This window comes from Helianthus annuus, chromosome 3 (assembly GCF_002127325.2).
Source record: "Helianthus annuus cultivar XRQ/B chromosome 3, HanXRQr2.0-SUNRISE, whole genome shotgun sequence".
In the NCBI taxonomy this organism is placed as follows: domain Eukaryota; kingdom Viridiplantae; phylum Streptophyta; class Magnoliopsida; order Asterales; family Asteraceae; genus Helianthus; species Helianthus annuus.
The window spans coordinates 95539738-95611826 of record NC_035435.2 but is presented as its reverse complement, the minus strand read 5'-3'; the positions used below and the strand labels follow the sequence as shown (position 1 = coordinate 95611826).

Here is a 72089-nt window from a genome sequence, read left to right as displayed (position 1 = left end):
TTGTTAAAAAAATAGTTTGTATAATTTAATTCGTTAGGACCTAAGGGCCTTTTTTCCGGCTCGTCTTGGGCACTTGAATCTTTAGGACCGGCAATGATTTTCCTTGTTATAGTATTTTAAACCTATTTTGTTTTTTTTTTAACGACCAACGAATGCTATACAAGTACGACCACCCGTGCAAACCCATTGACGAGTGGCCACGTACGCAGACAACGACTAGGCCCGCCCATCATTCCAGGGGAAACCACCGCCTAAAGGTCTAATGTGGTAAAACCTCTGGCCCACCTAAAACAAATTGCAAGCAAAATTGCACCATGTGAGACTCTAACCCATGATCTCCATATTAAAAAGTCATGATATTACCTCCTCCCAAACCAATTGATCTAGTACTCATTAGTCTGTTTTCTTTGCTCTTTGCTGTTTTCTTTAACTTACTGTGCTTTTTTAATGCCTAAAAAAACTTCTGTAGCTTAGAAACCCTTGAAAGGTGAATCTTTCTTTTTCAAATTTTCAATATATAAAGACAATAAATTTAAAAATTCCATGATACTCGAATTGGACATCTGGAAGTGATCATTACTTATTTAAGCGTCAAAAGCAGCAGGAGGCTGCACCTTTTGTTAAACCATTTATGCACCTAAGGGGGGTCTGGAAGACGCGATTGCAGATACGATCGGACTTCTAACAACATGACTTCCATTTACCTCGAACCAGCTTAGGTATCCACAGTTACCAAAATACCCATAATAGGTCGGAGGAGCATCAGTTATGTCAACATCAACAGTCACCTCAAACTTAGCTGTACTGTATTTCCCTTCAAAAGAGATCACTGAAGGCTGGACAACAACGTTCATACCTGTGGGAGGAGTATCCACCACTGCTCGATATGAAGAACTTGACGTCCCGACATTTGTTAAAACTCTTTGAAAGGTGGAACGCGTGGTGTTAGTGTTGTTTAAGACCAGCATAAACGAAGGGTAGTTAAGATCAAGAGTAGCATTTGAACAATAAATCTCAGATTTTTTTGAAAAAATTTGGATTTGGTGTCTTGTGTAGTTCATTGCACAGAGATAGTTGATGTAGTCTTGTGGTTTGATGTCATAAATCAGCCCAGGGTCCATGGCATTGTTTGGGTTAACATGGCCAGCACCGTATTCCAGAGGGGTACCTTGTATTATTAGAGAGAATATATTGTTAGGGTTTATTGTAATTATTTGTACTTTAATAACTTATCAATAGTACACAATAATTTATAGCTTATGGGCTATGTAGCACGGGGACTCCATTTATGTAGCCGTACCCGTCTCAGGTACTTGTCGGAGACGGAAACGCCATGGGTACTCGTTGGGGACGTTTCCTAAACGTTTCCAATGTCGGGGACGTATCTGATAGAAGTATCCAGCACGTTACCATTTATTTTTAGGGTTTTAACCCTTTCAAATTCCACAACCGGCCATTAAATAAATATACCTATCATATTCGGCTTCTCTAATCTCTAAACTCTCAAGTCTCATCATCTCTAATTCTCTATCGATTGCCGATCTCTCACTAGATGAACCGGAATTTGAAAATGATTTGATTATTGATAATTAATTGCCTTTGGAAGATGTAGTATTTTTTGAATTTGTTTAATATATTTTTATTTTTTATATTTTTTATTGCCGTACCCGTATCTTGGAATTTTGAGTTTTGCCGTTCCTCGTTCCCGTATCGTCCCCGTACCGTGATCCCGTACCCGTTCCAGTGCTACTTAGCTTATGGGGTTTTTATTATTCAATACCTGGTTCGCCGAAGTTCATGTCTAGGATTATGCTTCCATTATTGTCAAGAATATCAGTTGTTGTCATCATCGCAGATCGAATTGCAGCCGGGCTCCAATCATGATGGGTTGATTTCAGTAAAGAAGCGATGCCAACGACATGTGGCGAAGCCATGGATGTGCCGGATACGAGTTTGTAATCACTGAGCAAATAATCATCTCCGATTGGTGCACTTGCTCTATTCGGCGCCCATGCGGCGAGGATATTGACTCCCGGAGCCAAGAGATCTGGTTTTAAGATCCATGGAGATCGCCTGTTGGGTCCTCTTGAGGAGAAGTCTGCTACTTGTGGAGCTGGCTTAACACCTAATAAGGTTTCACCATACTTGACGCTAATACTTGCGTTTTTTGTGTTGATTATGTAATTTTTTAACCGATGACCGACCTTCGGTTCGAGCACAACATACGGCAGATTGAAGTCTTTCGGCCGGAGAAATTTACTGTCGTCATACTCTGAAATGAAGATAGCTCCAGCAGCTCCACTAGTTTCCAATTCAGTTTGTGACATTCCATCACAGAAAATGTACTTGCCTTGAACATCTTTGGGATCAAGAGAACCATCATCACAAGCTTCTTTGCTTTTGTTTCCATATCCATAGTAGATAGGAACCCCCTCTACCAATAGATTTTGGGGGAAAACAGATTTCCCAATTAGGATTCCATAATTCTGATCACCTGGCATAACATAAGTAACAAAATCTCAAGTTTTTGATTAAATTAACTAAAATTGAAAATAAAAAAAAAATTAACAAAGTAGCGTATTCAAATTTTATTTTAAAGTTACTGGAAAAGAAAAAAAATTATGATGTTGAGTCCAATCCCTCTAAAAGCATAAAAACAAAACATGCTTCAAAAGCATCCTAAAAACGCTTATAAGTTTCCTAAACCGCCTAAAATAAATAAAAATAATCTCACCTGGCGTAACATAAGCCACAAAATCTCGGTCTATTGTTCCTGCACCAACAGTGGTGATCCATGGAGCTCCATTTAGCATAGTGTACCGATGAGGGCCAGCATTACCAGCTGAACAAGATACAAAAATCCCTTTTTCCATAGCTGCAAACGCTCCAATCGCGATAGGGTTTTGGTAAAACGGTGTCTCGTCGAACCCTAACGACAATGACATTAGATCTACACCATCTTCTATTGCTTGATCCATTCCAGCTAGTGTGTCACTTGCTGCTGCATCATATGAGCTGTCCAAGAACAACACTTTGTACATGGCTAACCGCGCTTTTGGTGCTATTCCGGTAGCTGTTCCCTTGGCGTAACCGAAATAATCAGCAGATTGTACTCGATTACCAGCCGCTGTCGAAGATGTATGTGTTCCATGTCCTTCGAAATCTCTAGGCGAATCGTAGTCATCTGTTGTTGAAATGTTTTCCTTTAAATGCTTCATCCCCTGGCTAAACGAACGCGCACCTATAAGCTTTTTATTACAGAAATTTTCGGCTTCACAAGCTCCACGCCAACGAGAAGGTATTTCCGACATTCCTTTGTCATGGAAACTCTCACTTTCTGGCCAAATTCCAGTGTCTATTATGCCAATAATCATATCTTCACCGAAACCTGAAATTGGCCACAACCCAGCATGTTTCTTTAGTCCCAAAAACTTAGGCGTATGCGTCGTGTGAAGTTGTCCAAGTTGATCCTCAAATGTTGCAAGATGGCCTGACATCTTTTCAAGCCGCTTGAGTTGCGATTTTGTGAGCACGGCACTGAAACCGTCCATCACATGGTTATATGTGTAGAGATGCTTTGCAGGTTCTTCATCTGATAATGATGAAAGTAAAGACGTGTACCAATTGTGGTGATTAGAGAAGGGTGATGGCATCATTGATTTGTCCATAAGAACAATGTAAGGTTGATAGTCATCTGATGAAGATGATCTTGTAAATGGTATGACAGTCAGAGTTAAAATAAAAAAGAAGAAACGAAGATTCATAGATTGTGTCATTTGGATCGAATATGTTGTGAAGTTACAACAAAGATATGTAACATATATAGTCCAGGTTGCCGAACGGTTGATGCCATTTCAGGAAATGTTGTGTTTTAACGTTATATTCGGCATGCGGCATTGTTACTTAGAACATATCAATAACAAAGCTTCAAGTCTGGACTTATGTGTATGGACAGTTCGATGAGTTGTATTCTGGAGATGCAAACCATGATATTAAGAAAACACTGGAAAAACTTATATGTACAGAATTATATATCAAGACAAAAAAAAAGATCTCAACTGAAAGAAAAGAATATATAAGTAGATGATAAAAAGATCTCAACTGAAAGAAAAGAATATATAAGTAGATGATACTTACGTCAAACAACAAAATAAAATATACATATTTACACGATTATAATCTCATTACTATACTGTAGATGAGTAAAAATGTATAAATTATCACACTTATAGGCCGATCTTTTTTTTTTCAATATGATGTTTTATAGTACTTTTACAAATGGTGTTAAAAATTTTTGGGTTTCACATTTGGTATTCGTTGTTCCTAACTCTGCAGTGATGAAAATTGATCCGGATTTAGCAACCCCAAGATTTTTATTTTTATTTTTGTCAAACAAATGTAAGCATTGTTGTGGGTGTCAAGTTTGTTGGTATCATCGTCATCAGAAACCCAGGACCATTCGGAACGGACGGTGTTGTGACCGCACACACAATCATTTTCATACAACCCACAATAATCACAGTGCATCATCATGAATCGAACAAAACTAACTTGTGAATGATAATGAAACTAACCGAAAATAACTTGTAACGAACTTGAACTTTGAATAACAATCACTTGTAATTACACGAACTTGAATAACTAACCGAACCGAAGAACAATGGGGATTTGCAGCCGTATATATTGAAACGAAGGGGTACGTCTTCAACAGTCACGTCGTTTCAACGAAGGGATATGTCGTTCCCTTGATAACCGCTCCTGCGGTTACTCACGTGGACATACCGGTTCGTTGATATCGGCCCAAACCCGCATGTTCTCAACATAACACAACCTAACTGGACTTAATGTCTTGTTCGACCCATTACATATGGCCTACGGCCCAAAACACATAAAACATAAATACTAACTGTTTGACCCATAATAAACTAAAACAAATAAATAAACGATACCGGCCCGAAAGCCGTTTCTTGTACTCGGATGGACTTGATTAACATCGTTCTTCATTCACCGCCCTAAGCAAGAACATCCGAGTCTCCGGCCGCGATCACTCCTTGCGATTGTTGGTGACCTCGATCTTGACCACCAGGTCGTCGTCGCTTGATTTGTCGAGCCAACCGCAATTGTTACTTGAATTTCCAGCCATTCCATCTTCCTTTCTTTCACGCTCTTTCTTCATGTAGTCGAAGTACCACTCGACTAATTCCAAATAATAGATGTAGGCGACTTTCATCTCGTAAGCATCATCCGGTTCGTAACCGTACTTGGCCGCAATTACATCCCACATATTTTTCTCCATCACTTCTTTGAACCCACCGTTGTGCTTCACTATGCGGGGTAACAATATGAGACTAAGGTCTCGGCCATCGATTAATTCTGGCGGCATTGCTTTCTCACATACAACCCCGAGAAAATCCGTAATGAACCAAACCAAGACTTCTTCGAACGGTGCATCGAAGAATTTTTGGTGTTTCTTTATTTCCTCGTGCAATGTAATAAGATCTCCCGGTTCCACGCAACTTTCCATAATCATGTTTCTTTCAATGACGTCCTCCTCGAGTTGCGAGAGGAGTAGCGCTCGTTCCCGAAGCGTTTCTCTTGATTGACGCGGGTTATCTTTCTCGCCTTCAATGTAGATCAACAGTGCCTTTTTCGCTTTCTTGGAATACACCACTTCTTTCTTTCTAGCCTTTGAATGTTCACCGTACACTTTCTTCTTGTTTCTTGCTTTCTCGAATTCCCTTTCATAATAATCACCCAAACACTCTTGGAATTCTTTCTTTTCCTTCTTGTAGCCGTTGTCAACCCCAAGATTATCGTAGAACGCATTGAGATAATCTTGTTCCAAGTCGACTTCCGACTTGTCTTCATAAATGTCGAACCCTTTCGACCGACAACCAAACATTTTCTTTAACACACACGTATCTCCCATGGTGACCGTTTCTATCCCTTGAAATAAGAGTTGTTCTAGACTTAGAACATTCTTGTCTAGACTTGGTGCATAACTTACACACGGGATCGTCTTGTCTTTGCCGTCCACCGGCACTCTCACTTCTCCTATTCCATGCACAAACGAAAAATCTTTCCTACTTTCGTTTGTCACAACCCCGAAGTGTCTCTTGAAACACTTAAACATATTCCGGTTTCCTGTCATATGTGTTTTGAACGTGGGATCAACGACCCATATTGAATCCCATTTGCCACCACAAGTATCTTTCACAACATAATCACTTTCAATTGGTAACGGTGATAACTTGATATACTTACTTGGGCAAATCGATGCGATGTGACCGAATTCTTTGCATTTGAAACACCGGATCCCCGGTTTCCTCGGCCTACCCACTGGTGCATTTGATTTCTTGCCGGACTTCTTCACGAAACCCTTTTGAAACACTTTCTTTGGAAACTTCTTCGTTGGTGATTTCCCGGTTCGCATGGTTGGCTTCCCCTGCGCGTACTCATCCTCTTCCGCCGCCTTGCCGCACTTTCCACTACGAACAATAACATCCTCACCATAATCGGTTTCCACCGATTTTCCTTTGTTTCCACAAACCCTTTGGCTCTGATACCAATGTTGGTATCATCGTCATCGGAAACCCAGGACCATTCGGAACGGACGGCGTTGTGACCACACACACAATCGTTTTCATACAACCCACAATAATCACAGTGCATCATCATGAATCGAACAAAACTAACTTGTGAATGATAATGAAACTAACCGAAAATAACTTGTAACGAACTTGAACTTTGAATAACAATCACTTGTAATTACACGAACTTGAATAACTAACCGAACCGAAGAACAATGGGGATTTGCAGCCGTATATATTGAAACGAAGGGGTGCGTCTTCAACAGTCACGTCGTTTCAACGAAGGGATATGTCGTTCCCTTGATAACCGCTCCTGCGGTTACTAACGTGGACATACCGGTTCGTTGATATCGGCCCAAACCCGCATGTTCTCAACATAACACAACCTAACTGGACTTAATGTCTTGTTCGACCCATTACATATGGCCTACGGCCCAAAACACATAAAACATAAATACTAACTGTTTGACCCATAATAAACTAAAACAAATAAATAAACGATACCGGCCCGAAAGCCGTTTCTTGTACTCGGATGGACTTGATTAACATCGTTCTTCAAAGTTATAGAAGCAATATATATATATATATATGAATGCTCTCAAATGGGATAAATGAGGTCGATCTCCATCAGTTAGTTCTGTTGTTGCTGTTGGAAGAATTCAAAGCACATGATTAATTGTCAAGTGGTAATCATCAATCATGGCTCATGAAGCTAAGTAGTGGAAGTATGTTTGAGTCAGTCTTTTATTTTATGTTTGTTTGCTTGGGGATATGTTTGTTTTATTAAAATGTTTTCAATATCTTTTCATGTTTGTTTGCTTGGGGATATGCTTTTACGAAGTTTGCAAATACAATGAAAACTTGCTATTTGCCTAACAAACTCCAAACATCTGTTATTAGCCTAAAAAACTCCCAACATTTGCTATTAGCCTAAACACTGTTAGTATGAAAACCTCTATTGAGCAGCATATGTTGAATATCATATGTTGTTCTTTAACATCTTTTGACCCATAGCAGACCTTTGCTTCTTCAAACTTTCTTCATCAGCAGACGATCACATCAAGCAGATGTTCTCTTTTGGCAGACTTTAGCTTTGACAGACCTTTACAGTAGCAGATATTGATTCTTTGTAATTTGGAGGAGCAAATTTCTTCAAAAAACTGTTATTCATGACCTGATATTCTAGAATATTTTGGCTTTACAATCATCAGTCAGCCTTAAACCAACCTAAGAGATTTAAACCTCTGTTAACTTACCAAACATCTGTTCATGCACAATTCAACATCAACATAATCTAAATCAAACTCAGAGATAATTTCTCATCTACATCAATATCGATCTGCAATTCTCAGATGATATTAAAAACTATATAATAACACTTATGCTTGCTAAAATAAGTAAAAGTAAAATGCGACAACAAAGATTAATAGGATTAAAATTTATTTATTTATGACATTAAAATATCAACAATTACATTGAGTGGTGAACAAGGAAACTTTAAAATCTAACAATAACACCCAAATCTAATAGCAAGAATTAAGAAATTTTAGCTTCAACTCCATCGAGTGCTGAACCTCTCGATGTATATCCTTGATCCTCGCCATGAACTCCATGTCTCTATCACCGCACTCTATATTACTGACAACACAATGGTCACAAATGGAAGGCGAATGCATCGCCATCAGGTTTCTGGAAACCTGGTCTCTCGTGAACAGACCAAGATGCAGTCCATCAAAACATCTCTTCAGCTCTTAAAGAATAGCCATATCCTCATATACTTGATCCTCAACTTGCTTGATAAAGCGCTACTTTAAATCATCAGACTCTGTAGAAGTGTTTGACGACATTTAAGTTATATATTACTTAAGTGATGTGAAAGATGGATATGTTGGTAGTAAAATGTGATGAAAAACAGGTGAACTGGAAATGATATTATATAGTGAAATATCTAACAGCCCAAAGGTCAGATTTAATTTCACTGTACATTTAATTATTTCAGAGGGAAAAACGTGTACTTTTAATATAAACATATAAATTTATATTTAAAAACAACAGCCCTTAAATGCAATACCTTTCAAAAATAAGTTTTCATGGGAAAACTATAAAATTAAATATCAAGAAACCGAAAGGATAAATTTTGAAGGTTACTATTTTAACCAAGCAAAGGGGGATGAGAATGTTAGAGATGTCCCTCTTTGATAAAAGTCGTTTTAAATGATGTTCAAGAGTGTTAGAGCATTGTTGTGAAAGAAATTTTATGGTTCGTATTTTCGTTGCGTCTTTTTATTTAAAACGTGTTAGGGTCTTACAGAATGAATCTTGCCCGTTAATATTAACAAATAATTATAACCGTATAAATATATACACATGTGTGTTGAATTAAATGTGCCTGGTTCGGGTTATCAGTAAAACAACATGTTTCCCGCGTTGCAGGTTATTATTATTTAAATAATAATAATGATAATAAAATACCCTCCTCTCGAAGATTAGGGTCAAATGTACGAGTTGTCACACATGTACACTAACACATACAATTACAAACACAAAGATACATACACACACAGACACACGCATAAATACACAAATAAATACATACACATGCCTATACTAACACACATATGTACACATAAATACATACACACACGTACGGGTGCAGACTAACACTAACACATACACACACGTACACGTACACGTGCACACTACACACACACATACACACACGTGTACAATAACACATACACACATGTACACAATTACATATACACACACGCACACTAACATATACACACGTACATATATACAAGGGTTATTGGATTTTATCACCCCCAACTATTGGCTATTACCTGCTGCCACCCTCAACTATCACTTTGGCGTCCGTCACCCCCAAATGAACACTTAGTGTGTTCTGTCACCATGTCGTTAACTAATCACTAACTTTTGATCTTGCTACTATACTTTTAGGGTGTCCTAAGATCCCTAAAATTCCTAAGATCCCTATGACACCCCAAAAAGTATAGTAACAAGATCAAAAGTTAGTGATCAGTTAACGACGTGGTGACAGAGTACACTAAGTGTTAAGCTGGGGTGACGGGCGTCAAAGTGATAGTTGGGGGTGGTGGCGAAAATTAGCCAATAGTTAGGGGTGATAAAATCCGATAACCCTATATACAAACACACAAACACGTACATGAGCCGAAGCTGGACAAATCTTGAGCTCAATTAACTTGTGAGAGCTCGAGCTCGAGCTCGGCTCGTTGGTAGTTTATCAAGCTCAATTAAATACTTATAAAGAACAAATATTACACTAAGGCTCAAAAACGGGTCGGACGAGCTTCACCTGTCAGACTCGATAAATAAACGAGCTTTATTTTAGGCTCAGGCTCGGCACAGGCTCGACAAGACTCGACTCGTTTCGAGCTTTATCTCGAGCTGATCCCGTGCAGCTCATGACTCGTTTGTATCCCTAGCACAAACACACACGCACAAACATAAATACATACACATATACATACAAACACATACGTACATACATACACACATGTACGTACATACATACACATGTACACACATATTACACATACACACCCATAACATCATACACATACATACAAACACATACACACGTATACATACACTAACACACACATACACATATATACCAACACATAACATATACCCATATTAATAGGAAGACGAGCGTTCACTGAATTCAGATTTCTCGTTTGATTGAATTAAATATCTTATTATGTTTGATATTACGGGTTTTTTTATGTTTTAGTATGTAGGTCTTTTTAAGTTTATGTATTTTATTTAAAATTATATTAATGTAGTATTCATACATACACATATATATATGTATGTATGTATATGTATATATAAGTTCAAATACATATAATAAACCAAATAAAATTAATTTTATTATAGAACCTAATTCTTTATTACATAATAAAATGATAATTATATAATTGACTATTATTTTTCTTGGTAAAAATCATAAATAAAATAAGTAATAGTTAATTAGGCGTATAGGGACGACATGTCGTCTTTATAGGTGAATACTTTTTAAAATTAAATTATTTATTAATAAAAATAAAAACAAAATTATTTTTACTTATAGGGAGGACATGTCCTTTCTGTAGGTGAGTTAATCTTTTTTTTTCAAATTCTATGGATTTCTGGGAAATTTTGCTTCCTAAATGAATTTTTTTTACCTTTCAAACATTTTAAAGAGGATATGTACTTTCTATAGGTTAGTTTATTTATTTTTTAAATTTTTTACTTCAAACATTTTAGAGACTACATGTCGTCTCTATAGGTTTAAATATATATTTTTTTAGTTAAAAACAAGAATAAACTAAAAAACTTATTTTGGTTTATAGTGATAACATGTCGTCTCTATATGCTAAAAACATTTTTTGTATTTTCAAATATTTATTAACCAAAACTAAAAAACAAAACAAAATTATGTTTCCCTATATAGACCAGATGTCCTTTCTATAGGTAAGTTTATTTATTTTAAAATTTTTATTTCAAACATTTTAGAGACGACATGTCGTCTCTGTAGGTTTAAATATATACTTTTCAGTTAAAAAAAGAATAAATTAATAAACTTAATTGGGTTTATAGGGACGCCGTGTCGTCTCTATATGCGAATAACAATTTTTGTATTTTTAATTATTTGTTCACCAAAACTAAAAAACAAAACAAAATTATGTTTCCATATAGAGACGATATATCTTTTCTATAAGTTAGTTTATTTATTTTTGTAATTTTTATTTCAAACATTTTAGAGACCATATGCCCTTTCCATAGGTTAGTTTATTTATTTTTTTTTAATTTTTATTTCAAACATTATAGAGATGACATGTCGTCTCTATAGATTTAAATATGTATTTTTTAGTTAAAAAACAAGAATAAATTAATAAACTCAATTGGGTTTATAGGTACGACATGTCGTCTCTATATGGGAATAACTTTTTTTGTATTTTTAGTTATTTATTAACCGAAACTAAAAAACAAAACAAAATTATGTATCACTATAGAGACGACATATCGTCTCTATATGTTAGAATTTTTTTCCAGAACAAATTTGAAATGGTGGGAAATTTTGCCATCTAAATTAAAATTAGTTTTTACTAGTCAAACTTTTTAGAGACGCCATCTCGTCTCTATGTCGTCTCTATAAGTTAAACTTTATTTTTTAATTTTATTTTAATTATCATACATATTATACATATTGATCATTAATAAAACTAAATCAGGAGAAAAATATTTAAAGTTATAGAGACAACATGTCATATCTATAAGTTAAGATGTTTTTCTAAAGTTTCCAATTCAAAAAACAAAAGAATAAAAAAGCAAAAAAAAATTATTTTCACCTTATAGAGGAGATATGTCGTCCCTATAAGCTAACCTATCTTAAAAGACACGAAAACCCTATAAAAACGACATGTCGTCTATATAACTTGATCTATAGAGAGGACCTATATGGCCCTATATGGGTTTTTTCGTGTAGTGCGACTACTCGACCCCGTCAGCCCGTTGGCTCTCCTAGATGGGCGAAAACCCGACCTCCATCCGCCCGAAGGCATGACAGTGGAATAATCGGTAAAATCGCGTCTTCCATCCAAGACGAACCGGCACCACCCGTATACACCCTTCACCTGAATGCCGCAGAAAATAATGAGGAGAGTGAGAGTCGAACCTGCGTCACAAGAAACACCTAGTCTTTCCCCCAACCACTCCACCACTACCTCATTGGCATTTGTATATATAATTATTTGGTGATATCATACCCGGGTACGTTTGTTGTTTGTTGTTTGTCATTTGTAATTTGTAATTTGTTAATATCCTTTTTTTTCCCAAAAACATGGTATCAAGACAATTTATTTAAATGTCAATGATACTTGAATTAGACATGACAAGTGTTGGGAAAATTAGTGAATGGATATTTAGTTAATTTATAATTAAGTGAAATTATAATTACTAATTAAATTCCATATGTGAAACTCTTGAGTAGAGTTTTATTTCACTTGATTAGCTTTTATTAGAGTTTTATGTCTCTAATTAAATCACTAATTAAGTGAAACTTTTATTAGAGTTTTATGTCTCTAATAAAATCACCAATTAAGAGAAACTCTTCACCACCCACAACTCTTGTAAAAAATGGTAGGTTATGTAACTTATTGGAATGAGAAGAAAACTACAAGAGAAAGATAATATGTATGAAGAATTCTTGGAGAATTGGTGAAGACTTGAACATCCATATGTTGGGAATTATAGAGAGATGAGTTTCTCTACTCGATTCCATCACCTTCGTATCATTATTTTTCCACAAGTTCAAACACTATAATTCTATTCGGTGTAACCTCGGGCGCGTGGCCATTTCCGGCAGTACATACTGCTTCGGCTGTTGTACCCTGGGAGACAGACGCGTCGTCTTTAGTAGAGGCGCGGAATCTGTTTTAAGGGAAGCGTGTTGAACACGTGCCTCAGCCATAATCGTCAACATTTGTTTGTTCTTTTTGTAGGAAATTATTGTACAAGAAGACGTGGTTCAAGACCTCGTTGAATCCTACACAACGGACTTAAAACACAACGAACCATACACATAGACGTGGTTAAAGATCAAGTTGAAGACTTTATCTTTTGAAGATATTGGTTTGAATCGATCGTTTTATTAAATATGTTGTAGTTCAAATTTATTTTCGTTTGAATTTGTACACGGTTCATGTGCTACAATTTCCCAAATGTTTAAAGAGAGTATCTTCATTTTTATTAGTTTTATTAATAAAAATGTGACCCATATCCCACAAACTTAAAACAGATTTCGTGAGATTGTTGCTACAATCTTAAAACCTTATTTATAAGGATTTTGGGTTCACATAAGGATTTATAATAAAAAATATTTTTAAAGACTATGATCTTATAAATATTTTCTTTTGGGAAATATGTATGTGGTACAACTTGTTGTGTTTCGATTTCTTGAGATTGAGATACAATCTTAAATCCTATACCGTGGTACAAAACGAATAGTTTTGGTTCAACTGTTTGGTTTTTGGAATCGTTAATTTTTCTAACTTTTGTGTTAGACCGGATTTATTAGTGTAAACCATACGTTTTTTGTAAACGTTAAATTTTCTAACATGTGTGTTAGACCGGAATTATTGGTGTAAACCATACGTTTTTTGTAAACGTTAAACTCTCTTAAGTAGAGTCTTTTATGTCTTTAAATAAGAGTTTTATGTTACTTGATTAGAGTTCTATGCCTCTAATTAAGTCTCTATTTAAAGTAGACTCTTCATCCACCCATGGATTGATATGAACAAATAAGTCTTATAATGATTTTTGTAATCATTTGTCTTCTAACATGTATGTTAGAAACGTTCATGAAACGCGTTAGTTTGGAAACAATTTTTTAATTGTTCAGTTTCTAACGTGTGTAATAGAAATGACTTATTAATTTGAACCATATATGTGTTTTTAGCAAGTCGAATTAACCTTTTGTGGAAATGTTAATATTTCTAACATGCGCGTTAGAATTTCTTTCATTTTAACATGATTGTTAAAAATGGTTAAAATACAAATGCTTTGAAATGTTTTATGTTGACATTTTATATAAGCAATTTGTTGTAGCATTGTTTTTAATGCTTTGTATGATTTAGAAATAAAATGTCATACATTGAAGTTGATGTTTGATTGGCTTCAAGGAATTAATCACCATAAAGTGGTGGTGTGGTATTTATATGAATTTAATGAAATTAAAATCATTTACTAGACTCTTCATATGGAAGATAAACTCTTAAGAAGAGTTTCATGTCAATTTATTAGTTTTTATTAGAGTTTATTTCTCTAATAAAATCTCTAATAAAGTGAGACTTTTAATAGAGTTTTTATGTCAATTTATTAGTTTTTATTAGAGTTTATGTCGCTAATAAAATCTCTAACATGGTGAAACTCTTGAGTAGAGTTTTAATGATGACATTTGATGAGTTTTATTAGAGTTTAAATTTATAATTATTGAGACTCTTAACTCTTCATATGGTGAAACTCTTGAGTAGAGTTTTAATGATGACATTTGATGAGTTTTATTAGAGTTTAAGTCTATAATTATTGAGACTCTTAACTCTTAATATGGTGAAACTCTTTAATAGAGTTTTAATGATGACATTTGATGAGTTTTATTAGAGTTTAAGTATATAATTATTGAGACTCTTAACTCTTCATTTGGTGAAACTCTTGAGTAGAGTTTTAATGATGACATTTGATGAGTTTTAATGATGACATTTAATGCTCTAATTTGGTCATGTTTTGTATATATAAAATGACTTAAATTTTCTAACACGCGTGTTAGAAAATGTGTATCACAAATACAAGGTTAGAGACTGTACTTTGTATAAGCCATAAGGAATGGAAATGTTTTATGTAAACATTTAATTGCCTATTTTGCATAGTTTTAGAATTCAAATGGTTTGCTACTCTTGCTAGAAGTAGCATTTGTTGAACAAAGTAATAATCTCGTGAATATGATTTGGTGGAAAACAACTTGGTGTTGTTGTGAACAAATTTAATTGTTCAATTTTGCTACTTAAATATAGCCTTTGTAACAACTTGGTGTTGTTTTGAGCAAACTTGTCCAAGTTCAAAGTTTCAAGATGAAATGGGGAACTTGTACTTACAAGTGCATGAAGTCTTATTGAGGGAGTACCTCAAGACATGCCATGGGATGATATCGTTGAGAAGATTTCGGTCAAAATATAAAGTGTTGAAGATAAAAGCACTTTGCTATTTGATGTCTACATATTATCCATGCTTCCGTTTAAATTTCAAAAGTGATTGGCACTCATGATTTAGTTTCCAATGTATTTTATTGTTTTGTGTTCAATATCTTTGGATAACACATGTAATTTTTTACAAAGAAATAAATCACTAATGGTTGTGACGTATTAATTATTTTTGTGGAAAATAATTATAACGTCGGTTATACATTGTTTAAAAAAATATGGTTTTAAACGGATAAACAACTTGAGAGTTGTTACATTGACTAAAAGTCAAAAACGAAACATCAAATGTATAACCACATCATGAGTGAGTAATGAAAGAACGTAGTGAGTGTATTGAGATGAAATACACTAACGACATTCATGTCGACATACTTCATTAGAAGTCTTGGAAAATTCACAAGTGTGAATTCTAACATGTGAAAGTAAAAGTACTATATGTTATTGTATACCTTTAATAAATCTTACGAGATTTATAAGTAGATACGTCTACCACTTGATTATTGTTAGATCCATATGGAGATTTTACCTTCATTTGGGAGAGCATCCTAAATATACATATCTCCTAATGAATAACAATACATGTGTGCAAATCACTTATGCCAAAATTATGAATGCCATGTTGTTGAGTGTCGATCTAGTTGATTCTATCTCACACATAATACTGATTATAGACGAGAAACATTTATCTTGTTGGTGATGAATGTGTTCACCAAGTGACTTGGATTAAGACTTATGTTTAAGTACTTATGAGTCAATGGTAGATCGTTGGAGATCAAAGGTAAACAAGTTATGTTCCTTAAATGAATGATGAAATTTAGCTTTGTGCTATATACAATAATTTGTGAGACCTTCCTAAATATTGATGTTTTAGGATTATGAATAAGTCTCATTATTTTCTCTTAACAAGGGATGAATGTTGCAAAGTGATATTATGATATCCTTAGGGTTGTGAAGAATCAGAATGATGCATCTTCTGTTCACATGCTAAAGTATTGTAGTCTAAAGCATGCTAGACTAGTACTTGGTTAATTATGGGTCTTGACGGAGACTAATTAACTCTAAACATTCAAATGTGTATGAACACAAAAAGAATTTGTGTATGGACAAAGCTGAGAGAGAATTTTCATTCATTATAAGGAAATGACATGTAACTTTTGAAGAGAACTCATTGTCTAAGCTTATTCTAGATGCTAAATTAGAATTATTCTAAGTTGGTGACAAACTTATGACAATGGCATGTGTTGCTTTGGTCAGCTCAGAAGCTTGTGTAAGCTAATGCAATACGAGTTGAATTCACTGATACAACAAGGTTGGTCTTGTTCAATCATATTTGTATAAATGTCGCCATAAATGGTGTTACGGAAATGTTGATCAAATGGCAAGAAATGCGGGGAGGAACCATTTAAGAAACAACCCTATAAGGGTATGTAGAAATAGTTCTCATTAACACATCTAAATGTTATCCAATAACACTTAAATGTGGGGGGTGTCTTGCATTGTTTTTAGCAATAAGGATTTTGTAATCCAATCTAACATTGCAAATAGACGACTAAGTGGAAGACACAAAGGTCGTAGTGCATAATGGAGATGTGTTTGCCTTAAATGATACACGTATCATACGAAGACATATGTTATAACCAGATTCAGATGGCCACTGAGGTTATAGTCTTAGAAGTTGACAATAGGCAAAATTAACTTACGAGTTAAGAACACATCATGACAACTGATCTCAAATACGCAAAGTTATTTGCTAATGTTATGGATCCAACAACCTGAGGGTTTATTAGAGATCAAGTTGTGGAATGAGACTGAAGCCCTTGAAAAATGAAGTTCATATGATGGAAACCTAACTCAGTAGACTGGAGATCCCAAGAATTGAGTTCAATAGGAAAACCTAATTGTATGAATAAGCGAGGTCACTGTGGGGAATAACCCTACGCATTTAATAAGGTAGTTTATTATAAAGATTAATAAACTTCCTAGTCCATTCCTAAAAGTGACAAGTGTGAGGCTAAGCATAATATGTGGTAAATGATTTGGATAAATCACGATAACCACAATGCTTTTAATGATCTAAGGAGAATCACCTATGTTAGAGAGAAGTGGGGTCGCTTCGAATGGAATTGGGGGCACAATTCCTAGAGCTCTCGCAGAACCAGGAAAGTGTTCCACGACCATTATTGGACACGACTATGAGGAGATGACCCGGCTAGGGAGAGTCTTGTGTGAAGTGTATTGTCGTCTACACAAACGGCAGGCGAGTTCAAAGACATCGAGATCTACTCAGAGCTAGTGGGCTAAGTGCATTTCATGAGCGAAGGTTCAAAGGGTAACACCTACCTATCGTATGCAAAACTCAACTGTCGAGGTTACATTGGAAATTTTAAGTGTTTTGAACAATCTCCATTCATGTGGGGGATTGTTGGGAAAATTAGTGAATGGATATTTAGTTAATTTATAATTAAGTGAAATTATAATTACTAATTAAATTCCATATGTGAAACTCTTGAGTAGAGTTTTATTTCACTTGATTAGCTTTTATTAGAGTTTTATGTCTCTAATTAAATCACTAATTAAGTGAAACTTTTATTAGAGTTTTATGTCTCTAATAAAATCACCAATTAAGAGAAACTCTTCACCACCCACAACTCTTGTAAAAAATGGTAGGTTATGTAACTTATTGGAATGAGAAGAAAACTACAAGAGAAAGATAATATGTATGAAGAATTCTTGGAGAATTGGTGAAGACTTGAACATCCATATGTTGGGAATTATAGAGAGATGAGTTTCTCTACTCGATTCCATCACCTTCGTATCATTATTTTTCCACAAGTTCAAACACTATAATTCTATTCGGTGTAACCTCGGGCGCGTGGCCATTTCCGGCAGTACATACTGCTTCGGCTGTTGTACCCTGGGAGACAGACGCGTCATCTTTAGTAGAGGCGCGGAATCTGTTTTAAGGGAAGCGTGTTGAACACGTGCCTCAGCCATAATCGTCAACATTTGTTTGTTCTTTTTGTAGGAAATTATTGTACAAGAAGACGTGGTTCAAGACCTCGTTGAATCCTACACAACGGACTTAAAACACAACGAACCATACAAATAGACGTGGTTAAAGATCAAGTTGAAGACTTTATCTTTTGAAGATATTGGTTTGAATCGATCGTTTTATTAAATATGTTGTAGTTCAAATTTATTTTCGTTTGAATTTGTACACGGTTCATGTGCTACAATTTCCCAAATGTTTAAAGAGAGTATCTTCATTTTTATTAGTTTTATTAATAAAAATGTGACCCATATCCCACAACAAGTTGATAATTAGTTATTTAGAATTTAGAAGTACTTATGTGCCAATTTCAACTTGTAGAGTTAAAACTCTTTATGCATCTAAAGCAACATGAGCTGCACCTTTTGTTAAACCATTTCTTGATCCTAGGGTAGCCTACCAGCCGTTGCAGATACGATCGGGCTTCTAACGACATGAGTTCCATTCACCTCATACCAGCTTAAATATCCACAATTACCAAAATACCCATAATAGGCCGGAGGAGCATCAGTTATGTCAACATCAACAATAACCTCAAACTTCGCGGTGCTGTATTTCCCTTCAAAAAAGATCGTTGAAGGCTTCACAACAACATTCATACCCTTAGGAGGAGTATCCACCACTGCCCGATACCAAGAACTTGACTTCTTGACATTTGTTAATACTCTTTGAAAGGTGGAACGGGTGGTGTTCGTATTGTTTAATATCAACATGAACGAAGGGTAGTTAAGATCAAGAGTCGCATTCTCACAATTAATTTCTGATTTCTTTCTAATGATTTGGATTTGGTGTTTTGTGTAGTTCATAGCACAGAGATAGTCGATGTAGTCCTGTGGTTGGATGTCATAAACCAGGCCAGGGTCCATGGCTTTGTTTGGGTTAACATGGCCCGCACCGTAATCCAGAGGGGTACCTTGTATTATTAGAGAGCATATAAAGTTAGGGTATATTGTAATTATCTATAATTTTATAATTGATCTTATATTATGAAGTTTAAATGAATATATACCTTGTTCACGGGAGGTCATGTCCATGATTATGCTTCTGTTATTGTCAAGAATATCGGCAGTTGTCATCATTGCGGATCGGATTGCAGCCGGACTCCAATCACGATGGGTTGATTTCAGTAAAGAAGCGATTCCTACGACATGTGGAGAAGCCATGGATGTACCAGATACGAGCTTGTAATCACTAAGTAAATAATCATCTCCAATTGGCGCACTTTTTCTATTTGGTGCCCAAGCAGCCAAGATATAGACTCCCGGAGCCAAGAGATCGGGTTTTAGGATCCATGGAGATCGTGTGTCAGGTCCTCTTGAGGAAAAGTATGCAACTTGTGGAGCTGGTTTAACACCCAACAATGTTTCACCATACTTAACGCTAATACTTGCATTTTTCGTGTTGATTATGTACTTTTTTGACAAATCTCCTACCTTCGGTTTGAGTACGACATACGGTAGATTGAAATCTTTTGGCCGGAGAAAGTTACTGTCGTCTGAAATGAAGATAGCTCCGGCAGCTCCACTAGTTTCTAATTCAGTTTGTGACATTCCATCACAGAAAATGTACTTGCCTTGAACATCTTTGGGATCAAGAGAACCATCATGACAAGCTCCTTTGCTTTTATTTCCATATCCATAGTAAATAGGAACCCTTTCTATCAATAGATTCTGGGGGAAAACAGATTTCCCAATTAGGGTTCCATAGTTTTCATCATCTGGCGAACATCAGTAAAAAAAAAAATCTCAATTTTTAATAGGCTCTCACTATTTGCACACCAAGTCAGGCTATCTGCACAATTAGGGTTTGCATACGCTGCGTATTGATCAATACGCAGCGTATAGGGTTACCTGAATACGCTGCGTATTGGTCACTACGCAGCGTATGTAAGTGGTAGGTACACGACCAGACAGTCAAACCTAGTACCATGTCAAATCAGTCTAACATAGGGTGCGTATTGATCAATACGCAGCGTATGTCAGACTGATTTGACACTGATACGATGTTGTCCAGTGCACGTGAATAAAGTAATACGGTGAGTAGAGAGCAATACGCTGCGTATGGAAGTGTCAGATGAAAGTCTATTTATCCCTCCATTCATATCTGTTACCCATCAAATTCAATTCAATATACCGTGCTTTCTTTTTCATCTTCTTCTTCAGTAAAGAATTGTTAGTTTTTTGTTCAATCTTGTTAAAATGTCATCATTTTGGAAGGATAATTATTTCGGTAATCGCTATTTTAACGACACATGGGGAGCAAATGCTGCCAATGAGGAGGAGGTTGTGTCTGGAGTTTCTGTTGATCAAAAAACACAGTTGCCAGACTTGAACAAGACTCCCACTCCACCTGTTGATGAACCAAATTACCCGGCGCATCAAGTGTATCCAGATTACGGATACGGGTATGAATCTCCGTACGTGCAACCAAGTGGATACGGTGCTGAGAATGCACCTGTTGATGAACCATATTATCCGACGCAGCAATCGTATCCGGGTTACAGGGTATACGGGGATGAAGGTAGATACGGAAGTTACAGTGGATACAGTGGTGAAGGTGGTTACAGTGGATACGGGGGTGAAGGTGGTTACAGTGGATACGGGGGTGAAGGTGGATACACCAGTGGATAAAGGGGTGCAGTTGGATACAGTGGATACGATAGATATGGGGATGAAGGTGGTTACAGTGGATACGGGGGTGAAGGTGTATACAGTGGATATGATAGATCCGGGGGTGAAGGTGGATACGGTGGATACGGAGGCTACGGTGGATACGAAGAACATGGTAGATATGGTTATGAGCCCCGTAACACATCACTTTATGAACCATCTACCCCGGGCAATCCGTTTCAAATAAATGAGGTATCACATTAAAATAATAATTATTATTGTTATTATTATTGTTGTTATTATTGTTAAAATACTCTAATTATTATTATTATTATTGTTATTATTATTGTTATTATTGTTATTATTGTTAAAATACTATAATTATAATAATAATAATAATAATAATAATTATTATTATTATTATTATTATTATTATTATTATTATTATTGTTAAAAATACTATAATATCAAAAATAGTTCCTGAAGTTTCGAAAATTGTCATAAATGGTCCCTGAAGTTTTGAAAATTGATACAAATGGTCCCTGAAGTTTTGAAAATTGACACAAATGGTCCCTGAAGTTTTGAAAATTGACATAAATGGTCCCTGAAGTTTCGAAAATTGACACAAATGGTCCCTGAAGTTTTGAAAATTGACACAAATGGTCCCTGAAGTTTCGAAAATTGACACAAATGGTCCTTGAAGTTTCGAAAATTATAATTATAATAATTATTATTATTATTATTGTTAAAAGACTATAATTATAATAATAATAATAATAATTATTATTATTAATATTATTATTATTATTATTATTATTATTATTATTAGAGTTATTATTATTATTAACGTAACTTTTTTTATTATTATTATTATTATTATTATTATTATTAGAGTTATTATTATTATTATTATTATTATTATTATTATTATTATTATTATTATTATCATTATTATTATTATTATTATTATTATTATTATTAGAGTTATTATTATTATTAACGTAACTTTTTTTTAGCGTTTCATGTCTCTAACTGATTTGAAGAATTGGGTACAAGAAACGGGAAAGGAGTATGGTTGATCAAAAAATATTGGCGGTACTACTGGGATGGTATGGCTTGTGTAGTTCTTGAAGTTTCGAAAATTGTCATAAATGGTCCCTGAAGTTTTGAAAATTGACACAAATGGTCCCTGAAGTTTTGAAAATTGAACAAATGGTCCCTGAAGTTTTGAAAATTGTCATAAATGGTCCCTGAAGTTTCGAAAATTGACACAAATGTAGGTCCCTTGTCGGAGGATGACGAACCTCAAACCTTGTTATACTAACCCACTAGCGAGTGCGGAATCCAAGCTAGCAAGCAAACCGGGATGAGACAAGTATGAAGCACAACACACAAGGTTCACCGATTAACACCAATGTATTAATACGTATGAAGGTTTCGGTTACAAGTACAATGTTTACAAATCTAACTTGCAAACTCTCAAGTGTGTGTGTGTGGTTCGGACAGAATGCTCTCAGCTCTATCTTTTTGTCTGTCTCTCTAAGTGTCTCTATGTCTAAGTGAAACACAACACACTGCATGGGTATTTATACCCAGCCCATGATGTCTGGTCCGAAGGATCCGATAGATGGTCCGAAGGATCATCTATCGATGACAAAGCACTCGAAGGATCAGCAGGGACCTCGAAAGATCACCTTTCGAGATCTATCATTCGAAACATATCTTTCGATGAGATCGAAGGATCCACATTATCCTTCGATCTCTTATCCTTCGACACAGAACATCTTTCAACATTTTACAAACTATTGTCCAAGTCAAACCGGAGGATGGTTTACTTGGTCAACTTACAACACTAATCAGGACATCGTTTACATCGTGACCGAATACAGACAAAGTACAGACACAAGTGCACCAACAAACTCCCCCTTGGCTGTAGCTTTGTCTTTATCTTCTATAGTTGTAGACTCGTCTCGAACTTCGATGGTCTTTGGTCTTCGAGTTCTCAAAACTCTGATGTCCTTTCAAGTCTTCAACGTCGGAGGATCTTCAAAGTCTTCACGTATTGAAAGCAGAGAGTGTATCAACAAACTACCCGTATCATGTAGGAAGTGTGTTGACAAACTCCCCCTTAACATGAGCTCCCCCTTGAGTTATGCTCGTGAATGACTTGATCTTTATGAAGTGAGATCCTTGTGGTGTTGATGGTGGCCAGCGGCAACTCGATCATCTTCATCTTTTGAGCGCCTTCTCGTCGTGTCTTCATTCCAAAGCTTGTCATCGACCATATTCTCCTAGCCTTTAGAATCTGCACATGCAAGAAATCTAAACGCGTAATGAGAACAACTGCTTGGAATAGTTAATATAACCAAATGACACACGAATGACCATGTCATAATCAAACACCGTCCGACAGTTTGAAAGTTTAATAAATTTGTCAATTTTAGTTTTAACTTTCAAAACTTGCAAATTTTGACCGTTTATGAAGATTTAGTCAAATCGGTTTTCGTTCAGGTTTCAGGTAACGAAGACTTGAGTTCCAACATCGTACGATCGAAAATAAGGTAGAAATAAAATCTTTTTGGCTTTTACAAAGTTTATATTAAAACACGCCTAAAATCTTTTTGGTATTTTTGAAATTAAAAGACAACAATTTAAAAATCCTTTGAATGTTATCAAACGACATCACCGCTAATGTCGTGCTGATATGCACCAAACGACGAAACTGTTTAAAGGAAAGCAATAAAAGTTAAGCAGTAAATAAATAAATATATACAAACATTCTTTTTGCGAGTTTCGAGGGTAAGAGAATCATATCAGTGTACGGTCATGCCAAAACACTCTTGTTGTTCAGTTAGTTAACATTAAGATAAGCATCCTATAACAATTATCGGTATTGTTGTCCACTTAAGCTCAACTTATCAGATGTAATCATGGCGAGAGGATACGTTAAGGTATGATTTATACTTACCGACCGGTGTTCATCCACATCACGACACATTCCCGTATCAAGGTATGCACGAGAGTTCATCTTACCGGTGAGTATACCGATTATCATCTGTTTGACCGTATATGATGTGAGATACTCACTTATTTTGATTTGAAAACAAGTCCTATGTGATATAATCACTTATTGAAGAGGAACTTGATTTTCATATGCATGAGGGCACAGGTGCAAGTCCGCGAACAGGTCAGTACTTCCGTACAGCAGAGAGACGAACTTGACACCCGGATAAATGTGATGTTTTATCACTTATTTGATTTGGACATGTGATTGTTTATCACTTATTGAGGTCGAATGCAGTATGTAATATGTACACGTATGTATAGTATCATGGAAGATCTAGACTTGCGTCCCCGTTATTTTTCGGTAAAAGATACAACCATGATACCCAGATGATAAGCAGCATAAAGACCGAATATCTCAGAACCTCGGCAATCTATCAAACGAAATTTCGGTACTAAGACCATATGCCAATGAATGGTTCCCACCTGGTCTTCAGTCGATTTAATATTTATATCACCCTGCACACTTTAAATGATTGTGAGCCTACCGATACATCTTATATAGAGCTGCTTATCGTTTTTCATTTAAGGTTTAAAGAGGTTTGGATAGACCACTGATGTACTATCATTTTCTCTTTTGCTCGCCAGGAAACTCATTTTTGTTTTTCTATTGTTTTTGTGTTTTTGAAATTTTTCGATGTTTTTGGATTTTCCGATTTTTGGATTTACTCCCCCTAAAATCAATAAACTAAGATAAATTTAAAAGACACAAAGATATTTACAAAAATGATTTTCCGATGTTGGTTTTACTCTTGCTTGACCTTAATGCCGTTTACCAATAACAAAAAGTCAAATCTTGATTTGTCAAATGCTTTGGTAAATAAGTCGGCACGTTGGTCATCGGTGTGGACCTTAACAACATCGATTAGCCTTTTCTCAAAGCAATCACGTATGAAGTGATATTTGATTTCGATGTGTTTGGTCTTTGAGTGCTGCACAGGATTTCTAGTGATATCTAAAGCAGCAGAATTATCAACGTAAATAGGAGTAGTTAGGAATTCAAAACCGTAGTCCCGCATTTGTTGTTGGATCCAAAGAACTTGGGAGCAACAACTTGAGGCAGCAATGTATTCAGCTTCGCATGTTGATGTAGCGACACACGTCTGCTTCTTGCACTGCCATGTGACTAGGCGATTTCCTAAGAACTGACATCTAGCCATTGTGGATTTACCGTCGATTTTGCATCCGCCAAAATCAGAATCACTGAAAGCTACCAATTCAAAGTTATTATCCCTAGGGTACCACAGACCGGTGTCAGGGTACGCCTTCAAATAACGAAAAATCCTTTTGACAGCTGCAAGATGTGAGGCCTTCGGGTTAACTTGATATCTGGCAAGCAGGCACGTTGGGTACATTATGTCTGGCCTTGATGCTGTGAGGTACATAAGGGATCCGATCATTGCGCGATAGTTTGAGGGGCTAACAGCTTCTCCCTTCAAGTCAGGAGTAATTCCGTGATTTGTTGGCAATGGGGTACCAATGGGCGTTGCATCAGACATCTGGAACCGGCTCAAGATGTCACCAACATATTTAGTCTGATGAATGAATATCCCAGACTCTGTTTGTTGTACTTGTAGGCCCAAGAAGAAGGTCATTTCCCCCATAGCACTCATCTCGAATTTATCCTGCATAATGCGCTCGAATTCCCTACACAAGACATCATTAGTAGAACCAAAAATAATATCATCAACGTATACCTGGACCAGAAGAAGATCTCCATCTTGTTCTTTGATGAAAAGAGTACAGTCGATAAGACCTCTACGAAAACCGTTCTCCAGCAGATAGTGTGATAAGGTTGCATACCAAGCTCGCGGTGCTTGATGTAGACCATAGAGAGCTTTGTTGAGCAACCAAACCCGATCGGGATGGATAGGATCTTCAAAACCTGGAGGCTGTTCGACATATACCTCTTCTTCAACCACACCATGTAAGAATGCACTTTTCACGTCCATCTGATAAACCTTGAACCCTTTGAAGGACGCATAGGCTAGAAAGATTCGAATTGCTTCGAGACGTGCAACGGGTGCATACACTTCGTTGTAGTCGATCCCTTCAATCTGACGAAAACCTTGAACGACTAAACGTGCTTTGTTTCGGATAACAACTCCGCGGTCATCCTTTTTGCATTTGAAAACCCAACGGGTACCAATCTTCTTGTATCCAGCAGGTTTCTCTACTAGTTTCCAGACACCCAGCTTCTGGAATTGTTGCAGTTCTTCCTGCATTGCTTCAACCCAAGCATTATCCTTCAAGGCTTCTTTCCACGTTCTTGGTTCTTCTTGTGAGACATAACACGCGAAGGACCAATCATTTTGTTGCCCGGATTCTCGAATAGCTGCATACAAGCCTGCATTGTTGTTGTTTCGCAACATGTTTCTTGTTTGAACGCCACTTTGCACATTTCCAATGATGTTTTGTTGAGGATGGGTATTATGAATCCTTGTTTCTGGATTATCTGGAACTGGAACATTTATACCCAGGTTGTTGAGATTAAGATCAACAACCAATTCAAGGCCCGGAATTGACGAAGAGGATGATGCAGTAGCCTCAGCTGTTCTATGGGCATCCACTGGAGGTGTACCCTCTGAAGTACCATGAACTGCTGTTGTTGGAGCTTCTTGATCTGCATCTAGAAATTCATCATCCTCTGAAGATTCGTTCAATTCGTTTGCATCATGAAAATCCTCATTGTTGAGAGTATTATTGTTCACCGAAGAAGATGGTTCTTGATTAACAAGAATTGGACGAACCACCGGTGAAACTGTTGCATTGTCACTCTCGAAAAACATCCTAGCCGCAGCATTTTCTTCAACGGCTTCAACGTTGATCGAATTGAAGAAGTCATCGTACTCAAACATCCAAGGTTGACCCGGATTTTTGACTGGCAAGGTGTGCCTTTGTACTCTGACCTCAGACCATTCCTCGACCCTTTTAGTCTCTAGATTCCAGACTCGTAAGTTAGGGGTGGCATACCCAAGAAAGTAGCCATCAATAGCTTTTGCCCCAAACTTTCCATTAGGATCGATGATTGTGCATGGAGCTCCAAACGGTTCTAGATAAGACAAATCTGGTTTCCGTTTTTGAAGAAGCTCAAAGCAGGTCTTGTTGTGCCTTTTGACTGTAAGGACTCTGTTCAATGTGTAACATGCAGAGGCCACAGCTTCAGTCCAGAATGGAATGGGCAACTGTGACTCTACTAACATTGTCCTAGCAGTCTCGATCAATGTGCGGTTCTTACGTTCAGCGACACCATTCTGTTGAGGAGTATAAGCTGCACTAAACTCATGTAGAATACCCTTTGAAGTGCAGAACTCCGCCATGGAATGATTTTTAAATTCAGTACCATTGTCGCTACGTATCCGTCTAACCTTCAACTTATACAAATTCTCAATCTGAATGATCAAGTTTTTGATAATGCCAAAGGTTTCACTCTTGTGTGCCATGAACGCTACCCAAGAAAATCTAGAATAATCATCTGTAATCACGAGGCAGTATTGATCACCCCGAATACTCTTGTGCTTGACAGGACCGAACAAATCCATGTGCAAACGTTCAAGAGGAACTGCCACCGTGTTGATCTTCTTTGTAGGGTGCTTCTTCTTTGTTTGATTTCCTTTCTGGCACGAAACACAGACGTCTTGAAGATGGAAATTTTTGAGAGGAACTCCATTCACCAATTCATTTGAAACCAAATGATTCATTTTGCGCAAGTGAATGTGACCCATTCGTCTGTGCCAAGAGATAGTGTCTTTTTCTGTGGCTTTGGAAACGAAACAAGTTGCTTGTGCAGACGTAGTAATAGCTTGGCTCATGTCAAGGACGTACAAATCATTTATCCTTGGAGCCGACAAGAGAATCCATTCTTTTGGAATTTTGAAGCCCGGCTTCAGCACATAACATCCATTAGCGTCAAAGTGTACTGAGAACTGCTTGTCACAGATTTGAGAAACACTAAGAAGATTGTGATCAAGTTGTTGCACAAAGTTGATCTTGTCAAAGCTGACAATCCCGTTGGATATCATTCCTTCACCCGTTATATATCCACCTTTATCTCTAGCAAAAGCAACATAACCTCCTCTAATAGATTTAACGTCGTAGAGAAGCTTCATGTCGCCTGTCATGTGCCTGGATGCCCCACTATCAACAATCCAATGACTACTGACAGTTCCTCCTGGAACACCCTGCACATGAACTCAAATGAATTAGTTGGAGATGGGGACCCAAGCCATTGTGGTCTTGGGTCTTCCATTTTCATCAATGACAATAACTTCTTGTCTTTGATGGTTGGTGAATTGTGATGGTCCCCCTGATTCAGTAACCGATTTAGGTTTCCAGGTCTGTTTTGTTTTACCAGTGTCTTTCTTTAAAATTTTAACTTCTGAATTGTTTGAAGTTGTAGAATTTTCTGGTTTTACAGCAACAGATTGTTTTTGAACCACATCGGTTTTAATTGCTTTTTCAATCTTCTTGACCTGTTGGCGTTTATGTTTCTTCTCCCTTTCTTTTGCAAGGCGGGGATCTTGTTTTACAGAAACAGATCGCTTACGGTCATTGTGGTCACGGGGAACATCAACCTTTTCTTTTTGCTTATGAAGATATGGACAATTTCGAATAATATGTGCAATTGTTCCACATTCAAAACATGATCTTCGTTCTACAAACCCCGAAGTATCATGTGATCGCTTAGCCAATGATGTTGAACTTTGTGAACCCGAGGTACTAGGCTGTGAACTGTTTTGTTCATTTCTTTTCAAAACAGTAGCTTTCTTGACAAAATCTAAGTTAGATTTATTTTCAAAAGTCTCAATTTTATCCGTTCCCGTCGATTTCACAAAGTTAACATTTTTCTTCTTCTTTTGATTCGGCTTCTTTTGGACTTGAGCCGGTGATTTTCCTTTAGGCTTGGTGTGATTTTGCTGTTTTGGCACTGTTGGTAAATTCTTGTTGCCAAATTGTTTTCGAATTTCAGCCTTTGGAATAGGAGGACACTGTGTAACTGTAACACGTGGTCCTGTCTTTCCCAAAAACTTACTTGTCGAATTTTCAAAGACTTTACAGATTAAGGATTGATTAACATTCTTAATGGGAAAATCTTTGTCTGAGTAAATTTTATCATCACCAACTAGAGTGTACAACAAATTCACACTCTCCGGCTCTTCTGCAGATGAGGACTCAGTTGCAACAGTCTTAGCGGGTTGAGCAGGAGGATCACATAGAATATGATTCTCAAGAGGTATGTCCTCATTTTTGGTTACCGCATCAGACTTTGCTGGGACAGTATCATCAGATTCATCATCAGAAGAATCAGCATCCTCAATCACAACTGGAGGATCTTGATTCTGTTCAGCACTTACAAATGTATCTGCTGACACATCTGAATCTGAGGATACTTCCTTTTGGTATCCGAGTCCTGCAGCAAACTCCTTAACATCTAGAGGCACAGAAGGTTCAAATAACACTCTGTCCTCCTCATCTGGCATGGCATCATAATGGTGTCTCACAGGAGGTGGACATTTCTTATATCCCAAGCACGTCATGTCCCTTTTCTCCTTTTGGACATCAATGATGTGATCCAACACATAGCTAGAACTCAAATAGCTATCCAGCTTGAGTTGGATTGCCTCACTTTCCGTTTTTACACAGACCATTTCTTTTTGCATTGTCTCAAGACGAGAGATATACAAATTAATGTCCGTTTGTTTTCTGGAAACCATTTTAGTCAATTCAGTTTTATCTTTCTTTAATGTCTCAATCATTGACTTAAATTCTTTTTCATGGTTTTCGTAAAACATGTTGGCTTCTGTGCATTTGGAAAGGTCCACAGTCAATTTCTGATTGTGGAGAAAAGTCACATCATACTTTTCTTGCAAAGCGTCATGCTTACTTTGCAAGTCACTCAAATTCTCATTCACAGTAGTATGTTTGTCTTGCAAGTCAAACAAACTAGCTTGTAAAGCATCATGTTTGTCTTGCAACTCAGACATACTTTTCTCCATATCAGCACATCTAGCATGCAACCTAGTACATTCATCACAATTAACAGCAGTGGGTTCATCGACACATACCTGACTTGATGAACCGTCGACATTAGCCATAAAGGCTGAATGGAGAGACGACGAAGTATAAGCAGCTTGATCCACCAGAATAGATCTTCTTTGAGCTTCTGCTGCAGCTTCCTCCAAAAGTTCATCAATATCTGCATCGATTGTTGCATTTGATGTCTCACCCACATGATCATCACCAGAATTGGATGATTCTTCATCAACACTCCTGCTGTACCCAGAAGAGTCTTCATCTTCAGATGATTCACCACCACTGGCAGAAGATTCTCCACCACTGGCGTGAACTAGCTTCTTCACAACTTGAGCAAAACAAGCTGTTCCATCGGGAGCATCACCACCCAACTGGATTGACCAGTCACAACCTTCATCCACCTGAACCGCAAGTGCCCGGTTGGTTTGGTTGTTGACGGGTACCAATGTACGATCATTGTTTCTGTTCTGCTGGTTGCCTTGGTTTCTAAAGGGGTTTTGATTCCCGTGCTGTGCTGGCTTTGTACATTCCCGTTTAAAGTGACCCCGTTCACCACAGTTGAAGCACTTTACAGCCTGCTTATCGAACCCATACTTGGTGTCTCGCTTACTTTCCAAGCTGGTTCTGCCAGTACTTTCAATCCAATCCTTTGCTCTTCTCACAGCACTCGCAAAGGCCCACTTGATGTCCATCAAGTCCATCTCTTCTTTATCAATCTGCCTGTAATCTTCTTGTGTCAGATTAATGTTGCCAATCTGACCTTCTATTAACCCACAGTACGCGCTCACTACAGTGTTAAGCAGCTCCATGTGTTCCTTAGCTACTTCTACACTGATTTTAGAGAAGCTTGACGTGTCGAGCTGTACGGTACCTGGCTTTGATTGTTGACCAGCAGATGATGTTCCTCCATAACATGCACGTTGTGTTTGAGCAGGAGGAGGAGGAGGAGGTGGCTGTATTGGATTTCCATACATGTCTGTGGTAGGAGGTGGCTTTACAGGAACTTGCACCGGATTGCCATACATATATGTGCTAGTGACAAACGCTGTTTGCAAAGGAGCATGTGGACCTGTTCTTGCAGACGAAGTATTGGAAGTTCCACAATACATTTCAGGATTTTGTGGCAATGGAACTCTCTTCGCCTTTAATGTTTCCTCCTGATCCTTGTTTTCCAGAAGCTGCACGAAGTCGTTGATATTTGTAGTTTTCAACACTCCGTTATACTTCAGGATTTCCAAGAAACTACTCCATTGGGGAGGCAAAGCATCAGCAAACTTTTTCACCACTTCCGCTTGAGTCGTTGTCACACCAAAATTATTCAACTCAGTAAGCAAATGATAAAACCGACTTGTCATGTCTCCCAAAGACTCCTTATCTAAGCACGTGAAACAGTCGAATTCTTTCTTGAGCAGATCATGACGCAATTGACGTGTTGCTTCATTCCCTACTCCCCTGGTTTTCAAACCGTCCCACAACTTCTTTGTAGTCTTGAAGCTGACAAACTGATGATAGATGTCTTTGCTTAACGCCTGAGTGAGAATGGCGTAGGCTTTCTTTTCCAGATCATATATTTTCTTTTGATCTTCTGGAAGATCGGCAAAACTAGCAGTTGTTGAAGCGGCGACTTCGATAGCTTGATCAAAATCTGTGGTGAAACGTATCCACAGCTCTGTATTTTGACCCAAAACATATGTACGGAATCTATCAGCCCAACCCGGATACTCGTTTAAATGCATCAGCTTTGGAGGTCGATTCAAACTTCCTGTTTCGCTTTCGCTCAGTAAGATACTTTGGATACTCGGAGTTTGATTCGATACCAATGCCCATTGATTTCCCTGAGAAGATGTCGATACCGGAGACTCGGCCCATGAAGGCGATAGACTTGTAGACGTGTATTTTCCACTGTCTGGCGCCGGTGTACCCCACCATGAGGGAGTGACACCAGAACTGGTATATTTTCCACTGTCTGGGGCAGGATTCCACCAATTCGGATTCATGATTGATAAGCAAAATAAATGCTAAGTGAATATTCCGAAAGATCACACACAGCCGAAGGATCCTGTTCGAAAGATCTGAAATCACAGAAACTTGTTAACAATAAACAGACCACAATCGAAAGATCAAATCTTGTTCGAAGGATCAACAGTGCTCGAAAGATCACTGTTGAATCTCGAGCAATGATTTCGAAAGATTCAAGAACTCGAAGGATTCACACTTTGAAAGATCCTTATCTTTCGAGTTAAATCCTTATCTTTCGGACACCTGTCTTTCGAATAGATTCCTTGATCGAAAGATATGTTTCAGACTTCGAAGGATGGGTCGAAGGATGACAATCTTTCGAGCCTTCCTTGATCGAAAGATAGTCTTTCGATGTCAAAAGATATCTTTCGAGAGATTCTGTGTGACAACTCGTAATTCCGAGCCTAGTTTTTTTGTAACGTTTGTAAACATGACACGACTTTATGAACTTGGTTAAATTATTGAATGCCATGATATTATGATGTGTAATTATGTGAACCCTGTGAATGATAAATGTTATGTGCTAAGGTGTTACATGTATGTATGTTTGAATAACCCGAACCACACAACTCCCACAACCCATCGCACAACATACACGGCCCAAGGGCAGCCCGATCGATTGGGCTCGGCCCACTCCCTCTATGCGCGAATAACTATAGGGGCTTGGTTAGTTTTCTCATTTGTTACCAAAACCCTAACACACACAAGAGACCTAGCTCTCTTTCTCTCCCTCTCATTCGCGAATCAAAGGGGCGGCCAAACGATTCCCTCTCGTCTCGGATCGATCGGTTAGTGTTGATTATGTTTTAGAAATTGAATGATGATATTGTTGCTTGTTTTGATTATATGATCGCATGATTTGAAAGATTAGGAATGTTTGATTAAGCTTGTTCGAATCGGCCGAATGTTGTGATCGGACATGTTACATAATCGGGTTGTTTGCAAGTGATGCTTGATTCGTTGTTATGATTCTGTTTCGGATTATTGAATGTTTATACTAAACGGATAGCAATGTAATCGGCCGAACAGGTTAGTTAATCGGCCACCATGTAACCGGCCCTTATGTAATTGATTGTGAATTGATATCGATTAGTATGATTGATAGTAAAATTTGATATTAGGGTTATGTGCTTTGGCTTTGGAAATCTTAGTTTGATCGATGATGTGCTTAGGTCGATCCGTATGAATGATATAGCGGTGTTCTTGTTAAATTTTGTTTCGGTTAGGTTCATATGAATACATGATAAATTGCTTGTTGATCGAATAATTGTCACGTTTGAAACCGATAAACTGTTGGAACCGAACTGTTTGATTTCCGGATATAGTAATCAACCGCACGAATGATCAGCCCGCACGGACCAACAGTCCGCACGAACTGACTGTCCGCACGGACTGACAAACCAAGTGAATCGGACGGATGGTCATCCGCACGGATTGACCATCCGGACGGACTGCTAAAATCGCACGAACTGTCACCCGGATGATAGACCACTCGCACGGATTTCCATCCGGATGGACCAGTGGCCATCCGCACGAAGTGCCACCCGCACGGAATGCCCATCCGGACGGATGGGTTACCCCTCGCACAATTTGATTAGTTTTGTTTGGGCCATGATTGGTATGCTTGCAACTTGTTTACTCTGTGTAACCCTACGTGCTATACGTGAATCGAACCTGACTTGAATAAATGCATGATAGGACGTGATTGACCATTACTTGCTACCTGTTCACTTGTGTATCTGCCGAGCAAACCAAGGTGAGTTCACACAGCCAAGGCATGGGATTCCCGGGTTGGGAATTGGGTTGGATATGATGAAATGGAATGATTACTCGTACTTACGCATATACCAGACTATAGACCATCGTCCTCAGGTTAGTCAGGACACGTTACGTAAAGCCTACGTAACCCAGTATGTTTGCCATTGTCTCCCGGGTCGGGAGGACACGTTACGTAAAGCCTACGTAACCCAATACCTTCTACTGGCTTCCGGGTCGGAAGGCCACGCTACGTAAAGCCTGCGTAGCCCCCACGCGTACCACTGTCCTCGGGGAAGGGCACGTCACGTAAAGCCTGCGTGACCCTGTACGTTTTCCTGTTCTCGGTAAAGAAGAACACATGGTCGGAAGTTAGTCTAGTAAGTACCATAATGAGAAGCCCGTTATAAAGGATAAACGTGAGATTTCCTCACCAATAAAATACTCTTGCTTGGGAAGCCTTATCAGATGAACTTACGCATGATTATTACAAACTTATTTCCTGTGAACTCGCTCAACTAGTTTGTTGATTATTTGCTGCATGCCTTGCAGGGCCTTAGGTATACTAGGAGCTTGCACCAGAGGAGAGGCGGGTCGTTGTGGACAAGAACTCGTGAATGCTTATTAAATACTTTTACATTCACACCTTGATACTTATGATTTGGGTTTCGCATTTAATGCTTCCGCTACTTAAACAGTGTTTGGTTTTGAACACCAGTTATGTCTTGATTTTATTAAATGCTATGTTTGATATAATTGGTGGCTTGATCCTGGTCATGTCACGCCTCCAAGCGGTGGTGCTCCGCGTGTGGGATTTTGGGGGTGTGACAGATTGGTATCAGAGCCATTGGTTATAGAGAACTTGGTTTTAATATGGGAAAACGTTTTTATTAAAACCGGACTATAACCAGAACAGTGCTCTCAACGATCCACAACGACGCTTCGCTCCACGTGCAAGACTCGACATCCTAGGTAATAAGGTTATGTTTATTGCCTGTATGCTAGAATTGTTTAGAACTTTGCTCGCATTACGCTTAGATACACATGCTTTGATTTCATGAGGACACCTATATGCCTATACTTTTCTGTCATCGCCCCATTCGCGAACCATTCTTACCCATGCTACTTGTTACAATGAAGATCATGTCTGGACACATTAGCATGACACAAGCCCAGCTAGAGGCTCTCGTACAAGCTCAAGTTGCTGCGGCACTTGCAGCCGCACAAGCAGGAGGTATATCCTGTGGTTATAGTACACACTAGGATCTTTAGATCCAACACTCCTAAACTAGCCCTTGTAATTAAACCTTGTCCTATTCGTACACAATAGGTCAACCAACACAGCAACCAGTCTGCACTTTCAAGAATTTCATGGACTGTCGTCCAGGTACCTTCAGCGGCACGGAGGGAGCGGTTGGACTCCTCCATTGGTTCGTAAGGCTCGAAACTGACTTCGAGGTGCATGATTGCCCTGAGTCTCGTAGAGTAAAGTTTGCTTCTAGGACACTCGAAGGTGCTGCATTAACCTGGTGGGAAGCACAGGTTCAGATATTAGGGCTGGCAGCTGCTAACGCCACCCCCTGGAACGAGTTTAAGGACTTAATTAAGGAAGAATTTTGTAGTCGAGAAGACATCCACAAACTAGAGGAAGAGTTCCTCAACCTACAGATGGTGGGGTCTGAAATTGAAGTTTATACAAGGAGATCAAACGAGTTAGCCACATTTTGTCCTACTATGGTAGACTCTCCCACCAAGCGCATCGAACTGTATCTCAAGGGTCTAGTGCCCGAAATTCAGAGTCTTATGACCACAGCTAACCTTGGCACTATCCAGCAAGTCACTCGACTGGCTCATCGTCTCGCAGACCAGGCTGTAGAACAGAACAAATTACCGAAGCGTGCTGAGTCTGATACTGCACGTGCTTCTAGAGATAACAAACGCAAGTGGGATGAAAACCAGGGCACGGGATTGATTTTGGATGACTACTATTGGCACGGACAGCAGTTTACTAGTAATCATGGGCAGAGAAGATATCTAGGAATTCACCCATGGTGCAACCATTGTAACAGACACCACAGTGGACGGTGTCGCAAGGAACGATGTCAGAGATGTCTTAAGATTGGTCATGAAGCTAAGGATTGTCGAAACTCACGTCCTGTAGGCCAGGAACAACAGCCTCAAGCCCCACAGGCTCAGTGGCAGCAGCAAGGTTTCAGAGAATGTTTTCAGTATAGTACAGAGGATCACTATGAGAGACGTTATCCACAATTGAACTGGAACCAGAACCACGACCATGGAAGCAGGAACGGCAATGGGGCTAACAGCGGGAGGAACAATGGAAACAATGACGCCCACGACCGTGTGACGGGGATGGGACAGGGTGATGCAAGGGACGATCTTAACGTAATAATGGGTAAGCTACTTCTTGTTGACTCTTATATTACTATATTGTTTGATTCGGGTGTGAATATCAATTATATGTCCTTGAAGTTAGTCAAATGATAAATCATACACCAACTCCCTTGAACACCCAACGTGTCGTAGTGTTAGTTATTGGTAAAGTCTAGAAGCTACACTTAGTTCAGGGTTGTAATCTTATCCTCGCTAGTCAGACGTTCCCTACCGACCTCATTCCTATAGTTCTGGACAGCACCTATAGCTCATACACCGTACCGCTTAGCTTCAACTGAATTGGAAGAATTGTCAAAGCAGCTACAAGAGCTCTTGGAAAGGGGCTTCATTCGTCCAAGCTCTTCACCTTGGGGAGCTCCAGTACCTTTCGTGAAGTGGAAGGACGGTACCTTCAGGATGCGCATCGACTACCGTAAACTGAACAAGGTGACGGTGAAGAACCGTTATCCTCTCCCACGTATAGACGACCTATTCGACCAGTTGCAAGGGTCGTGCTACTATTCGGAGATAGACTTGAGGTCAGGGTATCATCAGCTGAGAGTCCGGGATGAGGACGTCTTCAGGACAGCCTTCAGAACCCGTTACGGACACTACGAGTTTCTCGTCATGCCATTTGGGTTAACGAACGCGCCTGCTGTATTTATGGATTTTATGAACAGGGTGTGCAAACCCTATCTTGACAAGTTCGTCATAGTTTTCATCGACGACATTTTGATCTACTCCAAGAGTCAGGGGGAACACGAACAACATCTTCGCCTTATTTTGGAACTCCTTCGGAAGGAACAGTTGTACGCCAAGCTTTCTAAATGCGACTCCTGGCTTCGTGAAGTCCACTTCTTAGGCCATGTGGTAAACAGGGATGGGATCCATGTCGATCCGTCCAAGATAGACTCGATCAGAAACTGGCCTGCACCGCGTACGCCGACGGAAATACGACAATTCTTGGGTCTGGCAGGTTACTACAGACGGTTTATTAGAGACTTTTCGAAGATTGCTCAGCCGCTTACGCTACTGACACAGAAGGGTGTTACCTATCACTGGGGAGAGCCCCAGGAGACTGCTTTCCAGCGCTTAAAGGATAGACTTTGCAGTGCACCTATCCTCTCATTGCCAGAGGGCACAGACGACTTCGTGGTTTATTGTGATGCATCCATTCGGGGACTGGGATGTGTGTTAATGCAGCGCGACAAGGTTATCGCTTACGCCTCTCGTCAACTCAAGGTTCACGAGCGCAACTACACGACGCACGATTTAGAGCTGGGAGCTGTTGTATTCGCGCTTAAAATATAGCGACACTACCTGTACGGTACCAGGTGCACGATTTACACCGATCACAGGAGTCTCGAGCATATTCTTAAGCAGAAGGATTTGAATATGCGTCAACGACGATGGGTCGAATTACTCAACGACTATGAATGCGCTATCAAGTACCATCCAGGCAAAGCCAATGTTGTGGCTGACGCCCTCAGTCGGGAAGACACTCTACCACGGCGCGTGCGAGCGCTACAGCTTACGATTCAGTCTAGCCTTCCAGCACAGATACGAGCTGCTCGGACAGAAGCATTAAAGCCCGAAAACGTCAAGGCTGAAGCCTTACGCGGCTCAAGGCAACGCATGGAACAAAAGGAAGACGGCGCCTACTATGTAACGGGCCGGATTTAGGTCCCACTTTATGGCGGTTTACGCGAACTTGTAATGGATGAAGCTCACAAGTCTCGCTACTCGGTACATCCAGGGTCGGATAAAATGTACCACGACATCAGCACTACTTATTGGTGGCCTAGTATGAAGGCCCACATTGCTATGTATGTTGGAAAATGATTGAGCTGTGCGAGAGTCAAGGTCGAATATCAGAAACCAGCTGGTCTACTTCAACAGCCTAAGATACCTCAGTGGAAATGGGAAGAAATTTCCATGGATTTTGTTACGGGTTTACCTAGATCCCAGCGTGGGAACGATACGATATGGGTCATAGTTGATCGACTCACCAAGTCTGCACACTTCCTGCCGATTAAGAAAACGGACAAGTTCTCCACTCTCGCAGACGTCTATCTTAAAGAAGTTGTTTCGAGGCACGGAGTGCCCACATCTATCATTTCGGATCGCGATGCACGATTTACGTCAGAACTTTGGCAAGCGATGCACAAATCTTTCGGCTCACGGTTAGACATGAGCACAGCATATCATCCTCAGACGGATGGGCAGTCTGAGCGAACGATCCAAACTCTCGAAGACATGCTTCGGGCATGTGTTATCGACTTCGGCAACGGCTGGGAAAAGCACCTCCCTTTGGTGGAGTTCTCGTATAATAATAGCTATCACACCAGCATTCAAGCCGCTCCATTCGAGGCATTGTACGGGCGTAAATGCCGGTCACCACTCTGCTGGGCAGAGGTGGGAGATAGGCAGATCACGGGTCCAGAGATTGTTGTGGACGCCACAGAAAAGATAGCACAGATACGACAACGCATGGCGGCAGCACGCGACCGTCAGAAAGCCTACGCGGACAAACGTAGAAAGCCATTGGAATTCGAGGTCGGGGACCGGGTTTTATTGAAAGTTTCACCCTGGAAGGGTGTGGTACGTCTTGGCAAACGGGGCAAACTGAATCCGTGATACGTCGGACCATTCGAAATTATAGAAAAGATTGGCAAGGTAGCCTACAAGTTGAATTTACCAGCTGAACTCGGGGCAGTTCACAATGTCTTTCATGTATCGAACTTAAAGAAGTAAATCTCATCATTCCTTTTAAGGAACTCACGATCGACGAGCGGTTGCAGTTCGTCGAGGAACCAGTGGAAATCACGGACCGGGATGTGAAGGTCCTCAAACACAAGCGAATCCCGCTTGTCCGAGTTCGTTGGAACTCCAAACGTGACCCAGAGTACACCTGGGAACGCGAAGACAGGATGACAGAAAAGTACCCCCAGTTATTCGAAACCAGTGCCACCACTACTGAGGCCGAAGCTACTACTTCGGAATTTCGGGACGAAATTCCAGATCAACGGGGGGAGGATGTGACACCCCAGGAAAACCAGTGAACGATTGAACTTACCTAGCTTCCTCAGTGAGTGCATACCAAATTTCGGGACGAAATTTCCAATTAGTTGGGGATAATGTGACAACTCGTAATTCCGAGCCTAGTTTTTTTGTAACGTTTGTAAACATGACACGACTTTATGAACTTGGTTAAATTATTGAATGCCATGATATTATGATGTGTAATTATGTGAACCCTGTGAATGATAAATGTTATGTGCTAAGGTGTTACATGTATGTATGTTTGAATAACCCGAACCACACAACTCCCACAACCCATCGCACAACATACACGGCCCAAGGGCAGCCCGATCGATTGGGCTCGGCCCACTCCCTCTATGCGCGAATAACTATAGGGGCTTGGTTAGTTTTCTCATTTGTTACCAAAACCCTAACACACACAAGAGACCTAGCTCTCTTTCTCTCCCTCTCATTCGCGAATCAAAGGGGCGGCCAAACGATTCCCTCTCGTCTCGGATCGATCGGTTAGTGTTGATTATGTTTTAGAAATTGAATGATGATATTGTTGCTTGTTTTGATTATATGATCGCATGATTTGAAAGATTAGGAATGTTTGATTAAGCTTGTTCGAATCGGCCGAATGTTGTGATCGGACATGTTACATAATCGGGTTGTTTGCAAGTGATGCTTGATTCGTTGTTATGATTCTGTTTCGGATTATTGAATGTTTATACTAAACGGATAGCAATGTAATCGGCCGAACAGGTTAGTTAATCGGCCACCATGTAACCGGCCCTTATGTAATTGATTGTGAATTGATATCGATTAGTATGATTGATAGTAAAATTTGATATTAGGGTTATGTGCTTTGGCTTTGGAAATCTTAGTTTGATCGATGATGTGCTTAGGTCGATCCGTATGAATGATATAGCGGTGTTCTTGTTAAATTTTGTTTCGGTTAGGTTCATATGAATACATGATAAATTGCTTGTTGATCGAATAATTGTCACGTTTGAAACCGATAAACTGTTGGAACCGAACTGTTTGATTTCCGGATATAGTAATCAACCGCACGAATGATCAGCCCGCACGGACCAACAGTCCGCACGAACTGACTGTCCGCACGGACTGACAAACCAAGTGAATCGGACGGATGGTCATCCGCACGGATTGACCATCCGGACGGACTGCTAAAATCGCACGAACTGTCACCCGGATGATAGACCACTCGCACGGATTTCCATCCGGATGGACCAGTGGCCATCCGCACGAAGTGCCACCCGCACGGAATGCCCATCCGGACGGATGGGTTACCCCTCGCACAATTTGATTAGTTTTGTTTGGGCCATGATTGGTATGCTTGCAACTTGTTTACTCTGTGTAACCCTACGTGCTATACGTGAATCGAACCTGACTTGAATAAATGCATGATAGGACGTGATTGACCATTACTTGCTACCTGTTCACTTGTGTATCTGCCGAGCAAACCAAGGTGAGTTCACACAGCCAAGGCATGGGATTCCCGGGTTGGGAATTGGGTTGGATATGATGAAATGGAATGATTACTCGTACTTACGCATATACCAGACTATAGACCATCGTCCTCAGGTTAGTCAGGACACGTTACGTAAAGCCTACGTAACCCAGTATGTTTGCCATTGTCTCCCGGGTCGGGAGGACACGTTACGTAAAGCCTACGTAACCCAATACCTTCTACTGGCTTCCGGGTCGGAAGGCCACGCTACGTAAAGCCTGCGTAGCCCCCACGCGTACCACTGTCCTCGGGGAAGGGCACGTCACGTAAAGCCTGCGTGACCCTGTACGTTTTCCTGTTCTCGGTAAAGAAGAACACATGGTCGGAAGTTAGTCTAGTAAGTACCATAATGAGAAGCCCGTTATAAAGGATAAACGTGAGATTTCCTCACCAATAAAATACTCTTGCTTGGGAAGCCTTATCAGATGAACTTACGCATGATTATTACAAACTTATTTCCTGTGAACTCGCTCAACTAGTTTGTTGATTATTTGCTGCATGCCTTGCAGGGCCTTAGGTATACTAGGAGCTTGCACCAGAGGAGAGGCGGGTCGTTGTGGACAAGAACTCGTGAATGCTTATTAAATACTTTTACATTCACACCTTGATACTTATGATTTGGGTTTCGCATTTAATGCTTCCGCTACTTAAACAGTGTTTGGTTTTGAACACCAGTTATGTCTTGATTTTATTAAATGCTATGTTTGATATAATTGGTGGCTTGATCCTGGTCATGTCACGCCTCCAAGCGGTGGTGCTCCGCGTGTGGGATTTTGGGGGTGTGACATTCTGACACACTGACGCTGATGTGACAGGTTGGTGAAAAGGTGATGGGTTGGTAAGTCAACTTTCGGCAAGACGGTATGTGCAGGCCTAACTTTCCCACCAACTTTGAAAAGGTTGCCCAAAAAGGATAACCTTATCCTAAAACCAGTCACCGGAACTTTAACCGGAATTTTCGCCGGAAAACACAAAGACACTTAAAAACAACTTTTTAAGTTACCCAACCCAACCTTGAACACTCCCGAAGGTTTAGAAACCGTTTTTCAGTTTAAAAGTACAAGAAAACCACCAAAAACGGGTGCAAAACCAAGTGTCCAAACACACCAAGAACTTGAACAACCCGGTTTTAAACAAGGTAAAGAGCCAAGCTCTGATACCAATTGTAGGTCCCTTGTCGGAGGATGACGAACCTCAAACCTTGTTATACTAACCCACTAGCGAGTGCGGAATCCAAGCTAGCAAGCAAACCGGGATGAGACAAGTATGAAGCACAACACACAAGGTTCACCGATTAACACCAATGTATTAATACGTATGAAGGTTTCGGTTACAAGTACAATGTTTACAAATCTAACTTGCAAACTCTCAAGTGTGTGTGTGTGGTTCGGACAGAATGCTCTCAGCTCTATCTTTTTGTCTGTCTCTCTAAGTGTCTCTATGTCTAAGTGAAACACAACACACTGCATGGGTATTTATACCCAGCCCATGATGTCTGGTCCGAAGGATCCGATAGATGGTCCGAAGGATCATCTATCGATGACAAAGCACTCGAAGGATCAGCAGGGACCTCGAAAGATCACCTTTCGAGATCTATCATTCGAAACATATCTTTCGATGAGATCGAAGGATCCACATTATCCTTCGATCTCTTATCCTTCGACACAGAACATCTTTCAACATTTTACAAACTGTTGTCCAAGTCAAACCGGAGGATGGTTTACTTGGTCAACTTACAACACTAATCTGGACATCGTTTACATCGTGACCGAATACAGACAAAGTACAGACACAAGTGCACCAACAAACTCCCCCTTGGCTGTAGCTTTGTCTTTATCTTCTATAGTTGTAGACTCGTCTCGAACTTCGATGGTCTTTGGTCTTCGAGTTCTCAAAACTCTGATGTCCTTTCAAGTCTTCAACGTCGGAGGATCTTCAAAGTCTTCACGTATTGAAAGCAGAGAGTGTATCAACAAACTACCCGTATCATGTAGGAAGTGTGTTGACAAACTCCCCCTTAACATGAGCTCCCCCTTGAGTTATGTTCGTGAATGACTTGATCTTTATGAAGTGAGATCCTTGTGGTGTTGATGGTGGCCAGCGGCAACTCGATCATCTTCATCTTTTGAGCGCCTTCTCCTCGTGTCTTCATTCCAAAGCTTATCATCGACCATGTTCTCCTAGCCTTTAGAATCTGCACATGCAAGAAATCTAGACGCGTAATGAGAACAACTGCTTGGAATAGTTAATATAACCAAATGACACACGAATGACCATGTCATAATCAAACACCGTCCGACAGTTTGAAAGTTTAATAAATTTGTCAATTTTAGTTTTAACTTTCAAAACTTGCAAATTTTGACCGTTTATGAAGATTTAGTCAAATCGGTTTTCGTTCAGGTTTCAGGTAACGAAGACTTGAGTTCCAACATCGTACGATCGAAAATAAGGTAGAAATAAAATCTTTTTGGCTTTTACAAAGTTTATATTAAAACACGCCTAAAATCTTTTTGGTATTTTTGAAATTAAAAGACAACAATTTAAAAATCCTTTGAATGTTATCAAACGACATCACCGCTAATGTCGTGCTGATATGCACCAAACGACGAAACTGTTTAAAGGAAAGCAATAAAAGTTAAGCAGTAAATAAATAAATATATACAAACATTCTTTTTGCGAGTTTCGAGGGTAAGAGAATCATATCAGTGTACGGTCATGCCAAAACACTCTTGTTGTTCAGTTAGTTAACATTAAGATAAGCATCCTATAACAATTATCGGTATTGTTGTCCACTTAAGCTCAACTTATCAGATGTAATCATGGCGAGAGGATACGTTAAGGTATGATTTATACTTACCGACCGGTGTTCATCCACATCACGACACATTCCCGTATCAAGGTATGCACGAGAGTTCATCTTACCGGTGAGTATACCGATTATCATCTGTTTGACCGTATATGATGTGAGATACTCACTTATTTTGATTTGAAAACAAGTCCTATGTGATATAATCACTTATTGAAGAGGAACTTGATTTTCATATGCATGAGGGCACAGGTGCAAGTCCGCGAACAGGTCAGTACTTCCGTACAGCAGAGAGACGAACTTGACACCCGGATAAATGTGATGTTTTATCACTTATTTGATTTGGACATGTGATTGTTTATCACTTATTGAGGTCGAATGCAGTATGTAATATGTACACGTATGTATAGTATCATGGAAGATCTAGACTTGCGTCCCCGTTATTTTTCGGTAAAAGATACAACCATGATACCCAGATGATAAGCAGCATAAAGACCGAATATCTCAGAACCTCGGCAATCTATCAAACGAAATTTCGGTACTAAGACCATATGCCAATGAATGGTTCCCACCTGGTCTTCAGTCGATTTAATATTTATATCACCCTGCACACTTTAAATGATTGTGAGCCTACCGATACATCTTATATAGAGCTGCTTATCGTTTTTCATTTAAGGTTTAAAGAGGTTTGGATAGACCACTGATGTACTATCATTTTCTCTTTTGCTCGCCAGGAAACTCATTTTTGTTTTTCTATTGTTTTTGTGTTTTTGAAATTTTTCGATGTTTTTGGATTTTCCGATTTTTGCATTTACTCCCCCTAAAATCAATAAACTAAGATAAATTTAAAAGACACAAAGATATTTACAAAAATGATTTTCCGATGTTGGTTTTACTCTTGCTTGACCTTAATGCCGTTTACCAATAATAAAAAGTCAAATCTTGATTTGTCAAATGCTTTGGTAAATAAGTCGGCACGTTGGTCATCGGTGTGGACCTTAACAACATCGATTAGCCTTTTCTCAAAGCAATCACGTATGAAGTGATATTTGATTTCGATGTGTTTGGTCTTTGAGTGCTGCACAGGATTTCTAGTGATATCTAAAGCAGCAGAATTATCAACGTAAATAGGAGTAGTTAGGAATTCAAAACCGTAGTCCCGCATTTGTTGTTGGATCCAAAGAACTTGGGAGCAACAACTTGAGGCAGCAATGTATTCAGCTTCGCATGTTGATGTAGCGACACACGTCTGCTTCTTGCACTGCCATGTGACTAGGCGATTTCCTAAGAACTGACATCCAGCCGTTGTGGATTTACCGTCGATTTTGCATCCGCCAAAATCAGAATCACTGAAAGCTACCAATTCAAAGTTATTATCCCTAGGGTACCACAGACCGGTGTCAGGGTACGCCTTCAAATAACGAAAAATCCTTTTGACAGCTGCAAGATGTGAGGCCTTCGGGTTAACTTGATATCTGGCAAGCAGGCACGTTGGGTACATTATGTCTGGCCTTGATGCTGTGAGGTACATAAGGGATCCGATCATTGCGCGATAGTTTGAGGGGCTAACAGCTTCTCCCTTCTAGTCAGGAGTAATTCCGTGATTTGTTGGCAATGGGGTACCAATGGGCGTTGCATCAGACATCTGGAACCGGCTCAAGATGTCACCAACATATTTAGTCTGATGAATGAATATCCCAGACTCTGTTTGTTGTACTTGTAGGCCCAAGAAGAAGGTCATTTCCCCCATAGCACTCATCTCGAATTTATCCTGCATAATGCGCTCGAATTCCCTACACAAGACATCATTAGTAGAACCAAAAATAATATCATCAACGTATACCTGGACCAGAAGAAGATCTCCATCTTGTTCTTTGATGAAAAGAGTACAGTCGATAAGACCTCTACGAAAACCGTTCTCCAGCAGATAGTGTGATAAGGTTGCATACCAAGCTCGCGGTGCTTGATGTAGACCATAGAGAGCTTTGTTGAGCAACCAAACCCGATCGGGATGGATAGGATCTTCAAAACCTGGAGGCTGTTCGACATATACCTCTTCTTCAACCACACCATGTAAGAATGCACTTTTCACGTCCATCTGATAAACCTTGAACCCTTTGAAGGACGCATAGGCTAGAAAGATTCGAATTGCTTCGAGACGTGCAACGGGTGCATACACTTCGTTGTAGTCGATCCCTTCAATCTGACGAAAACCTTGAACGACTAAACGTGCTTTGTTTCGGATAACAACTCCGCGGTCATCCTTTTTGCATTTGAAAACCCAACGGGTACCAATCTTCTTGTATCCAGCAGGTTTCTCTACTAGTTTCCAGACACCCAGCTTCTGGAATTGTTGCAGTTCTTCCTGCATTGCTTCAACCCAAGCATTATCCTTCAAGGCTTCTTTCCACGTTCTTGGTTCTTCTTGTGAGACATAACACGCGAAGGACCAATCATTTTGTTGCCCGGATTCTCGAATAGCTGCATACAAGCCTGCATTGTTGTTGTTTCGCAACATGTTTCTTGTTTGAACGCCACTTTGCACATTTCCAATGATGTTTTGTTGAGGATGGGTATTATGAATCCTTGTTTCTGGATTATCTGGAACTGGAACATTTATACCCAGGTTGTTGAGATTAAGATCAACAACCAATTCAAGGCCCGGAATTGACGAAGAGGATGATGCAGTAGCCTCAGCTGTTCTATGGGCATCCACTGGAGGTGTACCCTCTGAAGTACCATGAACTGCTGTTGTTGGAGCTTCTTGATCTGCATCTAGAAATTCATCATCCTCTGAAGATTCGTTCAATTCGTTTGCATCATGAAAATCCTCATTGTTGAGAGTATTATTGTTCACCGAAGAAGATGGTTCTTGATTAACAAGAATTGGACGAACCACCGGTGAAACTGTTGCATTGTCACTCTCGAAAAACATCCTAGCCGCAGCATTTTCTTCAACGGCTTCAACGTTGATCGAATTGAAGAAGTCATCGTACTCAAACATCCAAGGTTGACCCGGATTTTTGACTGGCAAGGTGTGCCTTTGTACTCTGACCTCAGACCATTCCTCGACCCTTTTAGTCTCTAGATTCCAGACTCGTAAGTTAGGGGTGGCATACCCAAGAAAGTAGCCATCAATAGCTTTTGCCCCAAACTTTCCATTAGGATCGATGATTGTGCATGGAGCTCCAAACGGTTCTAGATAAGACAAATCTGGTTTCCGTTTTTGAAGAAGCTCAAAGCAGGTCTTGTTGTGCCTTTTGACTGTAAGGACTCTGTTCAATGTGTAACATGCAGAGGCCACAGCTTCAGTCCAGAATGGAATGGGCAACTGTGACTCTACTAACATTGTCCTAGCAGTCTCGATCAATATGCGGTTCTTACGTTCAGCGACACCATTCTGTTGAGGAGTATAAGCTGCACTAAACTCATGTAGAATACCCTTTGAAGTGCAGAACTCCGCCATGGAATGATTTTTAAATTCAGTACCATTGTTGCTACGTATCCGTCTAACCTTCAACTTATACAAATTCTCAATCTGAATGATCAAGTTTTTGATAATGCCAAAGGTTTCACTCTTGTGTGCCATGAACGCTACCCAAGAAAATCTAGAATAATCATCTGTAATCACGAGGCAGTATTGATCACCCCGAATACTCTTGTGCTTGGCAGGACCGAACAAATCCATGTGCAAACGTTCAAGAGGAACTGCCACCGTGTTGATCTTCTTTGTAGGGTGCTTCTTCTTTGTTTGCTTTCCTTTCTGGCACGAAACACAGACGTCTTGAAGATGGAAATTTTTGAGAGGAACTCCATTCACCAATTCATTTGAAACCAAATGATTCATTTTGCGTAAGTGAATGTGACCCATTCGTCTGTGCCAAGAGATAGTGTCTTTTTCTGTGGCTTTGGAAACGAAACAAGTTGCTTGTGCAGACGTAGTAATAGCTTGGCTCATGTCAAGGACGTACAAATCATTTATCCTTGGAGCCGACAAGAGAATCCATTCTTTTGGAATTTTGAAGCCCGGCTTCAGCACATAACATCCATTAGCGTCAAAGTGTACTGAGAACTGCTTGTCACAGATTTGAGAAACACTAAGAAGATTGTGATCAAGTTGGTGCACAAAGTTGATCTTGTCAAAGCTGACAATCCCGTTGGATATCATTCCTTCACCCGTTATATATCCACCTTTATCTCTAGCAAAAGCAACATAACCTCCTCTAATAGATTTAACGTCGTAGAGAAGCTTCATGTCGCCTGTCATGTGCCTGGATGCCCCACTATCAACAATCCAATGACTACTGACAGTTCCTCCTGGAACACCCTGCACATGAACTCAAATGAATTAGTTGGAGATGGGGACCCAAGCCATTGTGGTCTTGGGTCTTCCATTTTCATCAATGACAATAACTTCTTGTCTTTGATGGTTGGTGAATTGTGATGGTCCCCCTGATTCAGTAACCGATTTAGGTTTCCAGGTCTGTTTTGTTTTACCAGTGTCTTTCTTTAAAATTTTAACTTCTGAATTGTTTGAAGTTGTAGAATTTTCTGGTTTTACAGCAACAGATTGTTTTTGAACCACATCGGTTTTAATTGCTTTTTCAATCTTCTTGACCTGTTGGCGTTTCTGTTTCTTCTCCCTTTCTTTTGCAAGGCGGGGATCTTGTTTTACAGAAACAGATCGCTTACGGTCATTGTGGTCACGGGGAACATCAACCTTTTCTTTTTGCTTATGAAGATATGGACAATTTCGAATAATATGTCCAATTGTTCCACATTCAAAACATGATCTTCGTTCTACAAACCCCGAAGTATCATGTGATCGCTTAGCCGATGATGTTGAACTTTGTGAACCCGAGGTACTAGGCTGTGAACTGTTTTGTTCATTTCTTTTCAAAACAGTAGCTTTCTTGACAAAATCTAAGTTAGATTTATTTTCAAAAGTCTCAATTTTATCCGTTCCCGTCGATTTCACAAAGTTAACATTTTTCTTCTTCTTTTGATTCGGCTTCTTTTGGACTTGAGCCGGTGATTTTCCTTTAGGCTTGGTGTGATTTTGCTGTTTTGGCACTGTTGGTAAATTCTTGTTGCCAAATTGTTTTTGAATTTCAGCCTTTGGAATAGGAGGACACTGTGTAACTGTAACACGTGGTCCTGTCTTTCCCAAAAACTTACTTGTCGAATTTTCAAAGACTTTACAGATTAAGGATTGATTAACATTCTTAATGGGAAAATCTTTGTCTGAGTAAATTTTATCATCACCAACTAGAGTGTACAACAAATTCACACTCTCCGGCTCTTCTGCAGATGAGGACTCAGTTGCAACAGTCTTAGCGGGTTGAGCAGGAGGATCACATAGAATATGATTCTCAAGAGGTATGTCCTCATTTTTGGTTACCGCATCAGACTTTGCTGGGACAGTATCATCAGATTCATCAACAGAAGAATCAGCATCCTCAATCACAACTGGAGGATCTTGATTCTGTTCAGCACTTACAAATGTATCTGCTGACACATCTGAATCTGAGGATACTTCCTTTTGGTATCCGAGTCCTGCAGCAAACTCCTTAACATCTAGAGGCACAGAAGGTTCAAATAACACTCTGTCCTCCTCATCTGGCATGGCATCATAATGGTGTCTCACAGGAGGTGGACATTTCTTATATCCCAAGCACGTCATGTCCCTTTTCTCCTTTTGGACATCAATGATGTGATCCAACACATAGCTAGAACTCAAATAGCTATCCAGCTTGAGTTGGATTGCCTCACTTTCCGTTTTTACACAGACCATTTCTTTTTGCATTGTCTCAAGACGAGAGATATACAAATTAATGTCCGTTTGTTTTCTGGAAACCATTTTAGTCAATTCAGTTTTATCTTTCTTTAATGTCTCAATCATTGACTTAAATTCTTTTTCATGGTTTTCGTAAAACATGTTGGCTTCTGTGCATTTGGAAAGGTCCACAGTCAATTTCTGATTGTGGAGAAAAGTCACATCATACTTTTCTTGCAAAGCGTCATGCTTACTTTGCAAGTCACTCAAATTCTCATTCACAGTAGTATGTTTGTCTTGCAAGTCAAACAAACTAGCTTGTAAAGCATCATGTTTGTCTTGCAACTCAGACATACTTTTCTCCATATCAGCACATCTAGCATGCAACCTAGTACATTCATCACAATTAACAGCAGTGGGTTCATCGACACATACCTGACTTGATGAACCGTCGACATTAGCCATAAAGGCTGAATGGAGAGACGACGAAGTATAAGCAGCTTGATCCACCAGGATAGATCTTCTTTGAGCTTCTGCTGCAGCTTCCTCCAAAAGTTCATCAATATCTGCATCGATTGTTGCATTTGATGTCTCACCCACATGATCATCACCAGAATTGGATGATTCTTCATCAACACTCCTGCTGTACCCAGAAGAGTCTTCATCTTCAGATGATTCACCACCACTGGCAGAAGATTCTCCACCACTGGCGTGAACTAGCTTCTTCACAACTTGAGCAAAACAAGCTGTTCCATCGGGAGCATCACCACCCAACTGGATTGACCAGTCACAACCTTCATCCACCTGAACCGCAAGTGCCCGGTTGGTTTGGTTGTTGACGGGTACCAATGTACGATCATTGTTTCTGTTCTGCTGGTTGCCTTGGTTTCTGAAGGGGTTTTGATTCCCGTGCTGTGCTGGCTTTGTACATTCCCGTTTAAAGTGACCCCGTTCACCACAGTTGAAGCACTTTACAGCCTGCTTATCGAACCCATACTTGGTGTCTCGCTTACTTTCCAAGCTGGTTCTGCCAGTACTTTCAATCCAATCCTTTGCTCTTCTCACAGCACTCGCAAAGGCCCACTTGATGTCCATCAAGTCCATCTCTTCTTTATCAATCTGCCTGTAATCTTCTTGTGTCAGATTAATGTTGCCAATCTGACCTTCTATTAACCCACAGTACGCGCTCACTACAGTGTTAAGCAGCTCCATGTGTTCCTTAGCTACTTCTACACTGATTTTAGAGAAGCTTGACGTGTCGAGCTGTACGGTACCTGGCTTTGATTGTTGACCAGCAGATGATGTTCCTCCATAACATGCACGTTGTGTTTGAGCAGGAGGAGGAGGAGGAGGTGGCTGTATTGGATTTCCATACATGTCTGTGGTAGGAGGTGGCTTTACAGGAACTTGCACCGGATTGCCATACATATCTGTGCTAGTGACAAACGCTGTTTGCAAAGGAGCATGTGGACCTGTTCTTGCAGACGAAGTATTGGAAGTTCCACAATACATTTCAGGATTTTGTGGCAATGGAACTCTCTTCGCCTTTAATGTTTCCTCCTGATCCTTGTTTTCCAGAAGCTGCACGAAGTCGTTGATATTTGTAGTTTTCAACACTCCGTTATACTTCAGGATTTCCAAGAAACTACTCCATTGGGGAGGCAAAGCATCAGCAAACTTTTTCACCACTTCCGCTTGAGTCGTTGTCACACCAAAATTATTCAACTCAGTAAGCAAATGATAAAACCGACTTGTCATGTCTCCCAAAGACTCCTTATCTAAGCACGTGAAACAGTCGAATTCTTTCTTGAGCAGATCATGACGCAATTGACGTGTTGCTTCATTCCCTACTCCCCTGGTTTTCAAACCGTCCCACAACTTCTTTGTAGTCTTGAAGCTGACAAACTGATGATAGATGTCTTTGCTTAACGCCTGAGTGAGAATGGCGTAGGCTTTCTTTTCCAGATCATATATTTTCTTTTGATCTTCTGGAAGATCGGCAAAACTAGCAGTTGTTGAAGCGGCGACTTCGATAGCTTGATCAAAATCTGTGGTGAAACGTATCCACAGCTCTGTATTTTGACCCAAAACATATGTACGGAATCTATCAGCCCAACCCGGATACTCGTTTAAATGCATCAGCTTTGGAGGTCGATTCAAACTTCCTGTTTCGCTTTCGCTCAGTAAGATACTTTGGATACTCGGAGTTTGATTCGATACCAATGCCCATTGATTTCCCTGAGAAGATGTCGATACCGGAGACTCGGCCCATGAAGGCGATAGACTTGTAGACGTGTATTTTCCACTGTCTGGCGCCGGTGTACCCCACCATGAGGGAGTGACACCAGAACTGGTATATTTTCCACTGTCTGGGGCAGGATTCCACCAATTCGGATTCATGATTGATAAGCAAAATAAATGCTAAGTGAATATTCCGAAAGATCACACACAGCCGAAGGATCCTGTTCGAAAGATCTGAAATCACAGAAACTTGTTAACAATAAACAGACCACAATCGAAAGATCAAATCTTGTTCGAAGGATCAACAGTGCTCGAAAGATCACTGTTGAATCTCGAGCAATGATTTCGAAAGATTCAAGAACTCGAAGGATTCACACTTTGAAAGATCCTTATCTTTCGAGTTAAATCCTTATCTTTCGGACACCTGTCTTTCGAATAGATTCCTTGATCGAAAGATATGTTTCAGACTTCGAAGGATGGGTCGAAGGATGACAATCTTTCGAGCCTTCCTTGATCGAAAGATAGTCTTTCGATGTCGAAAGATATCTTTCGAGAGATTCTGACACACTGACGCTGATGTGACAGGTTGGTGAAAAGGTGATGGGTTGGTAAGTCAACTTTCGGCAAGACGGTATGTGCAGGCCTAACTTTCCCACCAACTTTGAAAAGGTTGCCCAAAAAGGATAACCTTATCCTAAAACCAGTCACCGGAACTTTAACCGGAATTTTCGCCGGAAAACACAAAGACACTTAAAAACAACTTTTTAAGTTACCCAACCCAACCTTGAACACTCCCGAAGGTTTAGAAACCGTTTTTCAGTTTAAAAGTACAAGAAAACCACCAAAAACGGGTGCAAAACCAAGTGTCCAAACACACCAAGAACTTGAACAACCCGGTTTTAAACAAGGTAAAGAGCCAAGCTCTGATACCAATTGTAGGTCCCTTGTCGGAGGATGACGAACCTCAAACCTTGTTATACTAACCCACTAGCGAGTGCGGAATCCAAGCTAGCAAGCAAACCGGGATGAGACAAGTATGAAGCACAACACACAAGGTTCACCGATTAACACCAATGTATTAATACGTATGAAGGTTTCGGTTACAAGTACAATGTTTACAAATCTAACTTGCAAACTCTCAAGTGTGTGTGTGTGGTTCGGACAGAATGCTCTCAGCTCTATCTTTTTGTCTGTCTCTCTAAGTGTCTCTATGTCTAAGTGAAACACAACACACTGCATGGGTATTTATACCCAGCCCATGATGTCTGGTCCGAAGGATCCGATAGATGGTCCGAAGGATCATCTATCGATGACAAAGCACTCGAAGGATCAGCAGGGACCTCGAAAGATCACCTTTCGAGATCTATCATTCGAAACATATCTTTCGATGAGATCGAAGGATCCACATTATCCTTCGATCTCTTATCCTTCGACACAGAACATCTTTCAACATTTTACAAACTGTTGTCCAAGTCAAACCGGAGGATGGTTTACTTGGTCAACTTACAACACTAATCAGGACATCGTTTACATCGTGACCGAATACAGACAAAGTACAGACACAAGTGCACCAACAAACTCCCCCTTGGCTGTAGCTTTGTCTTTATCTTCTATAGTTGTAGACTCGTCTCGAACTTCGATGGTCTTTGGTCTTCGAGTTCTCAAAACTCTGATGTCCTTTCAAGTCTTCAACGTCGGAGGATCTTCAAAGTCTTCACGTATTGAAAGCAGAGAGTGTATCAACAAACTACGCGTATCATGTAGGAAGTGTGTTGACAAACTCCCCCTTAACATGAGCTCCCCCTTGAGTTATGCTCGTGAATGACTTGATCTTTATGAAGTGAGATCCTTGTGGTGTTGATGGTGGCCAGCGGCAACTCGATCATCTTCATCTTTTGAGCGCCTTCTCCTCGTGTCTTCATTCCAAAGCTTATCATCGACCATGTTCTCCTAGCCTTTAGAATCTGCACATGCAAGAAATCTAAACGCGTAATGAGAACAACTGCTTGGAATAGTTAATATAACCAAATGACACACGAATGACCATGTCATAATCAAACACCGTCCGACAGTTTGAAAGTTTAATAAATTTGTCAATTTTAGTTTTAACTTTCAAAACTTGCAAATTTTGACCGTTTATGAAGATTTAGTCAAATCGGTTTTCGTTCAGGTTTCAGGTAACGAAGACTTGAGTTCCAACATCGTACGATCGAAAATAAGGTAGAAATAAAATCTTTTTGGCTTTTACAAAGTTTATATTAAAACACGCCTAAAATCTTTTTGGTATTTTTGAAATTAAAAGACAACAATTTAAAAATCCTTTGAATGTTATCAAACGACATCACCGCTAATGTCGTGCTGATATGCACCAAACGACGAAACTGTTTAAAGGAAAGCAATAAAAGTTAAGCAGTAAATAAATAAATATATACAAACATTCTTTTTGCGAGTTTCGAGGGTAAGAGAATCATATCAGTGTACGGTCATGCCAAAACACTCTTGTTGTTCAGTTAGTTAACATTAAGATAAGCATCCTATAACAATTATCGGTATTGTTGTCCACTTAAGCTCAACTTATCAGATGTAATCATGGCGAGAGGATACGTTAAGGTATGATTTATACTTACCGACCGGTGTTCATCCACATCACGACACATTCCCGTATCAAGGTATGCACGAGAGTTCATCTTACCGGTGAGTATACCGATTATCATCTGTTTGACCGTATATGATGTGAGATACTCACTTATTTTGATTTGAAAACAAGTCCTATGTGATATAATCACTTATTGAAGAGGAACTTGATTTTCATATGCATGAGGGCACAGGTGCAAGTCCGCGAACAGGTCAGTACTTCCGTACAGCAGAGAGACGAACTTGACACCCGGATAAATGTGATGTTTTATCACTTATTTGATTTGGACATGTGATTGTTTATCACTTATTGAGGTCGAATGCAGTATGTAATATGTACACGTATGTATAGTATCATGGAAGATCTAGACTTGCGTCCCCGTTATTTTTCGGTAAAAGATACAACCATGATACCCAGATGATAAGCAGCATAAAGACCGAATATCTCAGAACCTCGGCAATCTATCAAACGAAATTTCGGTACTAAGACCATATGCCAATGAATGGTTCCCACCTGGTCTTCAGTCGATTTAATATTTATATCACCCTGCACACTTTAAATGATTGTGAGCCTACCGATACATCTTATATAGAGCTGCTTATCGTTTTTCATTTAAGGTTTAAAGAGGTTTGGATAGACCACTGATGTACTATCATTTTCTCTTTTGCTCGCCAGGAAACTCATTTTTGTTTTTCTATTGTTTTTGTGTTTTTGAAATTTTTCGATGTTTTTGGATTTTCCGATTTTTGCATTTACTCCCCCTAAAATCAATAAACTAAGATAAATTTAAAAGACACAAAGATATTTACAAAAATGATTTTCCGATGTTGGTTTTACTCTTGCTTGACCTTAATGCCGTTTACCAATAATAAAAAGTCAAATCTTGATTTGTCAAATGCTTTGGTAAATAAGTCGGCACGTTGGTCATCGGTGTGGACCTTAACAACATCGATTAGCCTTTTCTCAAAGCAATCACGTATGAAGTGATATTTGATTTCGATGTGTTTGGTCTTTGAGTGCTGCACAGGATTTCTAGTGATATCTAAAGCAGCAGAATTATCAACGTAAATAGGAGTAGTTAGGAATTCAAAACCGTAGTCCCGCATTTGTTGTTGGATCCAAAGAACTTGGGAGCAACAACTTGAGGCAGCAATGTATTCAGCTTCGCATGTTGATGTAGCGACACACGTCTGCTTCTTGCACTGCCATGTGACTAGGCGATTTCCTAAGAACTGACATCCAGCCGTTGTGGATTTACCGTCGATTTTGCATCCGCCAAAATCAGAATCACTGAAAGCTACCAATTCAAAGTTATTATCCCTAGGGTACCACAGACCGGTGTCAGGGTACGCCTTCAAATAACGAAAAATCCTTTTGACAGCTGCAAGATGTGAGGCCTTCGGGTTAACTTGATATCTGGCAAGCAGGCACGTTGGGTACATTATGTCTGGCCTTGATGCTGTGAGGTACATAAGGGATCCGATCATTGCGCGATAGTTTGAGGGGCTAACAGCTTCTCCCTTCAAGTCAGGAGTAATTCCGTGATTTGTTGGCAATGGGGTACCAATGGGCGTTGCATCAGACATCTGGAACCGGCTCAAGATGTCACCAACATATTTAGTCTGATGAATGAATATCCCAGACTCTGTTTGTTGTACTTGTAGGCCCAAGAAGAAGGTCATTTCCCCCATAGCACTCATCTCGAATTTATCCTGCATAATGCGCTCGAATTCCCTACACAAGACATCATTAGTAGAACCAAAAATAATATCATCAACGTATACCTGGACCAGAAGAAGATCTCCATCTTGTTCTTTGATGAAAAGAGTACAGTCGATAAGACCTCTACGAAAACCGTTCTCCAGCAGATAGTGTGATAAGGTTGCATACCAAGCTCGCGGTGCTTGATGTAGACCATAGAGAGCTTTGTTGAGCAACCAAACCCGATCGGGATGGATAGGATCTTCAAAACCTGGAGGCTGTTCGACATATACCTCTTCTTCAACCACACCATGTAAGAATGCACTTTTCACGTCCATCTGATAAACCTTGAACCCTTTGAAGGACGCATAGGCTAGAAAGATTCGAATTGCTTCGAGACGTGCAACGGGTGCATACACTTCGTTGTAGTCGATCCCTTCAATCTGACGAAAACCTTGAACGACTAAACGTGCTTTGTTTCGGATAACAACTCCGCGGTCATCCTTTTTGCATTTGAAAACCCAACGGGTACCAATCTTCTTGTATCCAGCAGGTTTCTCTACTAGTTTCCAGACACCCAGCTTCTGGAATTGTTGCAGTTCTTCCTGCATTGCTTCAACCCAAGCATTATCCTTCAAGGCTTCTTTCCACGTTCTTGGTTCTTCTTGTGAGACATAACACGCGAAGGACCAATCATTTTGTTGCCCGGATTCTCGAATAGCTGCATACAAGCCTGCATTGTTGTTGTTTCGCAACATGTTTCTTGTTTGAACGCCACTTTGCACATTTCCAATGATGTTTTGTTGAGGATGGGTATTATGAATCCTTGTTTCTGGATTATCTGGAACTGGAACATTTATACCCAGGTTGTTGAGATTAAGATCAACAACCAATTCAAGGCCCGGAATTGACGAAGAGGATGATGCAGTAGCCTCAGCTGTTCTATGGGCATCCACTGGAGGTGTACCCTCTGAAGTACCATGAACTGTTGTTGTTGGAGCTTCTTGATCTGCATCTAGAAATTCATCATCCTCGGAAGATTCGTTCAATTCGTTTGCATCATGAAAATCCTCATTGTTGAGAGTATTATTGTTCACCGAAGAAGATGGTTCTTGATTAACAAGAATTGGACGAACCACCGGTGAAACTGTTGCATTGTCACTCTCGAAAAACATCCTAGCCGCAGCATTTTCTTCAACGGCTTCAACGTTGATCGAATTGAAGAAGTCATCGTACTCAAACATCCAAGGTTGACCCGGATTTTTGACTGGCAAGGTGTGCCTTTGTACTCTGACCTCAGACCATTCCTCGACCCTTTTAGTCTCTAGATTCCAGACTCGTAAGTTAGGGGTGGCATACCCAAGAAAGTAGCCATCAATAGCTTTTGCCCCAAACTTTCCATTAGGATCGATGATTGTGCATGGAGCTCCAAACGGTTCTAGATAAGACAAATCTGGTTTCCGTTTTTGAAGAAGCTCAAAGCAGGTCTTGTTGTGCCTTTTGACTGTAAGGACTCTGTTCAATGTGTAACATGCAGAGGCCACAGCTTCAGTCCAGAATGGAATGGGCAACTGTGACTCTACTAACATTGTCCTAGCAGTCTCGATCAATGTGCGGTTCTTACGTTCAGCGACACCATTTTGTTGAGGAGTATAAGCTGCACTAAACTCATGTAGAATACCCTTTGAAGTGCAGAACTCCGCCATGGAATGATTTTTAAATTCAGTACCATTGTTGCTACGTATCCGTCTAACCTTCAACTTATACAAATTCTCAATCTGAATGATCAAGTTTTTGATAATGCCAAAGGTTTCACTCTTGTGTGCCATGAACGCTACCCAAGAAAATCTAGAATAATCATCTGTAATCACGAGGCAGTATTGATCACCCCGAATACTCTTGTGCTTGACAGGACCGAACAAATCCATGTGCAAACGTTCAAGAGGAACTGCCACCGTGTTGATCTTCTTTGTAGGGTGCTTCTTCTTTGTTTGCTTTCCTTTCTGGCACGAAACACAGACGTCTTGAAGATGGAAATTTTTGAGAGGAACTCCATTCACCAATTCATTTGAAACCAAATGATTCATTTTGCGTAAGTGAATGTGACCCATTCGTCTGTGCCAAGAGATAGTGTCTTTTTCTGTGGCTTTGGAAACGAAACAAGTTGCTTGTGCAGACGTAGTAATAGCTTGGCTCATGTCAAGGACGTACAAATCATTTATCCTTGGAGCCGACAAGAGAATCCATTCTTTTGGAATTTTGAAGCCCGGCTTCAGCACATAACATCCATTAGCGTCAAAGTGTACTGAGAACTGCTTGTCACAGATTTGAGAAACACTAAGAAGATCGTGTGTCAGGTCCTCTTGAGGAAAAGTATGCAACTTGTGGAGCTGGTTTAACACCCAACAATGTTTCACCATACTTAACGCTAATACTTGCATTTTTCGTGTTGATTATGTACTTTTTTAACAAATCTCCTACCTTCGGTTTGAGTACGACATACGGTAGATTGAAATCTTTTGGCCGGAGAAAGTTACTGTCGTCTGAAATGAAGATAGCTCCGGCAGCTCCACTAGTTTCTAATTCAGTTTGTGACATTCCATCACAGAAAATGTACTTGCCTTGAACATCTTTGGGATCAAGAGAACCATCATGACAAGCTCCTTTGCTTTTATTTCCATATCCATAGTAAATAGGAACCCTTTCTATCAATAGATTCTGGGGGAAAACAGATTTCCCAATTAGGGTTCCATAGTTTTCATCATCTGGCGAACATCAGTAAAAAAAAAAATCTCAATTTTTAATAGGCTCTCACTATTTGCACACCAAGTCAGGCTATCTGCACAATTAGGGTTTGCATACGCTGCGTATTGATCAATACGCAGCGTATAGGGTTACCGGAATACGCTGCGTATTGGTCACTACGCAGCGTATGTAGGTGGTAGGTACACGACCAGACAGTCAAACCTAGTACCATGTCAAATCAGTCTAACATAGGGTGCGTATTGATCAATACGCAGCGTATGTCAGACTGATTTGACACTGATACGATGTTGTCCAGTGCACGTGAATAAAGTAATACGGTGAGTAGAGAGCAACACGCTGCGTATGGAAGTGTCAGATGAAAGTCTATTTATCCCTCCATTCATATCTGTTACCCATCAAATTCAATTCAATATACCGTGCTTTCTTTTTCATCTTCTTCTTCAGTAAAGAATTGTTAGTTTTTTGTTCAATCTTGTTAAAATGTCATCATTTTGGAAGGATAATTATTTCGGTAATCGCTATTTTAACGACACATGGGGAGCAAATGCTGCCAATGAGGAGGAGGTTGTGTCTGGAGTTTCTGTTGATCAAAAAACACAGTTGCCAGACTTGAACAAGACTCCCACTCCACCTGTTGATGAACCAAATTACCCGGCGCATCAAGTGTATCCAGATTACGGATACGGGTATGAATCTCCGTACGTGCAACCAAGTGGATACGGTGCTGAGAATGCACCTGTTGATGAACCATATTATCCGACGCAGCAATCGTATCCGGGTTACAGGATATACGGGGATGAAGGTAGATACGGAAGTTACAGTGGATACAGTGGTGAAGGTGGTTACAGTGGATACGGGGGTGAAGGTGGTTACAGTGGATACGGGGGTGAAGGTGGATACACCAGTGGATAAAGGGGTGCAGTTGGATACAGTGGATACGATAGATATGGGGGTGAAGGTGGTTACAGTGGATACGGGGGTGAAGGTGTATACAGTGGATATGATAGATCCGGGGGTGAAGGTGGATACGGTGGATACGGAGGCTACGGTGGATACGAAGAACATGGTGGATATGGTTATGAGCCCCGTAACACATCACTTTATGAACCATCTACCCCGGGCAATCCGTTTCAAATAAATGAGGTATCACATTAAAATAATAATTATTATTGTTATTATTATTGTTGTTATTATTGTTAAAATACTCTAATTATTATTATTATTATTATTATTATTATTATTATTATTATTATTATTATTATTATTATTATTATTATTGTTATTATTGTTAAAATACTATAATTATAATAATAATAATAATTATTATTATTATTATTATTGTTAAAAATACTATAATATCAAAAATAGTTCCTGAAGTTTCGAAAATTGTCATAAATGGTCCCTGAAGTTTTGAAAATTGATACAAATGGTCCCTGAAGTTTTGAAAATTGACACAAATGGTCCCTGAAGTTTTGAAAATTGTCATAAATGGTCCCTGAAGTTTCGAAAATTGACACAAATGGTCCCTGAAGTTTTGAAAATTGACACAAATGGTCCCTGAAGTTTCGAAAATTGACACAAATGGTCCTTGAAGTTTCGAAAATTATAATTATAATAATTTTTATTATTATTATTGTTAAAAGACTATAATTATAATAATAATAATAATAATAATAATTATTATTATTATTATTATTATTATTATTATTATTATTATTAGAGTTATTATTATTATTAACGTAACTTTTTTTATTATTATTATTATTATTATTATTAGAGTTATTATTATTATTATTATTATTATTATTATTATTATTATTATTATTATTATTATTATTATTAGAGTTATTATTATTATTAACGTAACTTTTTTTTAGCGTTTCATGTCTCTAACTGATTTGAAGAATTGGGTACAAGAAACGGGAAAGGAGTATGGTTGATCAAAAAATATTGGCGGTACTACTGGGATGGTATGGCTTGTGTAGTTCCTGAAGTTTCGAAAATTGTCATAAATGGTCCCTGAAGTTTTGAAAATTGACACAAATGGTCCCTGAAGTTTTGAAAATTGAACAAATGGTCCCTGAAGTTTTGAAAATTGTCATAAATGGTCCCTAAAGTTTCGAAAATTGACACAAATGGTCCCTGAAGTTTTGAAAATTGACACAAATGGTCCCTGAAGTTTCGAAAATTGACACAAATGGTCCTTGAAGTTTCGAAAATTATAATTATAATAATTATTATTATTATTGTTAAAAGACTATAATTATAATAATAATAATAATAATAATTATTATTATTATTATTAGAGTTATTATTATTATTAACGTAACTTTTATTATTATTATTATTATTATTATTATTAGAGTTATTATTATTATTAACGTAACTTTTTTTTAGCGTTTCATGTCTCTAACTGATTTGAAGAATTGGGTACAAGAAACGGGAAAGGAGTATGGTTACGTAATTGTTACCCGCCGATCAGAAAATATTGGCGGTACTACTGGGATGGTATAGCTTGTGTGCGACCGTAGTGGTGAGCACCGTAGTAAAGCAACAGTTAGGAAAGCTGGTAGCAAAAAAAATCGGTTGCCCATTTTCATTACTCGCCATACGGGACGTGATGAATGACACGTGGGAGTTAAAAGTGGACTGTGCGAACCATAACCACGAACCTACGACGAGTCTGTTGGGCCACGCTTTTGTGCGAAGATTTACTAAAGCCGAATACAAGCTAGTGGAGCAGCTAACTGCTCAAAACATGGAGCCACGTATCATATTTCAAACCCTAAGAAAGCAGTTCCCCGACAGCCTGCACGTTCAGAAAGACGTGCAAAATGCGGTACAAAAAATTAGAGCGACAATAATGGACGGAAAGAATCCTATTCAGGCACTGGAAAGCCTGCTGCATGACCGCCGATTCATTTACGACACCCGACAGGATCCCAAAACAGATGTCATAACAGATATTTTCTTTGTTCATCCTTATTCAATCACTATGTGGCGTGCATTCCCGCACGTGATGTTGATCGACGCAACCTACAAAACAAACCTCTACAACATGCCATTTGTCCAGGTTGTGGGTAGGACGTCGTCTGGGAAGTCTTTTTGTATCGCACATGCCGTTATTTGTAAAGAACGAAGAGGTAACTACGTGTGGGTGCTTGAGCGGATCAAGTCAATATTGCATGAATGTATGATGCCGCGTGTGATAGTCACGGATAGGGAGCTTGCCCTAATTAATGCATGTTCTAAAGTATTTCCGAACACAACCAGGCTTCTATGCCACTTTCACATCCAACAAAATATAGCTAGACAGTGCAAGAAAGGGTTCGATAAAGAAGATTGGGGGAAATTTATGTCGTTAAAATATAAAACGACGAACTTAGTCGACGCTCGTTAGGGACCTACGCGACTTACGGTTCGACTTCGACTAAATAATAAAAAAAATATAATTTAACGACGACGATCTTAGTTTTGACGCTCGTAAGGCGCGTACGGTCCTAACGAGCATCGAAACTAAGTTTTGACGGGTTGGCGCAGTACTTCGCCTCCGCGCATCACCGACAGGAGCGCGGAATTCTATTCGGCGACGCCTACGTGACCAAGATAGCCCATTCGTTGGGCTATCATCCGGAGGACGACCGCGGCCGTGTAGGCCCGTCGACACAGCCAAAGCGGATGGGGATGAACACAATAAACGGGATGCAAATTACCAAAGACTTTCCATGCGGGAAGCGGTTAAAGAAACTGGACGGCACGCAATACGAGCTTACACAACTGCCAGAAGAGTTCCCTCTGTTTTATCCCCCGCACGATCCGGAGCCGCCGGAGCCGTATGAGCCGGCCGTCGTTCTTCCGCAGCCACCACAGCCGCGTGGACCACCCGGGGAGCCTCAGTTCCCACGCCATGTTTGGCCCGTCCTGACCCGTCACATCAGCGGCTGCTTCGATACGTTGAAAGAAACAACTATCTGTTAGAGTGGGTGGCTGCGGCGCTGCAACAGCAGCGACAGCATGACGGGTTACCTCCACTACACTTCATTGCGGATGCAGACTGGGATCAGCATCAGCAGCAGCAGCAGCATCAGGAGCAGCAGCAGTAGTATTTTATCATTTTGTTATGTATGGACAAACTTTGTTATGTATTTTGTTATGTATATATCAAACTTCGGTGTAAACGGTTTCACATATTTTGAAATATATATATCAAACTTTGTTATATTTTGAAATTCAAGCAGGTTATATAAAATTCTGGCAGGTTATTTAAAATGTTTTGTTGTATAGATAAACTTCTGGAAGTTTTAAAATTCAGGAAGGTAATATACGCTGCGTATTGACCAATACGCAGCGTATATAAAACTGGTAAACTTTTGATTCTTCAAACCAACCAAAATGACCCCAATTTTGTTGAAGTTTAATATACGCTGCGTATTGACCAATACGCAGCCTATTAATTAACTTGTGTATATAATGCTTTAAGTTTCTAATACTACCAGCTCCTAGTAGGAGGATAAACTGGTTAAGGCGTTGCGGTTCTAAACGAGAGGTCATGAGTTCGATTCTTGGCAAGGGCGGTTCTTTAAAGAAGACCCCCTTTTTACCCATTTTTGACATATTTACACTTTGGTCCCTGCAGTTTCAGTTTTTATAAAAATAGTCCCTCAGTTTCAGTTTTTACAAAAGTAGTCCCTGACAGGGACCATTTGTGCCAATTTATGAAACATCAGGGACCTATTTTGTAGAAATTGAAACATCATGGACAAAATTGTAAATATATCAAAAAAGGGACCATTTTTGTCAATTTTTAAAAGAGCAGGGACCATTTGTGTAAAACTCAATACGTTGCGTATTGATCAATACGCATCGTAGAGAAACCTTGTTTTCTGTGCAATGATTGGTTATCAGGCACTCACTGAGATCTAGGGTTTATCTACGCTGCATATTGGTCAATACGCAACGTATTTGGTTAACCCTATACGCTGCGTATTGACCAATACGCAGTGTAGATAAACCCTAATTTTGCTAGGGTTTGGTGTGCCAATAGGCACACTCTTTTAATAACATTTGGATTGAAATGTTCAGAAAAGAAAAAAATTAAAGCAGTGTTTTTGTAAGTTATTGGACAAGAAAAAAAAAAGATTTATGATGTTGATTCCCTTCTGACTACAAGTACCATCCTGAGATACGCTTATTGAAGCCGATAATCAGGTACTTCAGTGATCCGGATTTGGGCCGCTCGTATGTTATGTTTATTAGTTTATTTGGGTCGAACAATTATGTTTTATGTTTTATTTTGCTTGTTTCTAATTGGGCCAAAGGCCATAAACATTGGGTCATTAACTTAGAGTCCATTAGGTTTAAGTTTGGTTTAGTTGGGCATGATTATGAACAGGTGCCTGTCTGTATGGGATAACCGTACAAACGCTTATTAAGGGATCGACATACCCTTTCATGGAACGACGTCTCCTTCTACACACAAACCTCTTCAACAAGTATTTAAGGGTTTGAAGTCTCATTGTAACCGTACAGTTTCAAGTTCAAGTTTAAGTTTATCAAGTTTGGGTTTCATATTTTCGGTTAGTTATAATTATAATTTTCGGTTTATTGTTTTTGGTTAATCATGAAGTTGTGTGATTTATGTTGTGATTACAATGTCTTTGTTATCATCTTTCTTCTGGGTCCGATTGGTTGGTCCTGGGAACCCGTTAACCGTGATACCAACACTTATAAGTTTCCTAAACCACCTTCAAATAAAAAGAATTAACTCACCTGGCGTAACATAAGCGGCGAAATCTCGGTCTATTGTTCCTGCACCAACAGTGGTGATCCATGGAGCTCCATTTAGCATAGTGTACGGATGAGGGCCAGCATTACCAGCTGAGCAAGATACAAAAATCCCCTTTTCCATAGCTGCAAATGCTCCAATCGCGATAGGGTTTCGGTAAAACCTTGTCTCGATGAACCCTAACGACAAGGACATTAGATCAACACCGTCTTCTATTGCTTGATCCATTCCAGCTAGTGTATCACTTGCTGCAGCATCATACGAGTTGTCCAAGAATATCACCTTGTACATGGCTAACAGTGCTTTTGGTGCCATTCCAGTAGCTGTTCCCTTGGCATAACCGAAATAATCAGCAGACTGTACTCGATTACCAGCCGCTGTCGAAGATGTATGTGTTCCATGTCCTTCATAATCTCTAGGCGAATCATAGTCATCTGTGGTTGAAATGTTTTCCTTTCGATGCTTCATCCCCTGGCTAAATGAACGCGCACCTATAATCTTTTTATTACAGAAGTTTTCGGCTTCACAAGCTCCACGCCATCTAGAAGGTACATCAGACATTCCTTTGTCAATGAAACTCTCACTTTCTGGCCAAATTCCGGTGTCTAGTATGCCAATAATCATATCTTCACCGAAACCTGAAATTGGCCACAACCCAGCATGTTTCCTTAGTCCCAAAAACTTAGGCGTATGCGTCGTGTGAAGTTGTCCAAGTTGATCCTCAAATGTTACAAGATGGCCTGACATCTTTTCAAGCCGCTCGAGTTGCGATTTTGTGAGCACTGCACTGAAACCGTCCATCACATGGTTATATGTGTAGAGATGCTTTGCAGGTTCTTCATCTGATAATGAGGAAAGTAAAGACGTGTACCAATTGTGGTGATTAGAGAAGGGTGATGGCATCATTGATTTGTCCATGAGAACAATGTAAGGTTGATAGTCATCTGATGAAGATGATCTTGTAATTGGTATGACTGTCAGAGTGAAAATAAAAAAGAAGAAACGAAGATTCATAGATTGTGTCATTTGGATCGAATATGTTGTGAAGTTACAACAAAGATATGTAACGTATATAGTCCAGGTTGCCGAACGGTTGATGCCATTTCTAGAAATGTTGTGTTTTAACATGATTCAGCATGGAACATTGTTACTTAGAACATATCAATAACAAAGCTTCAAGTCTAGACTTATGTGTATGGACAGTTCGATAAGTTGTATTCTGGAGATGCAAACCATGATATTAAGAAAACACTGGACAAACATATATGTAGAGAATTGTATATCAAGACAAAAAAACGATCTCAACTAAGAGAAAAGAATATATAAGTAGATGATACTTACGTCAAACAACAAAACAAAATATACATATTTACACGATTATAATCTCATTACTATACTGTAGACAAGTAAAAATATATAAATTATCACACTTATAATTTGGTTAATAATTATTCAAGCAGGCCTAGTCATGGGTCATAAAGCTAAGTAGTGGAAGTATGGTTTGAGTCGGTCTTTTTATTTTATGTTTGTTTACTTGGGTATATGTTGATTTATTAAAATGTTTTCAATATCTTTTCATGCACGTGGGTATTCAAGTTTGAAGAAGTCTGGGTCAGCAACTGATATCTGGCAACACTCTTTTTGATTAAGTCTTTAGTTACTTTATTTCTTTTGTATGCAACTTATTTGAGAGTATCAATAAGAAAAAGCTTCTTTGAGTCCTATACTGTTTCTCTGCATGCATTTGTGAGCTGTCCCTTTCTAGTTCTTAGAGCACCGGGGGCAGTGCTTTATTATATCACGGAAAGCAACTATAACGCGTGGAACTATTGATTTTCCCACCGCCACTCCTCACATCAAGAGTGTTAGTATCACGGTAAACCCATTTCATTATTTTTTTAACGGCGTGATGGTCTTTTTGTGAGGGTAATTGTTGGTTGGGGGGAAATTGTTAAGTGTGGTGGTGAGTGATGACCATTGCCACAAAAAAAAGGTTGTGAGTGATGGAAAAATGGTTGATGACATGGCGGAACATGATTGGATATTGTGAGTAATAGAATTCTATCACTAGTAACCACCCCCTCCCCCCTTATAGCCACAGTGGTATCAGAGCATTACTCATTACTTGATCTCTAAGACTTGCTACCATCTCTCATTCACAATACAATGGCCGATTAAAAAAGCATACTTCCGACTGCACCCACCCCCATTCCAGTGTTCAATGGAGAAGGGTACGATCACTGCAGGATGAAAACAATCTTGAAATCTGGAGATTTATGGGAATTAGTTTTTTTTTTTTGTTAACGGCGAAACTTCTATATAAAATATAGAAAACGGCAAGCAAGAAATTGGAACCCCAAAGTTAAACAATTTCATCCCGGATATAAAACTTATGCCGTCTCACCCAATTAAGGTTTACATATTAAACTCTTGCCATCCCGGGAATTAGTTGAAGATGGGGTCAATGAATGAGAAACTTATTAGGATCGCCTCGGAACTGCCAAGAAACGTGATGCTCATTCTATGGCACTTATACAACAAGTTGTCCGTGACGAACTAATCTCTCGAATTTCATCAGTAGAATATGCTAGAGAGAGTTGGGAGATACTCAAGATGGAATACCAAGGAGGTAATCAGGTGAAGGTTATTATTAAACTCCAAGGCCTAAGAAGGGAGTTCAAAAACTTATCCATACGTAAAGGAAAGAGAGTTGGTGATTATTTCTCTTGGGTAATGGCAATAGTAAGTCAAAAATGAAAAGATCATACTGTGAGGAGGTCTTAGATCAAATTAGAGAAAATTACGAAAATAGCCAAGAAAAACGTTGACTTACGAAAATAGCCACTTCACACGTCCTTGGAACAGGGCATCACAGATTTCAAGGGAGCTTATGCGTCTGTAGGAATGAAAGATGCGTCAGCCAATAATCAAGTGACACGTGTCTGAATGATTGGTTTTCAAAAGTAAAGACGCTTCGAAGGCGTCTACGAGACGCATCCACTTTAGCTTGCGTCTGGTTTAGTGTGATGCGCCTGGCTGGGTCAATTTCCGATGCGTCTTTGAGAGTCTTTGGAAGCGTCCACCAAGGTATCACGTGTCAGCTTTTGGATGCCTCTTCAGACTCTTCTAAGGCGTCCAAAGACGCTTCCCTTGTCAGCTTTTGGATGCCTCTTCAGACTCTTCTAAGGCTGTTGATGCATTTTTGTGTCTGTCACTAGTCTTGTACTTTACGATGTATTTTGTACGGTCGTTTATAGTTTATCGAGTCTGTATTCGCAGTCGACCAAGTCGGATATCCTCCTATCCGCTTGTGTCCGACTTATTTGTCTCGTCTGTTATGTAATGGTCGTTAAACAATGCGATTTGCATAAGTAAGGGTATTTCTGTCTTTTGTCTGTGTGTTCAATGCCTGCTGTTTGCTGTCTGTTTGCAGCAAACAGATAACATATTGCAGCCTTCAACGAAACAGGTTTGTTTCGTCGAACACATGTCGACGAAACAGACTTGGATCTGCTTGTTTGTGTTTCGTCAAGGTCAACGACGAAACAGATGTGTTTCGTCGTCTGATGGGCTTAGTATTGGGCCCAGTTCCGTTTCGTCGGCCCAATATGTGTTTCGTCGAACTCTATTAGCCCAGCTGCTATATAAAGGCACAGATAGTCTCAGTTACAACCCAGAGATGAGAGTATACCCTGAAGGTCACTTTGTGTAGAATGTGTTTGTATCAGTTGCTTTCTCATCCAGTTTAATCAAACAATTGTGTTTCTTTGGTTAAACCTCTTTTATTACTTTGTTCTATCTTTGGTTTGGCTTAGTTAAGTGGATTCCGCACACTTAACTTTGTTTGTTATAAACAAGGGTTTGGTAGTGAAAATCGATCCTCCGATTTCGGGACCTACAAGTGGTATCAGAGCAGTGGCTCTTATCCTTGTTTAAAATCAAACATAGTTCGGTTATTTTACCAAGTGTTTGTGCGTTTTCTCAGAAAGTTGTTCTTAAAACTCATTATTTTCTGGAAAAAAGGACTCTTAAAATCTGTTGGATGTTGCTTGTTTGCTAAAAGTTTTATCGAAAACCTTGTTTGTTTGAGTGTTTACATGTTAACAGTTGGTTTTTGTTGAAAGTTTTAGGCAAAAATTTGTGTTCGGAAATTTATCGGTTCACCGGATTATTCAAGTGTTCTTCATATCTTCAACCAATATTCAAAGTGTTCTTGATACTTTCACTTTTTAATCTTTATCAAACAAACTTGAAAATTGAAATAGGATTAATCTATTATCCACCATACCTTGGTTGGTATTTTAGCATGGGTTAATGTGAGAAAAGGTGGTGTGAGTTGACAGGTTGGGTATAAGACTTCACCTACTTTACCAACCCTCTGACTACCTTTTTGACGTAACAGACCTCGACGAATCAAGTTATCGACGAAACAGATTACAGCAAATCGAAAAGTGTTTCGCCAAAGGTCCCTTCGACGAATCAAAAGTGTTTCGCCAAAGGTCCCTTCGACGAATCAGAAATCTGTTTCGCCATAATACTTCGACGAAACACAATCTGTTTCGTCATAAGTGATCTCGACGAAACAGACTCTGTTTCGTGAAAAGTGTTTCGTCGTGTGTGTTGTCATTTTTCAACAGAAGGTTTGCAAGTCTATCATAACATTGTATTTTCAAGTGTTTGATCAGGTATTCTACTAGTATACATCAAAAATGAGTTGCACGAGTCCATGGGACTGGAGTACGGACCCACGACCAGGTCAAAGTTCAAATCAGACATCTATCGCCGCTTACTTAGCAAACTCCATACCTCAACAACAACCGTCCATAAGTGTAAGTCAATGGGCCTTGGTATCAAATCAAAACCAAAGCATTCAAAATCTCTTGTTGAGCGAGAGTGAGACTGGTAGCAACAATCGCCCGCCAAAGTTAAATCACATGAATGATTATCCATCATGGAAGGGACGTTTCCATACCTATGTTCAAGGGCAAAGCACCGAACTTTGGACGTGTTTTATTAATGCAGTCAACCCTGCCCTCGAATTAGCCGCATCAACTTCAGTAGGTTACGCTAATATGCTTGAAGATGATAAGAAATCCTATGACTTGGAGAAAAAGGCATTTGCTATTCTTACACAAGCGCTTCACAAAGAAATCTACCATCAATTTGGGTATTGTAAGACCACGAAAAGTCTATGGGATGCATTGGTGGCGAGAGGAGAAGGGAATGCAGCTTCTAGGAAGACTCGCCATGATCTGTTAAAGAAAGAGTTTGAATCATTTCAGTTTTTTGGAAAATGAAACCCTAAATGATATGACTTCTCGTTTCTATCATTTGATTAGTGAAATGAGCTCTTACAATGTTAATGCTACCCATCAGGAAATGATTGCTCGGTTTGCTGATGCTCTACCTCCTAAGTGGAGTCCATTCATTGAGCTTCTGAAACATACGGGTGCACTGGATGCAGCTAATGCTAGTCTCTATGAATTCATTCAGAAGTTAGAACACAAGAATAAAGAAGAAATTAGGAAGGCTAAAAGAATTGCAGCTGCACCTCCTCAAAATACAGAAATGTATTTGCCTGGTTTTGGTCCTTCAGCTAGTTCTAGTTCCGTTCAGCAACCGAAGCTTCAGACGGCGTTTGTATCAAATACAAACTCTTCTCCGTTTCCATAGTTCAATCAAGCACAACCACAGTGGGATCAAAGTGCTTATCTTTCACAATCCATTCCTACACCTCAAGTTACCACTGCTCAACCACAGTTTGATCAAAGCGCCTATCTTTCACAATCAATACCCACACCATAGTCACAACCACAACAACAAGCTCATTATGCCAACAATCCACCACCCCTAAACCCTAACACGGTCAGAGTCGATACTTCAAACCTCTCACAAGTTAGCATTGAAGTAGCAAAGGAGCATATGGAACTCATTAATACAATGGTCAGTGCTTACTGCGGGTTGGTCGCAGGTCAAATTGGAAACATCAATATTACCAATGAAGATTATTAACAGATCGACAAGGATGAAATGGAGTTAATGGATATCAAATGGGCTTTTGCTAGTGCAGTTAGAAGGGCAAAAGACTTCATGGCTCAAACTGGAAGAACTTCGTTGGAAGGGGAAAAGGATACGAAGTACGGGTTTGATATAAATGTTGTCACATGTTTCAATTGTGGCGAGAAGGGGCATTTCAAACGTGAGTGCACCCGACCAACCAAACAAGGCAATCATAACCCATTCAGAAACCAGACGAGTACTTCAAATGTCAATGCCCAGCAAGAGAATCGTGAAAGGAGGATTGTAGCAGTGAATAACAATCAGAACCAGTCTGGACCATCAAATTCCAATCGAGCATTGACAGTTCAAGCTGATGAAGGGTGTGACTGGTCTGTACAGTTTGGGGAAGGCGATCAAGTAGGAGGAACAACTTGTTATGCAAAGATCATCGATCACATCAAGCATGTTCATAAGGAGGAATTTTACAGTTCGGGTTACACCGGGAGTTCTGATGAAGAAAGTTCTATTTCGGGAGATGATCATTCTGATTCTGATGTGAAGGAAGAATCAAGTTCTGATGTTGAACACTTGTTATATGAAGCTGAGGAGTTAAAATGTCAGAAATCAGTTCTAATAAATAAGGCTGCTGTTGCATCTAAGGAAATGGAGAAGTTCTTCTCTGAAGACGGATCTTTTTCTTTTCATACTGCCTTTATGGCAAATGTCTCAGCCTATACGAGTCAGGTAAATTCTGAAACTCCTACTCCTAGTGTTTGTAAATCTTGTGCAGATATCAAGCTTGAATCAGAAAAGCTTCATAGTCATAATCAAAGTTTGGTTATTGAACTATCAAAGTGCAAAGAGGCTAATATGGCTTTATTCGAAACAAAAAGAATTTAAATCTGTAATTGAAACCCTAAAGAAAAGCGTTTCCGAAGTTAACAAAGTGGTTTATCATAAACAAGTTAGCATAAACGATTACATAAACATTGTTGAGGAAACCAAAAAGGAACCAGCCATAGCCAAATGCGAGCATGATGCTATCAAGCAAAAGTTGGAAAGTTATTCTAACTCCCGATTTATGCTTGATCACATCATTGATGTTCAACAACTGAAGGGAAACAAGAAAGGCGTAGGGTATGAGAAATGTCCGCCCCCTTTGAGACATAACTATACCAAAATGCCTGATGAAGAAGATATGCCACGGTATGAACCCAGTGTGCCTCTTGATTATGAAGAATTTTCTACTGGTCTAGGGTTCAAACCGGACGGTTCTTCAAACACATCATCTGAGCAACCAGAAACCTCGACATGTACGAAACAAAGTCCTCCAATCATTGAGGACTATGAGTCGTCAGATGATGAATCAGAATCAGATATTAGTGATCAGGATAAATCACTCAACAAGATGAAAGGAGTAGAAATTCCACTTGAAAATCATATTCTTTGTAATCCTGATACTCCTGTGGTCAAACAAGTGATAGATCCTGTCAAGAATGACAAGACATCTGTGTCTACCATTAAGAGCAGTA

The 72089-nt window shown here is 39.5% G+C and overlaps 2 protein-coding genes across 2 annotated transcripts; both read right to left on the bottom strand.

The window, feature by feature from the left end:
* Window positions 1–559: 559 nt before the first annotated feature.
* On the bottom strand, window positions 560–3776 carry LOC110931899 (subtilisin-like protease SBT3). The gene is made up of 3 exons (XM_022175270.2): window positions 2735–3776; window positions 1781–2494; window positions 560–1168 (listed from the first exon to the last, which is right to left on the bottom strand). The coding sequence occupies exons 1-3, from the start codon at window positions 3774–3776 to the stop codon at window positions 630–632; spliced, it is 2295 nt and encodes a 764-aa protein (XP_022030962.1). The 3' UTR covers window positions 560–629.
* A 15032-nt stretch (window positions 3777–18808) lies between these two features.
* On the bottom strand, window positions 18809–65583 carry LOC110931900 (subtilisin-like protease SBT3). The gene is made up of 3 exons (XM_035988098.1): window positions 64542–65583; window positions 19432–20139; window positions 18809–19335 (listed from the first exon to the last, which is right to left on the bottom strand). The coding sequence occupies exons 1-3, from the start codon at window positions 65581–65583 to the stop codon at window positions 18809–18811; spliced, it is 2277 nt and encodes a 758-aa protein (XP_035843991.1).
* Window positions 65584–72089: the final 6506 nt, after the last annotated feature.

Excerpts from the sequence above, each read along its gene's own strand:
- LOC110931899 (XM_022175270.2), bottom strand. The coding sequence starts at position 3,776 with ATGACACAATCTATGAATCTTCGTTTCTTCTTTTTTATTTTAACTCTG. Across the intron at positions 2,495-2,734 it reads TGTGGCTTATGTTACGCCAG|GTGATCAGAATTATGGAATC; the intron begins GTGAGATTATTT and ends ATGTTATGCCAG. Across the intron at positions 1,169-1,780 it reads CATGAACTTCGGCGAACCAG|GTACCCCTCTGGAATACGGT; the intron begins GTATTGAATAAT and ends TAATAATACAAG.
- LOC110931900 (XM_035988098.1), bottom strand. The coding sequence starts at position 65,583 with ATGACACAATCTATGAATCTTCGTTTCTTCTTTTTTATTTTCACTCTG. Across the intron at positions 20,140-64,541 it reads CGCCGCTTATGTTACGCCAG|ATGATGAAAACTATGGAACC; the intron begins GTGAGTTAATTC and ends GATGTTCGCCAG. Across the intron at positions 19,336-19,431 it reads CATGACCTCCCGTGAACAAG|GTACCCCTCTGGATTACGGT; the intron begins GTATATATTCAT and ends TAATAATACAAG.